This window comes from Hemiscyllium ocellatum, chromosome 44, assembly GCF_020745735.1.
Source record: "Hemiscyllium ocellatum isolate sHemOce1 chromosome 44, sHemOce1.pat.X.cur, whole genome shotgun sequence".
NCBI classification, from domain to species: Eukaryota; Metazoa; Chordata; class Chondrichthyes; order Orectolobiformes; family Hemiscylliidae; genus Hemiscyllium; species Hemiscyllium ocellatum.
Genome location: NC_083444.1, coordinates 25457731 through 25529819, shown reverse-complemented (window position 1 = coordinate 25529819; position 72089 = coordinate 25457731). Strand labels below are relative to the sequence as shown.

The 72089-nt window shown below is 47.0% G+C and overlaps 1 protein-coding gene across 6 annotated transcripts; it reads left to right on the top strand.

Moving 5' to 3' along the window:
- Nucleotides 1-30304: 30304 nt before the first annotated feature.
- On the top strand, nucleotides 30305-69930 carry LOC132835345 (neuronal tyrosine-phosphorylated phosphoinositide-3-kinase adapter 1). Of its 6 annotated transcripts, XM_060854792.1 has the most exons (7): nucleotides 30305-30691; nucleotides 38271-38516; nucleotides 43263-43561; nucleotides 44063-45415; nucleotides 53905-54066; nucleotides 55486-55595; nucleotides 65110-69930. In XM_060854792.1, the coding sequence occupies exons 2-7, from the start codon at nucleotides 38317-38319 to the stop codon at nucleotides 65338-65340; spliced, it is 2355 nt and encodes a 784-aa protein (XP_060710775.1). In that variant the 5' UTR covers nucleotides 30305-30691; nucleotides 38271-38316; the 3' UTR covers nucleotides 65341-69930. The 6 variants fall into 6 exon arrangements, with proteins under 6 accessions (XP_060710775.1, XP_060710777.1, XP_060710773.1 ...); XM_060854794.1 differs by lacking the exon at nucleotides 30305-30691 and having other exon boundaries at nucleotides 38399-38516; nucleotides 43418-43561; XM_060854790.1 differs by lacking the exon at nucleotides 30305-30691 and having other exon boundaries at nucleotides 38440-38516; nucleotides 40827-43561.
- The last annotated feature ends 2159 nt before the right edge of the window (nucleotides 69931-72089 follow it).

Sequence of the window (72089 nt, the reverse complement as noted above, 5' to 3'; positions counted from 1 at the left end):
GATTCCCTACCATATGGAAACAGGCCCAGCAAGTCCACACCGACCCTCCGAAGAGTGACCCACCAAGACCCATTCCCCATATTTACCCCTGACTAATGCACCCAACACTACGGGCAATCTGGCATGGCCAGTTCACCTAACCTGCACATCTTTGGGAAACCGGAGCAAACCCACACAAACACTGGGAGAATGTGCAAATGCCATGCAGACAGTCTGCCCAAGGTGGGAAATGAACCTGGGACCCTGGTGCTATGAGGCAGCAGTGCTAACCATTGAACCGCCACAGTTGCCTGCCATTTCAATACACCATCTTGTTCCCTGGCCAACGTCTCTGTTTCAGGCTTGTTGTAGTGCTCCAGCAAAACTCAATAGAGTAAAGTTGTGCCAATTTTGCATTACAACTGCGTTATGAGAATAACTTCTGTTTTTGGTGAAAACCTAGCTGTGGGCCAATCGAATCACATCTGGAATACAGCAGTTCAAACTTGCCTTTAAATAAACATAAAACTTAGGGTCTAGGCTATCTCCTTACAATAAATTTGTTGGAGGTGGCCCAGTGGTTAGCACTGCTGCCTCACAGAGCCAGGGACTTGGGTTGGATTCCAGCCTCGGGCGACTGTCTGTGTGGAGTTTGCACATTCTCCCCGTGTCTGCATGGGCCTTCTCCCACAGTCCAAAGATGTGCAGGTTAGGGTGAACAGGCCATTGTGGTGGGGGATGTGTAGGCTAGGTGCATTAGTCAGGGGTAAATGTGGAGTAATAGGGTAGGGAATGAGTCTGGGTGGGTTACCCTTTGGAGGGTCAGTCTGGACTTGTTGGGCTGAATGGCCTGTTTCGAAACTGTAGGAATTCTACAAAAAAAAAAGGTTTGGAGCATATCTGGTGAGGTCCAGAACAAATTGGGGTCTAATCCAGGATCAAAATTTCTAATCTCAGGTTGGGTTTCGGATGACTGGACTCAAACAGAGTGAGTGTTGGTTTACTGTTTTCAGGGGTTGACTTACACAGGGAGCGTCTTGTGTTATAATGACTCTGTCAGACACTGAAAGTCTCTTAAGATGTGGAAATCGTCACCTGGGGTGGTTTACAGAAGATGAGGGAGGCAGAGATTTTGGAATTGGCGGACAGGTTGAAGCTGGGATAGCCTGTGTCTGTGAGGAATGGGGTGGCTGTAGCAGCAAGAACTTGGCCTTTAAAATTGCCAGAAATGCAATGGCCAAAACTAGATCGAAACTTTGAATTAGAGGCAAAATAAAAACAAAGAGAGACAAATGCAAATGAAAGAAATAATTGCAGTGGAACAAACAGGAAAAGAATGAAAACAATTTGAATATGAAATGGAAATGAAACAGTTTGACTTATGGTTAAGGGACACCGTGCAGGATGGGATGTTTAAAAGAGATGTGCAAGGAGGGTTTTCACACACAGGGGTGGTGAGTGCCTGGAACGCACTGCCAGAGGAGGCAGTGGGAAAAATACAATAGCAGCATTCAAGAAATACCTGGATGAATCCATGGATAGGAAGGGAATGGAGGGATACAGATTAAAAGCAGAAGAAAGGGAGAAAGAGTGAGATTTTGAACTTGAGGTCGGCACTGAAAAGGGAAAATCGACTTCAAATGACAGAGGTACGGGTAAAAGTTGGGATTAGGATAGAGGATGGTGGTGAAAATGTGTTGATGGAAAAGGACAGCAGGTCAGGCAGCATCCAAGGAGCAGGAGAATCGACGTTTCGGGCATGAGCCCTTCTTCAGGAATCTCATGCCAGAAACGTCGATTCTCCTGCTCCTCGGATGCTGCCTGACCTGCTGCGCTTTTCCAGCAACACATTTTCAGCTCTGATCTCCAGTATCTGCAATCCTCACTTTCTCCTAGACGATGGTGGTGAAGAGCAAACTCATCACATCCAAAGGGTTGGCGGGGTTCTGTTTAATCACGTCCGAGCATTGCTCAGGGTCAACAAGAACGATTTAGAAACCTTTCTCGTTTCATTTGAGAAAGTGGCTCAAACTCATGTGGAAGAGCAAAGAGTTAAAATTGTAAGATTAGCAGCAGAAATGGCAGATGACGATGAGTTAGTTCATAAATCAAAATTGTGGCTTCTGACATCAATTTAAATGTGTGAAACTGAGGTAAAGAGAAGAGAAAATAAGGTTTCATTGAAGGTAGTAAAGATAGCTTACCACGGATTAAAAAAACAATCTATTGGGAGTGGGAATAGCTCAGATATCTTCACTGTAATAAAGTTGGACATACAAAGTCACAATGTTGGTGGTTTAAAAAAAGCAGAAGAAAGGGAGAAAGAGTAAGATTTTGAACTTGAGGTCGGCACTGAAAAGGGAAAATCGACTTTAAATGACAGAGGTACGGATAAAAATTGGGATTAGGGTAGAGGATGGTGGTGAAAATGTGTTGCTGGAAAAGCACAGCAGGTCAGGCAGCATCCAAGGAGCAGGAGAATCGACGTTTCGGGGAAGAACTATGTGGTAAAGCAGGATAAACTCGTGAGGTTTGTTAAATTGATAAAAGAAAGCACAGTTGAAACAAAAGTTTTGCCCAAAAAAAGGTACAGGGGTTGGTCAGGGGTTGGTTATTGAGAAAGTACCAGATCTCTTTAAAGGATTTATTTGTGTGAGTAAAGTTTACTCATGCGTGTCATGGGGAGTAGATAAATAAATTAAGATTTTAAGAGATATGGTAACAAATCAATCTTTGATGAGGAGATTTGTAATTCAGAAAGGGTATTGAAGAAAAAGAGATAATATGTCGAATTCAAGGTGAGAACAGTAGTGTTCTATTTTCTAAGGTGAGGTTAGAAAAGTGGTGAAGTGGTCGCAGGAGTGATTGAAACATTTTCTGTTCCAGAAAATTCCTCGGTCATGATGTAGCTGGATCACAGTGGGGGGTGCGGTGGGGGTGATGCTGACTGTGAGTAAAAAGCCAGTGGAAAATCCGACAACTGAGGTATTACAGCAAGTGTATCCTGGGTTTTTCCTGACTGACACAGGAGGGGAAATCAAAAAGTAAAAGTGAGGAAAGCGAACTTCAATTATCAGAAACTATTTTTGATGAAATAGATGAGAAGGGAACAAGTGAATATTACAACAAAAAGGTGGCGAGGTAAAGCAGTTTTATCAAAACACATTCGCAGAAGATGAATCTGATTGTATCTCAAGGTGTCACTATCTTTAAAATGAAGTCTTGATGAGGACGTGGAGACCATCACGTATTGAAGTGGATGAAAAATGAGTCATAGAGATGTACAGCACAGAAACTGACCCTTCGGTCCATAGAACATAGAACATAGAAAAATACAGCTCAGTACAGGCCCTTTGGCCCTCGATGTTGCGCCGACCCAAGCCCACCTAACCTATACTAGCCCACTATCCTCCATATGCCTATCCAATGCCTGTTTAAATGCCCATAAAGAGGGAGAGTCCACCACTGTTACTGGCAAGGCATTCCATGAACCCACGACTCGCTGAGTAAAGAATCTACCCCTAACATCTGTTCTATACCTACCACTCCTTAATTTAAAGCTATGCCCCTTGTAATAGCTAACTCCATACGTGGAAAAAGGTTCTCATTGTCAACCCTATCTAAGCCCCTAATCATCTTGTACACCTCTATCAAGTCACCCCTAAACCTTCTTTTCTCCAATGAAAACAGCCCCAAGTGCCTCAGCCTTTCCTCATACGATCTTCCTACCATGCCAGGCAACATCCTGGTAAACCTCCTCTGCACCCGTTCCAGTGCCTCCACATCCTTCCTATAGTATGGCAACCAAAACTGCACACAATACTCCAGATGCAGCCGCACCAGAGTCTTATACAACTGCAACATGACCTCAGGACTCCGGAACTCAATTCCTCTACCAATAAAAGCCCAGTACACCATATGCCCTCTTCACAGCACTATTTACCTGGGTGGCAACTTTCAGAGATCTGTGTACATGGACACCAAGATCCCTCTGCTCATCCACACTACCAAGTATCCGATCATTAGCCCAGTAATCCATCTTCTTGTTACTCTTACCAAAGTGAATCACTTCACACTTACCTACATTGAACACCATTTGCCACCTTTCTGCCCAGCTCTGCAGCTTATCTATATCCCGCTGTAACCTGCCACATCCTTCCTCACTGTCAACAACTCCACCGACTTTCATATCATCTGCAACCGACTTTCATATCAACCCGTCCATGCTGACCAGATATCCCAACCCAATCTAGTCCCACCTGCCAGCACCGGGCCCATATCCCTCCAAACCCTTCCTATTCATATACCCATCCAAATGCCTCTTAAATGTTGTAATTGTACCAGCCTCCCTCACTTCCTCTGGCAGCTCATTCCATACACGTACCACCCTCCGTGTGAAAACATTGCCCCTTACGTCTCTTTTATATCTTTCCCCTCTCACCCTAAACCTATGCCATCTAGTTCTGGACTCCCCCACCCCAGGGAAAAGACTTTGTCTATTTATCCTATCCATGCCCCTCATAATTTTGTAAACCTCTATAAGGTCACCCCTCAGCCTCCGACGCTCCAGGGAAAACAGCCCCAGCCTGTTCAACCTCTCCCTGTATCTCAGAAACTCCAACCCTGGCAACATCCTTGTAAATCTTTTCTGAATCCTTTCAAGTTTCACAACATCTTTCTGATCAGAAGGAGACCAAATAAGTTGTACTACCCTTGGTTATAGAAAAGTGGTGCTTGCAGGGAGTGCATGAGGTTCCAATAGAGATCGTTTAGGAGGAAGGAAAACTCAAGCCAAAATACAAGAATATTTTTGCTGGCCTGAACTGCATAAGGATGTGGCTCAATTTTGCCATATATGTCATAGGTAATAGATCAACCTCAGGCAGCAAGAAAAACAGCAACCTTAATATCCATTCCAGCATTTGAGAAAACGTTTATAAGAGTCATACAACATAGACAATAGAACATTGAACAATACAGCACAGCCCTTGATGTTGTGCCGACCTGTCAACTAATCAGAGCTCATCCCCCTACACTATCCTAAAATCATCCATGGGCTTATCTAAGGATTGGTTAAATCTCCCTAACGTGGCTGAGGTAACTACATTAGCAGGTAGGGCATTCCACACCCTTACCACTCTCTGGGTAAAGAAACTGCCTCTGACATCTGTCTTAAATCTATCACCCCTCAATTTGTAGTTATGCCCCCTCGTACACGCTGACATCATCATCCTAGGAAACAGACTTTCACCGTCTCCCCTATCTAATCCTCTGGTCATCTTGTATGTCTCTATTAAATCCCCCCTTGGCCTTCTTTTTTCCAATGAGAACAGCCCAAGTCTCTCAGCCTTTCCTCATAAGACCTTCCCTCCAGACCAGGCAACATCCTGGTAAATCTCCTCTGCACCTTTGCCAATGCTTCCATATCCTTCCCGAAACATGGGGACCAGAACTGTACGCAATATTCCAAGTGTGGCCGCACCAGCGTTTTGTATAGTTGCAGCATGATATTGCGGTTCCGGAACTCAATCCCTCTACCAATGAAACCTAACACACCGTATACCTTCTTAATAACTCTATCCACCTGGGTGGCAACTTTCAGGGATCTATGTACATGGACTCCAAGATCCCTCTGCACATCCACACTTCCAAGAATCTTTCCATTGACCCAGTACCCTGCCTTCCTGTTATTCTTCTCAAAGTACATCACCTCACATTTATTTACATTCAATTCCATTTGCCACCTCTCAGCCCAATTCTGCAGTATATCCAAGTCCCCCTGCAACCTGTAACATTCTTCCACACTGTCCACTACTCCACTGACTTTAGTGTCATCTGCAAATTTAACCCATCCACCTATGCCTGCATCCAAGTCATTTATAAAAATGACAAACCGCAGTGGACCCAAAACAGATCCTTGTGACACACCCACTAGTAACCGGACTCCAGACTGAATATTTTCCATCAACCACTTCTCGCTGCCTTCTTTGAGAAAGCCAGTTTCTAACCCAAACTGCTAAACCACCATCAATTCCATGTTGTATTTTCTCCAACAGCCTACCATGTGGAACCTTATCAAAGGCTTTACTGAAGTCCATGTACACCACTTCAACTGCCTTACCCTCATGTACATACTTCGTCACCTTCTCAAAAACTTCAATGAGGTTTGTGAGACACGACCCGCCCTTGACGAAACCATGTTGACTATCTGCAATCAAATTGTTGCTTGCAAGATTATTATAAATCCTATCTCTCATAATCATTTCCAAAATGTTTCCTACAACAGACGTAAGGCTCACTCATCTATAGTTACCTGGGTCATCGTTACTGCCCTTCTCGAACAAGGGCACAACATTTGCAATCCTCCAGTCCTCTGGTACTAAACCTGTAGAAAATGATGACTCAAAGATCAAAGCCAAAGTCTCCGCCATCTCCTCCCTAGCTTCCCAGAGAATCCATGGATAAATCACTCCTTCTAGAATTGATAACACCTCTTCCTTACTGATCTTGATCCTTTCTAGTCTAATATCTCATTTCTCGTTCTTCTCCTCCATAATGCTCTCCTTTTCCTGAGTGAAAACCAACGAGAAATATTTGTTTAGCACCTGTCTGATCTCCACAGGGTCCACACACAACTTCCCACTTCTGTCTTTGACTGGCCGTATTCCTACCATCTTAGTCATCCTTTTATTCCTCCAATACCTATTTGAGGTTTCTCCTTTATTCTACCTGTGAAAGACTGCTCTCTTTGCTCTCCTTAATTCTCTTTTTGAATCCTTCCCAGCTGATCTGTAACTCTCCATTGCCTCAGCTGTACCATCTTGTCTCATCGTCACATAAGCCTCCCTCTTCCACTTAACAAGAGATGGAATTTCTGTAGTAAACCACGGTTCCCTTACCCTATCACTGCTTCTCTGTCTGACAGGGACATACCGATCAAGGATACGCAATATCTGTTCCTTAAACTAACTCCATATTTCGATTGTCCCGATCCCCTGCATTTTGCTACCCCATTCTATGCATCCTAATTCTTGCCTAATCGCATTATAATTTCCCTACTCCCATCGATAACTCTTGCCCTGTGGCATGTACCTATCCCTTTCCATCACTAAACTAAGCGTAACTGAATTACGGTCACTCTCTCCAAAGTGCTCACCTACCACTAAATCAAACACCTGGCCAGGTTCATTACCAAGCACCAGATCCAGTGTGGCCTCCCCTCTTGTCGGCCCTTCGACATACTGTGTCAGGAAACCCTCCCGTACACATTGGACAAAAACTGATCCATCCGACGGACTGGAGTTATAACATTTCTAGTCAATGTTGGGGAAGTTAAAGTCCTCCATAATGACCACCCTGTTCCTTTCACTCCTACACAGAATCATTTTGCTAATCCTCTCCTCCACCTCCCTGAACTTTGCGGAGGCCTATAAAAAAAACTCCCAGTAGTGTGACCTCTCCTCTCCTGTTTCTAACCTCAGCCCACACTACCTCAGTAGATGAGTCCTCATCAAAAGTTCTCTCAGCCACCGTTATACTATCCTTGACTAACAAGGCCACACCTCCCCCTCATTTACCATCTTGCCTGTTCTTAATGAAAGATCTAAACCCTGGAACCTGCAATATCCATTCCTCACCCTGCTCTATCCATGTCTCCGAAATGGCCACAACATCGAACTCCAGGTACCTATCCATGCTGCAAGCTCACCTACCTTATTTTGGATACTTCTGGCGTTAATGTAGACACACTTCAAACCAGTTTGCTGTCTGCCAGCACATTCCTGTGACCCTGAAATCCTGTCCCTGTTCTCCCTACTCTCATCCTCCTGTGCACTGCAGCTCCACCTCTAGTTCCCATCCCCTGCTGAGCTAGTTTCAACCCACCCGAATAGCACCAGCAAATTTCCCACCCAGGATATTAGTACCCCTCTGGTTTGAGTGAAGACCATCCTGTTTGTAGAGGTCCCACCTTCCCCAGAATGAGCCCCAATTATCCAAGTACCTGAAACCCTCCCTCCTGCACCATCCTTGCAGCCACGTGTTCAGCTGATATCTCTCCCTATACCTTGTCTCACTATTACGTGGCACAGGTAACAAACCAGAGATAACAACTCTGTTTATTCTAGCTCTCAACTTCCACCCTAGCTCCCTGAAATCCTGCCTTACATCTCTATCCCTCTTTCTACCTATGTCATTGGTACCTACGTGGACAACGACTTGAGGCTGGTCACCCTCTCCCTTCAGGACCCCAAAGATGCGATCCGAGACATCGTGGACCCTGGCACCTGGGAGGCAACACACCAACCACGAGTCTTGTTCGTTCCCACCAAACCTTCTATCTGAGCCTCTAACTATTGAGTCCCCAATGACTAACACTCTCCTCCTTTCCCCCTTCCCTTCTGTGCAACAGGGACAGGCTCTGTGCCAGAGACCTTCACCCCACAGTATCCAAAACGGTATACTTGTTTTTCAGGGGAACGACCACAGGGGAGCCCTGCACTGACTGTTTTCTCTCCCTTCGAACAGTCACCCAGCTTTCTTCGTGCCTAGGAGTAACTGCTTCCCCGTAACTCTTATCTATCACAAACTCTGCCTCCCAATGATTCGAAGTTCATCCAGCTCCCGTTCCACTTCCCTAACACGGTCTTGGAGGAGCGAGAGTTGGGTGCACTTCCTGCAGATGTACTTGGATGGGACACTAATGGTGTCCCTCACCTCAAACATCATGCAGGAGGAACATTGCTCTCCCTGCACTGCCATCCCTGCTCGGCTCCTTATCAGAATGTACAAAAAGAGAAGCTGACCTGATGTATCCCTGGTGTTTAAGATTAGAGGAAGTAGTTGAGTGGGAGCTCCTGCAAAGGTAGGGTCTTGAGTTAAGAAAACATTCACTTATGTAGCTGGAGGGAACTAAAAAATCCGTCCTTTCCCAGAAACCTCTGCTCTCCGATGTCAGACATAAAGACTCAAATCAGTGACTCCCCGCTCCTGCCCTTCAAGCTGTTGATAATTGATCGTGTAGGATCCTCCCCAAAACAAAAGGTTTGTTGACCATAATTTCCGGAGGCCATTCCATTATGCAATATCACGGCTAAAAGGATTGCAAGAGTTACTCAATTTTTCACTAGGTCCAGACACTAACCAGAGAGATACAATCAAATCAACAATCAAATTTTATATGGAAGTTTTTCAAGAAAATTATAGATAGCTTCGGAGTAAGACAATTTAAATCAACTGAATACCACCCAGCATTGTAGAAACATTAGAATAGTGGTATCAAATTTTAAAGACCATGTTGAGGTCTTATCACCAAGAGCATCCAGAGGACTGAGATAAAGAAATTCCATCTGTACTTTTTGCAATTGGGGATGCACCAAATGAATCTACCAAACTCAGTCCATTTGTATTCGTTTTTGGACATGTGGCAAGAGGACTACTTTAATTTATTAAAGAAAACTTGGTGAGATAGTGTTCATAGACTACTCTATTGGACTATGCCACAGATTTTAAGGAGAGATTGTATAGTGCGGGTGAGTTGGCCAGACGACATTTAAAATTAGTGCAACGTGTAATGAAACAAGAAGCAATCAAGAGCTCAAAATTCATAGTTTCACTAATGGGGTTAAAGTGTTATTATTACTACCACAGCCAGTCGAATCTTTAAAAGCAAGGTTTAGTGTGCATTATCAAATCAAAAGGAAATTGAGTGAGGTGAATTATTTGATAAGAATACCAGATAAAAGGAAGACTCACAGTGTGTGTCATTTGAATACACTCAAATGGTATTTTGATAGGGAAGGAAAGCAAAAGGAAAATATGTTACTTGTTAAATTGCAAAGTGAAGAATTAAATCCAGATCATTCTGAATTTGACACATTCCTCAACTTAAATTGGACAATCAGGGATCTCTCAGAAATTGGAATAAATTATTGGTTTATCTTCAAGAGGCAAGTCAAAGTGACCTGAAAGGGTTATTACAATCAACATGGTGAGATATGTGGGAGTAAGATGGGAAATACAAAGTTGATCACACGTGATGGAAGTACAGGAAACGCTGTTCCAATTAAGCAACAACCTCATAGGCTTAATTTTGTAAATTATTCATTCACAGGATAAGGGCCAGCATTTATTCCCCATCCCTAATTGTTCAGATGGTAGCTGAGGAGAAAGTGAGGACTGCAGTTGTAGGTGGAGGTGGCGGAAATGGCAACCAACTCAACATGGACATCTATTTCAATCCCACCCACTCCCACAGCTACCTGGACTACATCTCCTGTAAAAACATGATCCCTTACTCCCAACTCCTCTGCTTCTGCTGTACCTGATCCCAGGAGGAGCATCTTCACTCCAGGACATCCCAGATGGTCTCCTATTTCCAGGACTGCAATTTCCCCTCTGACATGATCAACAATACCCCCCAACGCATCACCTCCACTTCCCGCACCTCAGCCCTGAACCCATCCCTCCAACCACAACAGGGACAGAGGCCCCTGGTGCTCAACTTCCACCCCACTCATATCCGGATACAGTGCATTATAGTCCACCATCAGACACTTATTGCCCACTTTATTCCTGTCTGTATTCCGCAGAGGCCATTCCCTCCACAACTCCTTCATTAAGTCTACACTCTCCACCAACCCATCCTTCACATCCGGCACCTTCCCTTGCCACAGTTTTAACCTGAGCCCACACCTCCCCCCCTCACCTCCATCCAAGGCCCCAAAGGATCCTTGAGATCTTCCTGCACATCCAAACACCTCATCTGCTGTGTCCATTGCTCTTGATGTGGTCTCCTCTACATCAGGGAGACAGGGCGCCAACTCGCGAAACGTTTCAGGGTGCATCTCTGGGGCACCCGCACCAATTAACCCCTCCCCCCCCCCGCCCTGCGGCCAACCATTTCAACTCTCCATCCCACTCCACCAAGTACATGTGAATCCTAGGCCTCTTCCACCGCCAAATCGAAACCACCGACAACTGGAGGAAGAACGCCTCACCTTCTGCCTTGGGACCCTCAACCACATAGCATCAACAATGGCTTCACTAGTTTCGAAATCTCCCTTCCCCCCACCTCAATTCAGATACAACCCTCCAACTCGGCCCAGCCCCGTTGTCCTGTCCTACCTGTCCATCTTCCTTCCCAACTATACACTCCACCCTCCCCACCGACCTATCACAATCAAACTCCACCTGCGAGTACCTATCACCTGCCCAGCTACCTTACCTCCAGTCCCACCCTCCTATTGATCTCTCAGCCCCTTTCCACTCACCTCCACATTCCTAATGAAGGACACATGCCCGAAACATCGATTCTCCTGCTCCTCAGATGCTGCCTCATCTGCTGTGCTTTTCCAACACCACACTCTCGACTCAGAAGGAAGTTGAGAGTGTTTTTATTGTTTTAAGCAGGCCATTCAGCCCTTCGGCTCCATACCGACCCTCTGAAGAGCATCCCACTCCGACCCAGTCCCCTACCCCATCCCTGCAACTCTACATTTACCATAGCTAATCCACCTCGCCTATACTTCCCTGGACACTGTGGGCAATTTCCAATAGCCAATCCACCTATAATTCACACCATTAGACTGTGGGAGGAAACAGTGGAGAAATCCCATGCAGACATGGGGAGAATATGCAATCTCCACACAGACAGTCGCCCGATGGTGTCTGGCACTGTGAGGCAGCAGTGCTAACCACAGAGCCACCATACCGCTTGAGTCAACCACATTCCCGTGAGCCTGGAGCCACATGTAGGCCAGACTAGGATGGCAGATTCCCTCCGTTAAAGGGCATTAGTGAACTAATTGGAGTTTTCCAACAATCAACAATGGATTCATGGTCATCATGAGATTCCTAATTCCAGATTTTTACTGCATTGAAATTCCAGCATCTGCCGCAGTGGGATTAGAAACCAGGTCCTCAGCACATTACCAGGGTCTCTGGATTAATAGGAGAAAGTGAGGACTGCAGATGCTGGAGATCAGAGCTGACAATGTGTTGCTGGAAAAGCGCAGCAGGTCAGGCAGCATCCAAGGAGCAGGAGAATCGACGTTTTGGGCATGATTCCTGAAGAAGGGCTCATGCCCGAAACGTCGATTCTCCTGTTCCTTGGATGCTGCCTGGCCTGCTGCGCTTTTCCAGCAACACGTTTACATCTCTGGATTAATAGTCCAGCGAGGACAGTACTCGGTCATCATCTTCTCTGTTATCCTCTACAACTAGCACGAAAAGAGATTGAAAGCATGCTCAGTGATGACACCACCAAAGTGAGTAGCAATGACTACAGCTCACCCAGAGTGATGGTACCATAATGAGATGATGTCAACGAGTCAATACAGTTATAGAAATCCAATTCGTACCCTATTTCACAACTGGAAGACTGCATTGAGAAGATGGGACAGGCAACTTATATTTCTAAGATGGACTTTCTCAAAGGATACTGACAGGAACCGGTGTCCGAAAGAATGAAGGAAATTTCAGCTTTTGTTACAGCAAATGGACTTTACCAATTTAAAGTCATGCCATTTGGTGAGGAGAATGCGCCAGCTACACTACAAAGATTAACCAATAAGTAATTTCAGGGCTACCCATTTGTGTGGTGTACATAAATGGACTTGTGATTTTTAGTCACACAAGGATGAAACACTTGGAACATCTAGCAGAATTGTTCAATTAACGTCAAGAGGCAGGCTTGGGGGAAAACAACCTGGGTAAGGGTGGTTTCACAAAAGCCCAAGTCACGTTCCTAGGCCATACCATGGTACATGGACAGATGACCACATGGAAAGCGAAAACAAAGGTTATTGCGGGGTTTCCCATACCTTCACCAGAAAGGAAGTACTACAATTCCTGGGCTGAACTTTATTTTTAGTCAGAAATTCATACCAAATTTTAGCAGCGTGGTTGACTGACTTGTTGAAGAAGGGCAGAACATTTGAGTGGACTGAGGAGTGTTTGATAGTCTGAAGGCTGTGTTGACCATTGCCCCAGTGTTAGGAAACCGCATTACACAAAGTCATTCAAATGGCTATTGATGCGAGCAGTGTGGGTGTCAGTGCTGTACTCCTGCAAGAAGGTGATGAAAGTATAAAGTATAAATGATTGGATACTTTTCCAGAAAGTTGAATGTTTATCAAAAGAAATATTCCACCACTGAGGAACAGACCTTGAGTTTGGTATTGCCATTGCAACATTTCAACTTTTTTTAAAATTCATTTGTGGGATGTGGGTGAGGCTAGAATTTAGTGCCCAACCCTAGGTGCCCTTGAGAAGGTGGCGAGAATACTGAATGGAGGTTTGAGAAGATTTGCACCTCAGGCTGAGGTTTTGGATGTAGGTTTGCTCGCTGAGGTGGAAGGTTCATTTCCAGACGTTTCGTCACCGTACTGGGTAACATCTTCAGTGGGCCTCAGGCAAAGCACTGCTGCTGATTCCTGCTTTCTATTTATATGTTTGGGTTTTTTGGGGGGTTGGTAACGTCATTTCCTGTGGTGATGTCATTTCCTGTTATTTTTCTCAGGGGGTGGGAGGTGGGGTCTAACTCGATGTGTTTGTTGATAGAGTTCTGGTTGGACTGTCATGCTTCTCGGAATTCTCATGCGGGAATCAGCAGCAGTGTTTCGCCTGAGGCCAACTGTAGATGTTACCTAGTAGGGTAATGAAACGTCTGGGAATGAACCTTCCAGCTCAGCGAGCAAACCTACATCCAAAGCTGAATGGAGTCACAAACTCTCAATGTTCACCTGTACCTGTGTTTTTGTTTTTCCCTATTATTTACTTATCTATTCTACTTAACTCTGTGATCGGCCTGTATTGCTCACAAGGCAAAGCGTTTCAATGTGTCACATGACAATAAATTCAATTCAATTCTTGAACTGCTACAGTCCATCTGCTGTGGGTTGACTCACAATGACATTAGGGATGAATTCCAGGATTCTGACCCAGTGACAGTGTAGGAACAGTGATATTTTTCCAAGTCAAGATGGTGAGTGCTTTGGAGGGGAACTTGAAGCTGGTAGTGTTCCCATGTATCTGCTGCTCTTGTCCTTGGTCATGGGCTTGGAAGGTGCTGTCGGAGGATCTTTGGTGAATTTCTGCAGTGCATCTTGTAGACAATACACACTGCTACTCATGAGCGTCAGCGGTGGAGTGGATGTTTGTATATGTGGTGCCAAGCAAGCGAGCTGCTTTGTTCTGGATTGTGTCAAGCTTATAGAGCATTGTAGCCTCCACTCTCATCCAGGGCAAGTGGGGAGTATTCCCTCACAGTCCTGACTTGTGCCTTGTAGATGGTGGACAGGCTATGGGGAGTCAGGAGGTGAGTTACTTGCTGCAGGATTCCCAGCCTCTGACCTGCTCTTGTAGCCACTGTGTTTATATGGAGAGTCCAGTTGAGTTTCTGGTCAATGATAATCCCCAGGATGTTGTGGGGAATTCACTGATGGTAACACAATTGAATGTTAAGGGGCTAGACTGTCTCTTATTGGTGATGTTCATTGCCTGGCATTTGTGTGGTGCGAATGTCACTTGCCACTTGTTGGCCCACGCCTGGATATTGTCCAGATCTTGTTGCATCTGAACACGGACTGCTTCAGTATCTGAGGAGTTATGAATGGTGCTGAACATTCATCGGCAAACATCCCCACTGGTGACCTTATGTTGGAGGGAAACTCACTGATGAAGCAGCTGAAGATGGTTGGACCTAGGGCACTCCCCTGAGGAACTCCTGAAGAGGTGTCCTGGAGCTGAGATGACCGACCTCCAAAAACCACGATCATCCTCCGATGTGCCACGTATGATACCCATAGACTGCTCGGGCTGCTTGGTGGTACACTTAGTTGAATGTAGCGTTGATGTCAAGGGCTGTCACTCTCCCTCCTCTCTGGAATTCCACTCTTTTGTCCACGTTTGAACCAAGGCTGTTATGAGATCAGGAGTTAAGTGGCCCTGGCAGAAACCCAACCTGGGAGTCACTGAGCTGAGTAGATGCTTCACCTTCCACCACTTTACTTTATGTTGCCAGTAATGTATCTAAGATGACCGAGTATACTGATCATAACCCTTTACCAATTTTGGAGAAATTGAAGGATAAAAATGGAAGGGGAGCACAGTGGCTGAGTGGTTAGCACCGCTGCCTCACAGTGCCAGGGACCCAGGTTCAATTCCCATCTTGGGCAACTGTCTGTGTGGAGTTTGCACGTTCTCCCTGTGTCTGCGTGGGTTTCCTCCCACAATTCAAAGATGTGCAGGTTAGGTGAATTGGCCATGCTAAGTTGCCCACACTATTATTCAGCGGTAAATATAGGGTGGGTTGCTCATCGGTGTGGACTTGTTGGGCTGAAGGGCCTATTTCTATACTGTAGGGAATCCAATCTAAAAAAATACCAAACTATTTAAATGGGGTTTATCATTGCAACCATTCAATTTGAAAACTGTACGTGTGGTAGGATGAGAGAATATAATTGGGCTATTCTTTGTCATGACTTTGGTGATAAAGGAGGATGGAGGAATTTGGTAATGGACAGAAATGGACTGTATTATTGAATGTTTGTATGTTTAGAGTTAATACAATGCAAATTTGTGGGCGGCACGGTGGCACAGTGGTTAGCACTGCTGCCTCACAGCGCCTGAAACCCGGGTTCAATTCCTGACTCAGGCGACTGACTGTGTGGAGTTTGCACGTTCTCCCTATGTCTGTGTGGGTTTCCTCCGGGTGCTCCGGTTTCCTCCCACAGTCCAAAGATGTGCGGGTCAGGTGAATTGGCCATGCTAAATTGCCAGTAGTGTTAGGTAAGGGGTAAATGTAGGGGAATGGGTGGGTTGCGCTTCGGCGGGTCGGTGTGGACTTGTTGGGCCGAAGGGCCTGTTTCCACACTGTAAGTAATCTAATCTAATCTAATCTAAATATTATGTAGAGTACTAATAACGTCAGATTAAAGGCATTGAAAATGAAGCTGATTGTTGATGGTTCATTTTTAAAGGGGGTCGGAGGAAGGTGTGACAGTACTGTGCCTGTCAGTGAGATGTGTTCTGTCCTGTTTCTCTTGCAGTGATGTGTTGTCACAGTGCTGTCGAAATGCCTCCTTTGGACGGGCAGTTAGTAAACAGCTTTTGAGTTCTCTCTTGGTGTTTTTTTTTAAGAATAGGTGCTGGCAGGTGGGACTAGATTGGGTTGAGATATCTGGTCAGCTTGGACGGGTTGGACCGAAGGATCTGTTTCCGTGCTGTACATCTCTACAACTCTAATAGAAACGTGGGTGGGCAGGGTCAGGGTTCATACAGATCTGGGAGGGCATTCAGTTAGCGAGAAAGTTTCTGCTGGCTGCTGAGCTAAAAGCTTGAGCTCTCGGCTGTGAGAAGGAAGTTTTACACAGTGAGGCTTGTTCTTAAAAGTCAAAAGGGACAGATTGTTTCTTTCTTCTGGACTGGAGAGAGACAGCATATGAGAATCAGAACTATTTTGCCAATGCGTGTGTTTATGGGATACTGCCTATTTTGGAACAGTTCACAATCAGTGGTTAATAACACATTATCTTCTTCAGTGTCTCAATATGTTATGGCCCAGGCCAGACCCCCTCAAAATATTCAAAGTAGGTAGCCTAGACCCTCACTGTTTTTAAGTGCAGATGTGAAGTGGGTATTCCAGGTGTGATGTGACTGGTCAAACCACTTGGTTTCAAGCAAGACAGAATTGATTTAAACACTACAGTTGCAACATGAACAAAAGGAAGCAGAATTTAGAATAACTATTGGAAAACTTAACCGACCCAAAACAGTAGCTATTATTAATTAACTGTTCCAATACAATAACATCCCATAAAACACTTCTTGGCAAGAAGGTAAATTCAAACAGTTTTTTTACAAACAGGAGGAAGCAGCATCCAGCGGGAGGTTTCAGAGAAAGGTCAGAGGAATCCTTCTCTGAAGCTTGCAGCTTCCCATGGCTCTCACATCATGTGACTGCTCCGGCTAAAACAAACTAGAAAAACCCTGAACTGGTAGAAATGGCCACTCCCCTTCCATGGTTAAACTAGACTCTTTGGCACCTCTGCCTTTACAACCTCTCTTCAGAAAAAAACAAGGACAAACTAATATTTTTAAAGTGACAGCATCCTCACAAATGGAGTAATGTTATGCCAATTGTCTTTTTTTTTGTATTTTAACTGTGTTGTAAGAATAAACTGCTTTTTAATTAAAGCCTCGTGGTGCACCTGACAGTATTTGATGGGGACAGTGTTGAGAGAACTTTACTTCTAGTTTAATGGAATGGAGAGTGCTTTACTCTTTACAAAACTCCCTATTCCCGAAGTGCTGTATATATTTAATGGAGACAGTGTAAAAAAGAGCATTAGTTTCAGCTTAAAAGATTAGAAAGAGCTTACTCATGGTTCAAAAGAGTGGAGAGAGCTTTATACTCAGTTTAAAAGAGTAGCGTGTTATGGGCCACGCCAGACCACCTCAAATATTTCAAGAAGGTAGCCCAGACCCTAAGCTGTTTAAAGCAGGTGTAACACAGATATTCTAGGAGTGACAGTGCTGGACCAACCACTCAGTTTTAAATAAAATAGAATTTAAATAGAATATAGAACAACATAACTTATCTGAAAACCCAACTGACGATATCAAAACTTAATGATGCTGTTCCAAATATTTGCAACATCCCCATAACCACCTCATTGGCAAAAAAAGATAACATCAAACACAGGTTCCTTACAGGAGAGATGCCAGAGAGAGAGGGGATCTGCATCGAGATGTTTCTTTGGGACCAGCAGCTTCTCTGGGTTCCCAGCTAAAACATGATCAGTGTCTGCAAGCAAAACAGCTTGCCAAAAACCAAATCAAACAAGAGAAAAGATGAGCTGGGAGAACTCCCCTTTCATTGCGCAAGTGTTTTTTTTTTAAAACTTGAAAGCCTTTTGCCTGAGGCAGTATCTGTTAACTATAATCAAATTGTCTCTAAAACCCATACAAACCAGGCACATCGGGACCTCTGCATTTACGACCCCTCTCGAATATAACCAAGGACAGAATGACCTTGTCAAAAGTGCAGTGTCGTCACAAGAGGAAATATTACCTCTGTTGTACCTGTTCTTGGAGTGTTTGATGGAGACAGTGTTGAGGGGGTTTTACTTTCAGTTTAAAATAGAGTGTTGAGAGAGTTCAAATTTCAGCTGAAAAGACAAGTCAAAGCTCTATGCTGTATCTAACCCCCTGCTGCCTCTGTCCTGGAAGTGTTTGATGGAGACATTATAGAGGGAGCTTTACATTTACTTCCAGTATAACATGTAGGGGGAGCTTTATTCAGTATTTAACCCCGTGCTGCCCCTGTCCCAGTTGCTAAGAATAGTTTAGAGATAGCTTTACTCTCTTTCCAACCCTGGGCTGTCCCCACAATGTCGGTGTTTACTGGGGACAGTTTCAAGGGAACTTTAATTTCAGTTTAAAAGAATAAAAGCATTTCTACTTTCAAATGAAATGGGTAGATGGAACAATGGGGTTAGTATCCAAAAGTAAAGTTTTCTCATCTTTTAAACTAAAAGTAATGCTCTTAAGCATCCCTTCCTATGCTGTACCTGTCCTGGACTGCTTGACTGGACAGTGTCGAGAGAGCTTTACCTTCAGATTACTTTGTGTTTAAGAAAGCAGAGAGGGCTTTACTTTGTATCTAACTCCATGCTGCTGATGTCCTGGAAATGTTGGAGTGTGAAAACAGCATTATTTTCGATCTAAAAGATTAGGAAATGCATTACTTTTGGTTCAATAGAGGGGAGCTTCATTCCCAGTTTATAAGAATGCAGGAAATACTACCCTGCATCTAACACCATGCTGTACCCATTCTGGGAGTGTTTAATGAGACAGTGCTGAAAGAGCTTTAGTTTCAGTTTAAGAGAGTAGACGAATCTTTACTCTTATCCAACCCCATGCTGGCCCTGTTCTGGGAGTGTTTGTTGGAAGCAGTGTAGAGGGAGCTTTATTTTCAAGTTAGAAGAGTAGTTGGAACTTTACTGTCAGTTTATTTTCAGTTTAAAAGAGTACTGGGAGATTGGCTCATTAGCTGCCCCTATGCTGTACCTGACCTGGAGCGCTTGATGGGATAGTGGATATAGTTTTGTTCTGTGTAGAATCCAATGCAGCTCATGTCCTGGGAGTGTTTGATAAAGGACATTAATGTTGACTCACAGATACATGCAAAGACACATTCATGCAGATATACATACACGGGTTAGAGAGAAACAAACACACACACACACACACACACAGATATTTATGCACAGTCCCCCTTGTAGTTACATGCAGACGTATGCTCTCACAAACTCATAAACATATACGCAGGCTCAGAGGATTGAAGCGTGTTAAGACGTCACACTGAAAATCACACTGGAGATCTGTTCACTTTCTCACACACGCACAGCTCTCTGTCAGCCCTCCCCCGCATATTTAGAAATCCGCTATTTTTACCTATGTTCCTGTCAAAAACGTCTTACCCCAGCATTCATTAAAAACCCACATACGCCTAGCTCCCAATTCCTTCCGAGAAGGATGAGCCAGCTGCAGGCAAGTCCGAGAATCAGGTACAGGAATGTGGGACAAGTTCAACAACTGGCTGTCAAAAATACAGGGTACAGGGCCAAAGATTTCATCCTGTATTTAAAAAAGGCATGGCAAATACTGGCACATAAGAACTGAACCAGCAAATAATATATCCCATTTTATCAGTTCCATAATTCATGGCTTTGCGTATACTGAATATAATTCTCCCCCTTTTTCACCAACAGCATAATAGGCCCATATTATTAATGCACCTCACAAACAGAAGTTGTGGAGACTTCTACCTTGTGACTGCTCGCGAGGTCCAGTCATGCTACGCAGGCTGAGATGTGATAATGTGTGAGGGACATGCTTACAGAGGACATTCTGTGTGGTGAAAGAAAGAAGATACTGACAACTTCTGATGTTGACAATCACTTTTACACTCAGTACTGAGGGAGTACCGCACTGTCACAGGGTCATTGTTGAGGGAGTGCTGCACTGTCAGAGTGTCAGTACTGAGGGAGTGCTGCATTGTCAGGGGGTCAGTGCTGAGGGAGTATTGCACTGTTAGAGGGTCAGTACTGAGGGAGTGTCACACTGTCAGAGGGTCAGTGTTGAGGGAGTGCCGCACAGTCAGAGGGTCAGTGCTGAGGGAGTACCGCACTGTTAGAGGGTCAGTACTGAGGGAGTGCTTCACTGCCAGAGGGTCAGTGTTGAGAGAGTGCCGCACTGTCAGAGGGTCAGTACTGAGGGAATGCCGCACTGCCAGAGGGTCAGTGCTGAGGGAGTGCTGCACTGTCAGAGGGTCAGTACTGAGGGAATGTCGCACTGTCAGAGGGTCAGTGTTGAGGGAGTGCCGCACTGTCAGAGGGTCAGTGTTGAGGGAGTGCCGCACTGTCAGAGGGTCAGTACTGAGGGAATGCCGCACTGCCAGAGGGTCAGTGCTGAGGGAGTGCTGCACTGTCAGAGGGTCAGTGCTGAGGGAATGTCGCACTGTCAGAGGGTCAGTGCTGAGGGAGTGCTGCACTGTCAGAGGGTCAGTACTGAGGGAATGTCGCACTGTCAGAGGGTCAGTGCTGAGGGAATGTCGCACTGTCAGAGGGTCAGTACTGAGGGAGTGCTGCACTGTCAGAGGGTCAGTACTGAGGGAATGTCGCACTGTCAGAGGGTCAGTGCTGAGAGAGTGCTGTACTGTCGGAGGGTCAGTGCTGAGGGAGTGCTGCACTGTTAGAGGGTCAGTGCTGAGGGAGTGCTGCACTGTTAGAGGGTCAGTGCTGAGGGAGTACCGCACTACTAAAGGTTCAGTACTGACGATGTAACGCAGTGTCACAGGATTAGTACTGAGGGAATGTCGCACTGTCAGAGGGTCAGTACTGAGAGAAGGCTTCACAATCATTGGGTCAGTGCTGAGGGTATGCTATATTGTCAAAGGGTTAGTACTGAGGGAGCCCTGCACTGTTCAAGGGTCATTACTTATGAAGAGGTACACTTTTGCCTTCTCCAAACCCATTTAAATTTGCATTTGGAAACTTGAGCAGTTCACAACCAATTGGAGAAAGGCCAATTTTGACGGCATTAGGCAAGAACTTTCAAAAGCTGATTGGGCGCAGATGTTCACAGGTAAAGGGATGGCTGGAAAATGGGAAGCCTTCAGAAATAAGATAACATGGGTCCAGAGAAAGTATATTCCTGACAGGGTGAAAGGAAAGACTGGTAGGTGGAGGGAATGCTGGATGACTAAAGAAATTGAGGGTTTGGTTAAGAAAAAGAAGGAAGCATATGTCAGGTACAGACAGGATAGATCGAGTGAATCCTTAGAAGAGTATAAAGGAAGTAGGAGTATACTTAAGAGGGAAATCAGGAGGGCAAAAAGGGGACATGAGATAGCTTTGGCAAATAGAATTAAGGAGAATCCAAAGTGTTTTTACAAATACATTAAGGACAAAAGAGTAACTAGGGAGAGAATAGAACCCCTCAAAGATCAGCAAGGCAGCCTTTGTGTGGAGCTGCAGGAGATGTAGCAGATACTAAACAAGTATTTTGCATCAGTATTTACTGTGGAAAAGGATATGGAAGATATAAAATATAGGGAAATAGATGGTGACATCTTGCAAAATATCCACATTACAGAGGAGGAAGTGCTGGGTGTCATGACTTGCATAAAAGTGGATAAATCCCCAGGACCTGATCAGGTGTACCTGAGAACTCTGTGGGAAGCTAGAGAAGTGATTGCTGGGCCCCTTGCTGAGATATTTGTATCATCGATAGTCACAGGTGAGGTGCTGGAAGACTGGAGGTTGGCTAATGCGGTGCCACTGTTTAAGAAGGGTGGTAAAGACAAGCCAGGGAACTATAGACCGGTGAGCCTGATCTCGGAGGTGGGTAAGTTGTTGGAGGGAATCCTGAGGGACAGGATGTACATGTATTTGGAAAGGCAAGGACTGATTCGGGATAGTCAACATGGCTTTGTGCGTGGGAAATCATGTCTCTCAAACTTGATTGAGTTTTTTGAAGAAGTTACAAAGAGCATTGATGAGGGCAGAGCAGTAGACGTGATATATATTGACTTCAGTAAGGCATTCGACAAGGTTCCCCATGGGAGACTGGTTAGCAAGGTTAGATCTCATGGAATACTGGAAGAACTGGCCATTTGGATACAGAACTGGCTCAAAGGTGCAAGTCAGAGGGTGGTGGTGGAGGGTTGTTTTTCAGACTGGAGGTCTGTGACCAGTGGAGTGCCACAAGGATCAGTGCTGGGTCCACTACTTTTCATCATTTGGATGTGATCGTAAGTAAGTTTGCAGATGACACCAAAATTGGAGGTGTAATGGACAGCGAAGAGGGTTACCTCAGATTACAACAGGATCTTGATCAGATGGGCCAATGGGCTGAGAAGTGGCAGATGGAGTTTAACTCAGATAAATGTGAGGTGCTGCATTTTAGGAAAGCAAATCTTAGCAGGACTTATACACTTAATGGTAAGGTCCAAGGGAGTGTTGCTGAACAAAGAGATCTTGGAATGCAGGTTCATAGCTCCTTGAAAATGGAGTCGCAGGTAGATAGGATAGCGAAGAAGGCATTGGGTATGCTTTTCTTTATTGGTCAGAGTATTGAGTACAGGAGTTGGGAGGTCGTGTTGTGGCTGTACAGGACATTGGTTAGGCCACTGTTGGAATATTGCATGCAATTCTGATCTCCATCCTATCGGAAAGATTTTGTGAAACTTGAAAGGGTTCAGAAAAGATTTACAAGCACGTTGCCAGGTTTGGAGGATTTGAGCTACAGGGAGAGGCTGAATAGGCTGGGGCTGTTTTCCCTGCAGCATCGGAGGCTGAGGGGTGACCTTATAGAGGTTTATAAAATCATGAGGGGCATGGATAGGATAAATAGACAAAGTCTTTCCCTGGGGTGGGGAAGACAAGAACTAGAGGGCATAGGCTTAGGGTGAGAGGGGAAAGATATAAAAGAGACCTAAGGGGCAACTTTTTCACACAGAGGGTGGTATGTGTATAGAATGAGCTGCCAGAGGAAGTGGTGGAGACTGGTACAATTGCAACATTTAAGAGGCATTTGGATGGGTATGTGAATAGGAAGGGTTTGGAGGGATATGGGCCGGGTGCTGGCAGGTGGGACTAGATTGAGTTGGGATATCTGGTCGGCATGGACGGGTTGGAACGAAAGGTTTGTTTCCGTGCTGTACATCTCTATGACTCTAAATCCTTCTCTTTGGTGAATACCAACACAAAGTATTCATTTCAGACTTCACCAACCCTTCTGGCTCCATGCATAGATTTTGTGCTTGAGTGGGCCTACCCTTTCCCTGGCTAACCTCTTGCTTTTTATATATAAAAATGTGTTGGGATCCTCCTTAATCCTGATCCTTCAGAAGTATATATTGGTATTGGATCAGGAATCCATCATGGGAAGGAGCGACGCTCCGAAAGCTAGTGCTTCCAAATAAACCTGTTGGACTATAACCTGGTGTGGTGTGATTGTTAACATAAATTGGGATAGTCATAGTGTTAAGGGTTTAGAGGGGCTGGATTTCTTGAAATATATCCAGGGGTGTTTTTTGTGTTAATACATAGAACACTGAACAAAGGACAGTGCAGTTCTGGATCTGGTTCTGGGGATAGAAGCCAGACAAGTGTTTGATGTGGAAGTGGGGGCACATTCAGGCAATGGCAACCACAACACAGTATGATCCAGATTTGTCAACGGGTATGTGCTGGTATCAGCAAACATAGTAACTTAATACAAATTGTTTTTTAAGGTAAATGAAGGGAAACTGTTTCTGTCTGCTATCTGTATACAGTGACCATATCATCCTCCTCCTGGCTGGGACTGCTCTCACCTGATCCTATAGTTTTCCAATCTAATCAGAACTAGAGAATCACGTACAATGGCTTCTCTTCATGATCTGGCACACTTACCTCTGGAGTGGTGCAAGGATTTATCAATGTTTTCCAGTACGTCTCCTTGCATCCCTAATGAAATGCACTCCCGTGATGTTACTGAGTATCTAGTGAAGAGGTCAAAGGAACACCACCTTACAAGTAAGAATCGCTTCTTAATGTAAATAGTGATCAACCTACAGAACTATCTCACAGAGAGTGCAGTGAAAGCACGCTCAGTGAGTCTCTTTAGTTTTCAGATGGATTGATTTCTGCTCTGCAAGGAGTCTGGATACAGGTTAGTCTCGATCTGATGATAGGTGAAGGACACCCAAGACTTATATGATTGGTCCCTTCCTGTTCTTCTGCAGTAGGCTCCTGGGGCTGGATGACCATTTCCTGTACCCATGGAACAGGCTCAAGGGGAGCTGGTTGTCCTCCCCTTGTTCATATATAAAAGGTTCAAAAAGAATTGAATGGTTTCCTACCGTTACATAGAAATAGACATAGTAATAGCAAGTCACTCAACCCTTCGAGACTGCTCCACCATTCATGGCTGATCTTCCAGCTCAGTACCTTGTTCCCATTTCCTCCCATACCTTTTGATCTCTTGAACCCAGGGAAATATGTCGAATTCTCTTTGAAAATGTTCAATATTTTCACAGAATCACAGATTGAGTTGGTCTCGTTCACTTTCTGTGACAGATACTTCGATAGGCTCACAACTGTCTGGGTGAAGACATCCCTCCTCATCTCCTCACCTGAATGACCTATCCTTATACGGTGACCCTGGGTTCTGAACTTCTCATTAGGCATATTCTTCCTGTGTTTACGGTGTCCAGTTGTTAGAATTCTATAGGTTTCTAATGAGATGCCTTGCTTTACTAAATATACAACATAACACAGTACATCAGAGGGACAGATCACTTGGCCCACCATGACTGCCCTTGGCCCACTTGATGCCATTCTAAATTAATCCCATCCTGGATGTAGGTTTGCTCGCTGAGCTGGAAGGTTCATTTTCAGACATTTTGTCACCATATTAGGTAACATCATCGGTGAGACTCTGGACGGAGCTTTCGCCCGGAGGCTCACTGAAAATGTTACTAATATGGTGACGAAACGTCTGAAAATGAACCTTCCAGCTCAGCGAGCAAACCTTCATCCAGAACCTCAACCTGAGCTACAAATCTTCTCAAAACTCTCTAACTCCTCTCACTTATATTTGATCTGTATCCCTCTATTCCCTTCTTCTAAACGCCATTGAATATAGTCCTTATTGGGTCATTGTCTTTTCATGAATCAGTCCTGCCACCAAAGGATTCAATCTTAAGCCTTCATTACACTCCCTCCAGAACCGGAACATCTTTCCTCAGGTCAGAAAGCCAAAACTGCACCCAATACTCATAAATGTGCTTTCACCAAGGATCTGTACAACTGCAGAAAGATATCTCACTCTTATATTTGAATCTTCTTACTAAGCCATTTGCTTCTTCACTGCCTGCTGCATTTGCACGTTTATTTTCAGTGACTGATGTAAAAGGACACCCAGGTCTCCCCCTTTCCCAATCTATTGCCATTCAGATAATAACCTGCCTTCCCTTCCTAATTTTGCTACCAATGTGGATGACCTCATACTTATCCACATTATACTTCGTCTGCCCACTCACTCAACTTGTCCAAATCACACTGATGCATCTCTGCATCCTCCTCACAGTTCACCCTCCCACCTAGCTCTGTGTCATCTGCAAACTTGGAAATATTACATTTAGTTCCCTTGTCTAACTGATATATAATGTGAATAGCTCAGATCCGAGGAGTGCACTTCACAGTTCCCCATTAGTCATTGCCTGTCACTCGGCAAAAGACTCATTTATTCCTACACCGTTTCTTGTCTATCCATGTCATTATACTACACCCAATGTTGTTCCTCTATAACAGACTCGAGGGGCTGAATGGTCTGCTCCGATAACAAGCTTGAGAGATGCTGAATGGTCTCCTCCTTTTCTTCTGTAACAGAAGAGCTGATTGATTTACAGACACAAACACACACGCTTTGACACACTGAGATATATAGAAGCACACACACAAACACCCTGACACACACACACACACACACACACATTCCCTCTCTCACACACAAATGTTCTCATGTATACAAAAACACACGGACACGAGCACATACATGAACAGACAAACACACATTCGTATACATAATCTCACACACACTCTCACAAACACACACACTCTGAGCAATGTGAAGATTTAATGGCCACAAAGAGGTGCAAGGTCACTGAAGGATGCCCGCACCCTCAGACAGGATCATGATAATTGTATACATCCTGAGAACAGGGACTGGTGGGGGGGGGGGCCTGGGTTGCTGCCTTTTTGAGTGGCAAACCCCTTGTCTTGTTTTTATGCAGCATCAGCATCAGTCTCAGCACAGGAGCTGCATGTAGAACTCCCGCTTAAATCTCTCAATGCCTCTACCTCCTTTTTAATCCTGCCAGTTGACGCTTTCAATATTCACTGGGGAGGTGGGGGCAGGGGAGGCGGTGTTTCACAGCAACATTTATATTCCCTCACCCTCCTCTGCTTTCACGTCAATGGAGTCTTACTTTATCAGCCTTTCATGATCAGCCTTTCATTATCTGTGTGGGAATGCCTGACTGGACTCAGCTTTGAGCTCTACCCTCCTGACGCTGCACTCCACTCGAAATTTCCATGGCGACTCCTTTCTCCTCTGACCGGCTAGCACACCCCCCCCAACCCAGCACCCCTTCCCCACATCCTCCTCCACAACCCATTAACAAAAGACAGGGGATGCTTTTCTCTGAGCTGCGGCTCCTGTCAATACTATGGAGAGGGGGCTGGGAACACAGTCTTGCTTAGGCTGAACCTGCAATACCTCTGAACTCCCACGCACACTCCTTCTCACTACTCATTCATGCCCCCACCCTCCTGCATCGCAGACACATCCGCAGAATCGACACGACCTTCATGGCGTCCACCATCACCAAGTTCCCCGCCCCCCCAGCCTCCACACCCCATTACTAAGCCCGTACCCACTTCCATTCCCTTCCCAGGTGTCACCTCACTCTCCCTTCCCTTGCCCATCGCACGCCAGCCCTGAACCTCACTGACCCAGCCACCCACACCCCTCCCCCATCACCAGGCCCACTTCAACTCTAATCCCCCCCTCTCAACCCAAACCCCAGAGCCTCAACCCCTTGTCCCTAAGCCAACCTTCACCCCAGGCCCCCATACCTCCCCAGATTTCAGTGGCTCACAGCGCCAGGGACCCAGGTTTGATTCAACCCTCGGGTGACTGTGTGGAGTCTGTACATTCACTGTGTCTGCGTGGGTTTTCTCCTGGTGTTCTGGTTTCCTCCCACAGTCCAAAGATGTGCAGGTTAGGGTGGATTGGCCATGCTAAATTGCCCCATAGTGTTCAGGGATGTGTAGGTTAGGGTGGATTGGCCATGCTAAATTACCCCATAGTGTTCAGGGATGTGTAGGTTAGGGTGGATTGGCCATGCTAAATTACCCCATAGTGTTCAGGGATGTGGAGGTTAACCATGGGAAATACAGGGATGAGTCTGGGTGGGATGCTCTTCGGAAGGTTATAGAGTCATAGTCATAGAGATGTACAGCATGGAAACAGACCCTTCGGTCCAACCCGTCCATGCCAACCAGATATCCCAACCCAATCTAGTCCCACCTGCCAGCACCCGGCCCATATCCCTCCAAACCTTCCTATTCATATACCCATCCAGATGCCATTTAAATGTTGCAATTGTACCAGCCTCCACCACATCCTCTGGCAGCTCATTCCATACATGTACCACTCTCTGCGTGAAAACGTTGCCCCTTAGGTCTCTTTTATATCTTTCTGCTCTCACCCTAAACCTATGCCCTCTAGTTCTGGACTCCCCAACTCCAGGGAAAAGACTTTGCGATTTAGCCTATCCATGCCCCTCATAATTTTGTAAACCTCTATAAGGTCACCCCTCAGACTCCGACGCACCAGGGAAAACAGCCCCAGCCTGTTCAGCCTCTCCCTGTAGCTCAAATCGCCCAACCCTGGCAACATCCTTGTAAATCTTTTCTGAACCCTTTCAAGTTTCACAACATCCTTTTGATCGGAAGGAGACAAGAATTGCACGCAATATTCCAACAGTGGCCTAACCAATGTCCTGTACAGCCGCAACATGACCTCCCAACTCCTGTACTCAACACTCTGACCAATATAGGAAAGCATACCAAACACCTTCTTCACTATCCTATCTACCTGCGACTCCACTTTCAAGGGGCTATGAATCTGCACTCCAAGGTCTCTTTGTTCAGCAACACTCCCTAGGACCTTACCATTAAGTATATAAGTCCTGCTCAGATTTGCTTTCCTAAAATGCAGCTCTTCGCATTTATCTGAATTAAACTCCATCTGCCACTTCTCAGCCCATTGGCCCATCTGGTCCAGATCCTGTTGGAATCTGAGGTAACCCTCTTCACTGTCCACTACACCCTCCAACTTTGGTGTCATCTGCAAACTTACTAACTGTACCTCTTATGCTCGCATTTATGTAAATGACAAAAAGTAGGGTCACAGGCCTCCAGTCTGAAAAACAATCTTCCACCACCACCCTCTGTCTTCTACCTTTGAGCCAGTTCTGTATCCAAATGGCTAGTTTCCCTTGTATTCCATAAGATCTAACCTTGCTAATCAGTCTCCCATGGGGAACCTTATCGAACGCCTTACTGAAGTCCATATAGATCACATCTACTGCTCTGCCCTCATCAATGCTCTTTGTTACTTCCTCAAAAAACTCAACCAAGTTTGTGAGACATGATTTCTCACACACAAAGCCATGTTGACTATCCCTAATCAGTCCTTGTTGGTATGGACTCACTGGGCCAAATGACCAGCCTCCACACTGCAGGGATTCTTTCCTATGCTACCCCCTCCCCACCGTAGGCCCTTATACCTCCTCAGATCCCATCCTTTCCCATGCCACCCACTACCCCCTACCACCATCTACATGGGGGTATGCAGGATCCCTCCATCTCCTCTGCGGAGGGTAGCAGTGGAGGAATAGTTGTTGAAAGAGGTTAGGGACCTCCACCCTGGCAAAAGGAGTGAAGGCTATGAAAGGGATCTGAGGGGAGTGTGGAGGCTACCACCAGAGTGTCAACAGTCTGCATCCCAAAGGAAAAGCAGCACCTGGAGACCATCCACTGGATGAAAGTGAGGACTGTAGATGCTGGAGATCAGAGTTGAGAGTGTGGTGATGGGAAAGCACAGCCAGCATCCGAGGACCAGAAGAGTCGACATTTTGGGGCAAGTCAGGAATGATGAAGGGCTCTTGCCCAAAATGTCAACTCTCCGGGAAAGCTTCTCGGATGGTGCCTGATCGGCTGTGCTTTTCCATCACGACATTCTTGACTCTGATCCTCCACTGAAGCCAGCCCATCCAACCTTCTTCCTCAGCCAAAAATATTTTCATATTTATTTAACTGTGATTAAAGGAGAAAGAATAAAACAGCCACCTGGATGGGGGAACTAACAACAGCCTCCTTCACAGACAAGTAGAAAACAAAACAAAGAGAAAAAAATATAAGGGGACAATATAAAATGAAGGATTCTTTCAGAGAGAGAAACATAAGGAAAGAAAAACCAAAGAAAAGGAAACAATAAATTACACAAAAGAGAAAACAAACAAGAGTTGAGAAAAAAAGGATAAATAAAAAAAATATTAAATAAAGCAAGCCCAAAACATTGGCATTGAAAGCAAATGTAAGGAAACAAATAAGAGAGAAACCAAAATGTGAAAAATGCCAAAAACTGATCAAGGAAGTACCAAAAGTGCCAAAGCAATACAAAAATAAAGTTATAAACGAGTGATGAAGGGGGTTAATGAAAGGTAAGACGAAATAAAGAAATGTAGTTCTTTATTGAACAGGAGACGGCATTCAGTCCAACAGAAAGGGGAAAAGGAAAACAAAAGTCAAGTCAGGAGCGGGAGGAGCCGACCCCCCCCCTCAGTCAGGAGCCGTTAACGGCCGCCCCCCCCCCCCCCCCATTTCCCGCGCTCCCTCTGCCCCTCCCCCATCCATGAGGAGCCGTTAACGGCCGCCCCCCCACTTCCCGCGCTCCCTCTGCCCCTCCCCCATCCATGAGGAGCCGTTAACGGCCGCCCCCCCCCATTTCCCGCGCTCCCTCTGCCCCTCCCCCATCCATGAGGAGCCGTTAACGGCCGCCCCCCCACTTCCCGCGCTCCCTCTGCCCCTCCCCCATCCATGAGGAGCCGTTAACGGCCGCCCCCCCCCCATTTCCCGCGCTCCCTCTGCCCCTCCCCCATCCATGAGGAGCCGTTAACGGCCGCCCCCCCCCCCGCTTCCCGCGCTCCCTCTGCCCCTCCCCCTCCCCCAGTCAGGAGCCGGGCCTGAGACACAGCTTCATACGGGAGTTTTACCGAGCGGCGGGACTGACCCACCGAGGGACCGGGACCGGGGGAGGGGGAGGAGATGGAGATGGGGCCGGTCTGAGGGCGGATGTGCACAGCCCGCGGCCCCTCTCCCCAGCCGCCGGGCTGAGGGGGCCCGGGACAGCAGGCCTCAGGGATAGGCCTCTCCCACCGCCCACGCCGCCGGGAGACACACTCACACTCACACCGAAAGGGAGAGACAGAGACCCGCGGGGAGAGAGAGAGAGGCAGGGAGGCAGCCTCCGGGTCACGGACCAGGAACAAGGAGAGGCCGCGGATACCGGCCCAGGCCCCGAGCATCAGGTAACCGCCGGGGCCTCCCCTCCCTTCCCGCTCCTTCAGCTTCCCGCGGGGGGAGCCGAGCCCGAGCCCCCTTTCACTCCCGCTTTCCCCCCGTTTCCCCCTCGTGCTCTTCTCCCCCCCCGCCCCCCTTTCACTCCCTCTCTCCCCCCCCCCCCGTTTCCCCCTCGTGCTCTTCTCCTCTCCCCATCCCCCATCCCCCTCCCTTCACTCTGTCCCCCATCCCCCACCTTTCACACTCTTTCCCCCTCGTCCCCCCCCCTTTCACTCCCTCTTCCCCCATTCCCCCCATCGCTCTCTCCCCCGTTCCCCCCCTTCACACTCTCTCTCTCCCCCCCCTTTCATTCTGTCCCCCCATCCCCCACCTTTCACACTCTTTCCCCCGTCCCCCCTTTCACTCCCTCCCCCCCCCCCGTTCCCCCCTCGTGCTCTTCACCTCCCGTCCCCCCTTTTGCTCTCTCCTCCTGTCCCCCCCTTTCGCTCTCTTCTCCCCCCCATCCCCTTTCACTCCCTGTCTCCCCCCACCTTCGCTCTCTTCTCCCCCCGTACCCCACCTTCGCTCTCTTCTCCTCCTGTCCCCCCATCCCCCTTTCACTCCCTCTCCCCATCCCCCCTTCAGCGCTCTTCTCCCCCTTTTCTCTCTCTTCTCCCCCCGTCCCATCCCCGTTCGCGCTCTCACACCCCCGTCCCCCCGCTTTCGTGCTCTCACCCCCCCCTCGCTCACTTCGCCCCCGTACCCAATTTGCGCTGACCCCCCTTTTGCTCTCTCCCAGGTACCCCCCTTCCGCCCACCCTCCCTTCCCCCTTTCGTTCTCTTCGCCGGCGTTTCCCCCCCCCTTTCGCCCTGTTCCCCTCTTTCATCCTCTTTCCCCCCGTCCCCCCCTTTCGCTCTTTTTTTTCTCTCTTCCCCCCCCCCCTTAGGCTCTCTTACCCCCCCCGTCCCCCCCTTTCACTCCCGCTCACCCCGTTCCCCCCTTTCGCTCTCTTCTCCCCCCGACCCCCCCTTTCGCGCTCTCCGCCACTGTACCCCTTTAACTCTTGTCTCCCCCCGTCTCCCCCTTTTTCTCTCCCACCCCGTCCCCCCTATTTCTCTCCCTCCCCTTCCCCCCCTTTGCTCTCTCCCTCCCCTTCCCCCCCTTCGCTCTCTCTCCCTTTCACCCCCCCTTTGCTCTCCCCCCTTGCTCTCTCCCCCTCCCCTCCCTGCTCTCTCCCCCTCCCCCCCCCTTCGCTCTCTCCCCATCCCACGCCCTTTCGCTCTCTCCCCTTCTCCCTCCCCCTTTCGCTCTCTCCCCCTTCCCCCCCCCCTTGCGCTCTCCCCTTGCTCTCTCTCCCCCTTCCCCCCCCTTCGCTCTCCCCCCCGTTCCCCCCTTCGCTCTCTTCTCCCCTGTCCCCCCCTTCGCATTGTCCCCCCCTTTCGCGCTCTCTCCCCTGTTCTCCCCCCCCCCCCCGTTTCGTGCTCTTCGCCCGAGTTCCCCCCCTTTCTCACTGTTCCCCACTTTCGTCCTCTCCCCGCCCCCCCCCCCCCCCCCCAGTCCCCTCCTTAGGCTCTCTTACACCCCCGTCCCCCCTTTCGCTCTCTTTGCTTCCGTTACCCCCCCCTTTTCGCGCTGTCCCATCCTTAGGCTCTCTCGCCCCATTCCCCCTTTTGCACCCTTCTCCACCCCCTCCGTCCCCCCTTTCGCTCTCTTCTCCCCCATCCCCCCCTTTCGCTCTCTTCTCCCCCATCCCCCCCTTTCGCTCTCTTCTCCCCCATCCCCCCCTTTCGCTCTCTTATCCCCCATCCCCCCCTTTCACTCCCGCTCACCCCGTTCCCCCCCTTTCGCTCTCTTCTCCCTCCCGACCCCCCCTTTCGCTCTCTTCTCCCTCCCGACCCCCCCTTTCGCTCTCTTCTCCCTCCCGACCCCTCCTTTCGCTCTCTTATCCCTGCCCACCCCCGTCCCCCCCTTTCGCTCTCTTATCCCTGCCCACCCCCGTCCCCCCTTTCGCTCCCTCCCCCCCATTCCCCCCCTTTCGCTCTCTTCTCCCCCCGTTCCCCCCTTTCGCTCTCTTCCCCCCCCCGTCCCCCCTTTCGCTCTCTTCTCCCCCCGTCCCCCCCCTTTCGCTCTCTTCTCCCCCCCGTCCCCCCCTTTCGCTCTCTTCTCCCCCCCCGTCCCCCCCTTTCGCTCTCTTCTCCCCCCCCGTCCCCCCCTTTCGCTCTCTTCTCCCCCCCCCCCCCCCCCCCCCCGCTCTCTTCTCCCCCCCCGTCCCCCCCTTTCGCTCTCTTCTCCCCCCCCGTCCCCCCCTTTCGCTCTCTTCTCCCCCCCGTCCCCCCCCTTTCGCTCTCTTCTCCCCCCCGTCCCCCCCCTTTCGCTCTCTTCTCCCCCCGTCCCCCCTTTCGCTCTCTTTCCCCCCCCCTCCCGTCCCCCCTTTCGCTCTCTTCCCCCCCCTCCCGTCCCCCCTTTCGCTCTCTTCCCCCCCTCCCGTCCCCCCCTTCGCTCTCTCCCCCGTACCCCCCCTTCGTGCTCTCACCCCCGTTCCCCCCCCTTCGCACTCTCACCCCCGTTCCCCCCCCTTCGCGCTCTCACCCCCGTTCCCCCCCCTTTCGTGCTCTCACCCCCGTTCCCCCCCCTTTCGCGCTCTCACCCCCGTTCCCCCCCCTTTGCGCTCTCACCCCCGCTTCCCCCCCTTCGCGCTCTCACACTCGGGCCCCCCCATCCCCCGCTCGTCTCCTCTCTCCCCCCCCCGTCCCTCCCAATTCGCTCAACCCCCCCCCCCCCCCCTTCGCTTGCTCCACCCTCTCCCATCTCAGCACTTTGCATGTGTTCCCTTTGGTACTGGAATGATGGTGATCTGTTTGAAGCAATTGGGGTCCTCTGATTTGGAGATGCTGGTGTTGGATTGGAGTGTTAAAGTTAAAAAATCACAACATCAGGTTGTCGTCCAATAGGTTTAATTGGAAGCACTAGCCTTCGGTGCGTCACTCCATCAGGTATTTGTGGAGGGCTCAATCCTAACACACAATTTATAGCAAAAATTTACAGTGCGATGTAACTGAAATTATGCATTGAAAAATTGATTCTGTTAAGCCTTTCATCTTTTAGAATACCATGACAGTTTCACTTCTTTCATGTGTAAATCACAGAACCTTTTTTAAAAAAGTTGCATTCTAAGGTTAGTTGTTAACAATCGTGATAGCTAGACGATATGTTGAAGGTGTTAGCCCCCTGTGTTCTCTGTCTATGCCATGATGTTTAGATTGATTCTAATCTTAAAAAGTGAGATAACTGAGTTTTACATGAATTCATGCAGTTTTTGAGCAAAGTACGATGTAACCCTGCAAGTACAAACTCACCCCACAAAATATGTGTGCATGTGGGTCTTTGTCTCTGTCTGTGTGTGTGTGTGTGTGTCTGTCTGTCTGAGTAGAGGCTTCATCTGCAACGTCCATTCGGGCCCTTGGATATTGAGGAAGCAGATTATAACAGGCTGATGTTACACCTGTGGTTGCAGGGGAAAGTGCTATGGGGCTGCGGAGAGGCATGTTAGGAGTGAAGGAGGAGTGGACCGGGGTATCCCAGAGGGAAAGGTCCTTGTGGAAGGCTAACCAGGGAGTGGAGAGTAATAGGTGTCTGGTGGCATCCATCTGAAGGTGGTAGAGATGGCAGCTAATGATCCTCTGGGTGTGGGTGCTGTGAGATCAGTGACTGTAGGATAATAGGGCTGAGTTTCCCATCAGAGACTCACTGCAGGGACAATGTGCAGGTGTGTAACAGTCCCTCGTCTCAATGCGCTGTGCGTGTGTGTAACAGGACTGAGTCATCCAGCTGTGACTGTGCACGTGTGAGCAACAGTGAACTGGAGTGCCAGCACTCAATCTGTGTGAAAGCAACAGAAGACTGAAGCTCTCAGCACTGACTAGGAGTGTCTGTATGTCGCTGTGTATCGATCTGGACTCACTGGGTAAAGAAGAGGTTTTCCAGGATGCCAGTTTGGGAGTGCATAGGCTTTAAGGAGAGATTGAACACACTTAGATTATTTTGGCTAAAGTGGTGGAGGCTGAGTGGGGTCCTGATAGATGTATATTAAATTCTAGCAGTCAGGGTCTCTTTTCCCAGGATGGAATTACTAGAGGGCAGAGGGTTAATGAGACAGGGAAAATGTTTAAAGGAGATGTGCGACGATAGCAGGTGCTTCGAATGTGCTGCAGGTCAGGAGGTTGAAGTGGCTATAGTAACAAAGTTTAAGATGCATTTGGACAGGCAAATGAACGGGCTGAGAATATTGGGATTTTGGGCCGTGTGCAGGCAGAGGGAATCAATTTAAAATAGTATCATGGTTGATGCGGAGATGGTAGGTCAATATACTGTTCTTGGTTGGGGTGGGCCCGGAGCAGGGAATCCAGGAATTGGCGAGGTTACAGTGCTGTACTGTTCTTTGTTCTGAGAGTATCGTAGTGCTCTGTGTGTGTGTGTATGTTTCTCTCTCATAGGACTGAATGACTCCGTAGTGGTGCTGTTTGAAACAGTACACTCTTGACAGGATGCAGTTGAATCAGTACACACTTGATAGGGGACTGTTTCCTGGTGCTGACTCAGTGGGAAGGGGGTTTTTTTTGGGGGGGGGGGGGAGGGGGATGTGCATTTAACATGACCGGAATGAGTGACCCAGCATGAGTGAGTTACAGAACTGAATGACACAGCATTGGGTATCTGTATGTCTGTGTAACAGGGCTGTGTGTCCCAGGGCTGACACTGTGCCTGTGTTGATATGTGGCTTAAAGTAGTGTATTTTATCATGGATTTTTTTATGAAGAGAGGTTTAGGCAGAGATACTAAATGGGCTGTTCCAAGACAATAAAGTAAATAGCTTCTAAGATCTTGGGGGTGTTTAGTTGGAATTGTAGGACATTTGTCCCTGCTACAGGAAAACGCTTGAGTTTTTGTTCACTGCCTCTCTGTCTGTGTCCATTTCTTGATATTTGTACCTCCTGGACTGGAGAATTACATGTGTGACTGGATGTTTTACTGAATTTGCCTTTTCCATGGGTGTTTTTGCAATCTTACTGTAGGAATGATTTATTGTCGCTTATACTCTACAATGAGCTGCATGGTAAAATACAGTGAATAGTTTCAACTGACACAATCCAGTGCCATTCAAATACTTCAAGATTAAAGAAATAAGGCTTTGATCCTCCACCATGAGTCCCCAAGTCTGAGCCGGTCAATTAACGATACCCGTGCCGGACCCACCAGTATCAAAGTCATCACCCCTCGGGCACCATCTCATCATTGTTGGGCCCAGCCCTCTGAAGGACTGCCGATACCAGGTCCTATGCTGGACCTGCAACCAGGTACACCTGGCTCCACTACTGCTGCCTCGCCAGCTATCAGCATAATGCATGCTCCGTGCTGCCATCGCCACGCTGATGACCAGGAGTCGCTACTTCAGGCCCACTGCAAGCAGGAGACCCTGGCTCATCAATTCCTGGAGCCCCTCCTCCAGGCCCGCCACAACCAAGAGTCCTTGGCTTTGCTGAGAACTCCACCTCACCAAGGCCTGGAGTTCTGCTCCAGACATACCATGCTCCTGTCGCATTGGGTCCCTGCCTCCACCACCAGGTCAGGCCACCACCTCACCAAAAGTCCTATGTTGGCCACCTTTCCTTCTGCGCTGTCACCCACTCCACTGCCAACAGGAGGAAGATGGGGGTAAAAGTCAAAAAGGTAAAGAAAGAAGGGAGGAAGTGGCCGCCTGGACTGGACAAGCAGAGGAGGCTGTACGCTGCCTATCTTGCAGCCGCTGCCATCTTGTAAGTTGGAGCATTTGACATTTAGTGTTTAAATAATCTATTATTCTTCTAAGTTTTCCAATAGAGTTAAGCTATTCCAATTTTTCTTTATTTTTGTTTGAACTATAAGATTAAAGTGCGTTTACTGCAAGGACGTTAGTTCAAACAATCGAATTGCGTCCGGAATGCCTTGAAACAAGTAAAAGTTGGAGTCTAGGCTATCATAATATATTTGAGGAAGTTTGGTCTGGTCAACAAGACCTACGGAGCAACGTTTTTTACACAGGGTGGTACGTGTATGGAATGAGCTGCCAGAGGATGTGGTGGAGGCTGGTACAATTGCAACATTTAAGAGGCATTTGGATACGTATATGAATAGGAAGGGTTTGGAGGGATATGGGCTGGGTGCTGGCAGGTGGGACTAGAGTGGGTTGGAAAATTTGGTCAGCATGGACAGGTTGGCCTGAAGGGTCTGTTTCTGTGCTGTACATCTCTATGACTCTAAGTGTGGGTTTCTGTGTCTAGTAGGACTTCATGTCCCAGCACCAATGCTGTGTGTGTGAGTACGTGTCCAGGAGGGAGGAGTGTGCCAGCATTGATTGTGTGTGTATCTACTGGTGTTGAGTGTCACAGCGCTGATTCTGTGTCTAGCTCAACTAAGTTGCAGTGGCATGTGAATCAGGATGTGTGTGCAACAGACCATGAGGTGTCCCAGCATTGGCTCTGTCTGTGCCTGTGTGTAAGAGAGGACTGAGTATCCCAGTGCTGACTGTTTTTTTGTTGGAAGTGTTTGATTGTGGCAGTGTTTAGGGAACTTTACTTCCAACTTAAAAGTGTAAACGTAGAAAAAAGTCGAGAAGTTTTATTCTGTATCTAACCCTGTGATGGCGTCAGTGTTAAAGGATCTTTTAGTTCTTGTTTAAAACAGCATATAGGGCTTCGATTTCTGTTCGGAAAAGTAGCGGGAGATTTTATGCACCACCTCCTGTCTCGATCTTTGGATGGGTACGTTATTGAGGGAACTTTACTTTCAATTTAAAATAGCAAGAGCTTTTACTCTACCTAACCTCATACTCCACTCTGGTCTGTTTAATGGGAGCAGTGTAAAGGAGCATTACTTTCAGTTTAAAAGATAGAGGCAGCTTTGCTTCCAGTTTTAAAAAGTACATGGAGTATTGTTTGAAATAGAGGAAGCTTCACCTTCTATGTAACCCCATATTGTCCCCATCATCCATGGAGTGTTTGGGGTAAGTGTAGGGGAGTTTTACTCTATCTAAGCTTGTGTTGTCCCTGTCCTATACACGCTTAATAAGGACATGGTCTCTGGTGCTTTATAAGTTTGAGAGTAGAGGGCCTCCTTTTTTTGTTAAAGAGAGTCGCGGTGTGGTTCAGTGGTTCGCATTGCTGCCTGACACTGCCCAGGGACTGTGGTTTGATTCCAAACTCTGTGAAGTTTGCACACTCCCTGTCTCTCTGGGTTTCCTCTGGGTGCTCTGATTTTCTTCCCACAGTCCAAAACTGTGTAGGCTAAGTGGATTGGCTATTGAAAATGTGGGGTCACTGCATTAGGCTGGATCAAGGTGGAGGTGGCAGGGGGTGTCTCACTGCAGCACTCTTCAGAAGGGAGGTGTGCACTAAATGGGCCAAATGGCCTGCTTCCACGCTGTAGCAACTCTGATTCTCAACAGAAGTTGACTTTCAACTTTGAAAGTGTAGAGTGTTTTGCTTTGCTCGGTTTCTGTCTTGGGGGTATTTGGGAACAGTGGAGACAAAGTGTTACTTTGTACTAATTCTAAAATCATTCCTGACCGGCAGGGCCTGCTGCAGACTGTTTTTCCTCCCGTTGGTTCAGCTCTAGAAGATGTCAAGTGGCCTGCAGGATGCAGCCATCACCAGCTTCCTCCAGTTCATTGAAGACAAGGGGTTCAAAGTATATACATCACTGACAAAACAAAGCTGTGACACAGGCAAGGTGCCAAGGTGTCTCCGAGACGAGATGAATCTCCTATACCGGAAAACCAAGATGGAATGGAAACATCGTGAAGATGAATCAAAGAAAAAGTAAGTCATCCAACAGAGGTTGTATATAAACTGTAGTCTGGCTCCATTGCCAGCTTGGAGTAACTGTGTTCATTCCCGAGCTGTGCTCCATGGGGGCTAGTATTGACTTTCGAAGAATGCCACACATGTTTTGGGCTTTGTAACCACTTTTTGTGATTTCACTGCCTCTGGACAGCAGTTGGTGTGTTTCAGACGGAGACCATATTTTCACTCATTCTTCCATGTTCACAAATCTTAATCTGTCTTCCTCTCTCTCTCTCTCTCTCTGATTTCTTTTGTGACCCTTTCTATCATTCTGTCCATCTTTTGACCTCAATCTCTCTGTATATCACTGTCTCTAGCTCTCTCCTACTTTCTAGTTCTCTACCATTGTCTCTCTCTATCAGTCACTTAACCGTTTCTGTCTTGCTGTTTTTCTGCTCAATAGCTGAGATTCTTTGAGCGCAATCTCCAACTCTTGTCACCATCTGTTTAAGTTCTCTAACCTGACTAGATCACCTGATCATACTGTCATTACAGTTTGTGGGATCTTGCTGTACCAAGGTTCGCTGGCATAGCAACAATGCCCACACTTCAAAAGGTATTCCATTGGCCAATGCTCGTCTTCCTTCTGCCATTCTATTTTTCCTTCCTCACCCATTTTTTTTCATATACATCTGTCCCTTGCCCTGGCTTTGTATGTTTGTTTGTCCTCTTCCTCACCTTCCTTCTACCATCTGGTCCTCCTTCTCTTTACCCCCAAAAAAACTTGCCCTTTCCATTCCCAGAAACTTAGATCGTCAGGCACGACTGCTAGGTCTTGGGCCATACTTTGACTACCGCAAATCTTTGAAAGTTAAGTCAAGCTTGTTTATACTCATTTATCTCATTGCCTCATCTCACCGTTTCCATCCTAGCCACCGCTCAGGCTTCAGGAGTGGCTGAGGCCATATAGGCTGGGTAATGGTAGAATGAAAACTTGGAGGGGTGGGGTGGAACGTTGGTTTTGCCCAAATTGTACTTTTGTCTTAGCTTTTTTAAAAAAAGTGGAAAGGTGTAGATAATGTGGCTTGAATTTCATGCCTGGATCAGTAAAAATGGGAGTCATGGCCACCATTCGTAGACATGAGGATGGCTGTCTGATATGCAGAGGGTTGCTGGGCAAAAGACCATAGTCTTGTTTTGCCAATACTTGGTCAAAGCTATGATAATACCAAAAACTGCTCTATCCACAGTGCATTCCCCCTCATTACTGTCCATGCCAACCTTTGCCCACCATGCCCCTTTTTCTGCTACCCATGCCCCTTTTATAGCCCCTTTGTCTGTTTTGTTATTACATTGATCCCGGACAGAGGTGGTAAATAAGATGTTTGGTATACTTGTCTTCATTGTTCAGACTGTTCAGCATAGGAGTTCAGGTGTCACGTTGCGATTTTACAGAATGTTGGTGAGGCCACTTTTGGAGTGCTTTGTATAATTCCGATAACCCTGTGATATGAAAGAGATTATCAAATTGGAAGGGTGCAGAAAAGATTTACAATGATGTTACTAAGACTGGAAGGTTTGAGTTAAAAGGAAAGGCTGAAATTTTCTTCACTAGAGCATAGGAGGTTGAGGCTGACTTTTCTAGAAGTTTATAAAATCGTAAGAGGCATAAATAAGGTGAATAACCAAGCCTTTCCCCAGAATAAGTGAATTCAAGGGCATATCTTTAAGATAAGAGAGATTTAAAAAGAGGAGGGGCAACTTTTACTCGCAGAAGGTGATTCGTATGTGAAATGAACTGAGGAAAGCATAGATACAGGCACAGTTACCCCTTTCAAAATACATTTGGAGAGGTATATGAATAGGAAATGTTTAGAAGGATATGGGGCAAATGCAGGTAAGTGGGACTAGTTTAGTTTGGAAACTTGGTTGGCATGGAGGAGTTGGACTAAAGGGTCTGGTTACATGCTATAACTATATGCTGTGCTACCTTTAAGATGGTTAAGGGCCATTACAACGAGATGTTCTGGTAAAATGATACCCACTTCCCTTTAGTGGGGTGGTAATAGTAGTCTGCTTGCAGTTACTGTATATTTACTCCATATAGGCTTAAGCACAGAATTCAGACTCTGCAAGTCAGGGTCTTGCAGCAGTCTGGCTAGCTATGTTGTTAAAGACTTCAAGACATCTGAATCAATAGGAATTATGTTTTGTGATCTGAGGGCTAACATGTGGGAAGACATAGACTATATATACTAGTTAATGGTGTTTTATTGAGTGCTAAGTCATGCTAATCCTTGTCCCCAATCATCATGTTTTTCCCTTCTGTCATCCTTATCAACTCAGACTCCATGTAGGCAGACCACAGGACACAAATTGAGATTAAGAATTTAATTCAAAGTCTATTGATGAACTTGGCAATACAAAAGAAAGTCTACCTTTTGATTTAAAAAAAACTCCCATAAAACAAGCATTTAGGTAGAACATAGAGCAGTACAATACAGGAACAGGCCTTTGGCCCACGATTGTGAATGTGATGCCAAATTGTTAATCTCTTCTGTGAGCCCATGGTCCATATTCCTCTTTTCCTTGCTTATTCATGTGTCTATCCAAAAGATCATTCATTAACCCAATGCAGACATCAGAGGAGAAATGGCAGGTGGAGCTTAATTCTGGCAATCAAAACGTGTTCCTCACAACTCCTTTGAGCTTTCCCTCTTGCCTTGCATGCATACCTTGTATTATTATACAGTTCACCTCATGGGGAGAGAGAGAGAGATTCTGATTGTCCATCCTATCTACACCTCCCATAATTTATAAACTTGTATGAGGTCTCCTTTCCAGAGAAAACAACCCTAGTTTGTCTAGCCTCTCCTTATGGCTCATACTGTCTAATGCAGGCAGCATCCTGGTAAACCTCTTCTGTATCCTCCGCAAAGCTTCCACATCCTTCCTGGCAACCAGATTTGAACACAGTACTCAAGTGCGGCCTAACCAAAGTTTTATAAAGCTGCGTCATCACTTTCCTCACTTGTGTACTGCATGCCGTGTCCAACAAAGAAAGCATGTCATATGACTTCTCTACCACCCTATCTACTTTCAGGGAACAGTGGACTAGGATCTCAAGATCCCTCTATGTCAATGAAGTTCAGCATCCTGCCATCAACTGTATATTTTCCTTCAACATTTGATCTCCCAAAGTGCAGCATCTTACACTTGCCAAAATTAAATTCCACCTGTCATTTCTCCTCCCATGTCTAAAACTGATCTATATCCTGCTGTATCCTTTGAGAACCTTCTACGCTACCCACAGCTCCCCTGAGATTTGTGCCATCGGCAAACTTACTAACCCACCCATCTACATTTTCATCTAAATGATTTGTGTAGATCACAAACAAGAGGTCCTAATATGGAGCAGAACACTACGAGTCACAGCCCTCCAGCCAGAAGAACACCCTTTCCCCCACTACACACACACTTCTGTGAACAAGCCAAATCTGATCCGAAATGGCCAAGTGACTGTGGATCCCATACATCTTAATCTTCTGGGTGAACCTACCATGAGGAACCTTGTTGAAAGCTTTGGTAAAATCCATATAAATTCATCCATTGTAGTACTTCTCAATCACCCTCTTCACCTCAAAGAGGTAGTAGCCTGGAGTTGCCAATGAAGGGTGAACTTATGGATACTACATTCTAATCACAAAAGCTTGTAAAATCAGTCATGCGGCACTGATTGACTGACTGGTGGTAGCCACCAGGCTTATGTTAGCAGGTAGAACGAAATAGTGCTGAGTATTTTGTTTAGACATTGCAGACAATATTTGCAACTTTCTGAATGGTAAGACATTCAAATGCCTTTAATTTGACAGTTTCCTAGCAGTTCTGTTAACAACTGCTTTGATAGTTCCAATAGGTTTATACTCCTGTCTGTTTCTTTACGATTCTAAAGGATATTTCACCTCTCCAAAGAACTCCACTTCAGATGACCTCCAACCAGTCAAAAACTCAGGTCTTGAACATTGCACTAGCAGTGAGATTAGCCTCAGGCCACTGTACTTTGACATATACAATTCCAACCTTGAGTTGTGGATGTGCAATTTAGAGCACTCCTTTGTATGGGGTTTTGAGACCTATCTAGGCTAACACTCCCGAATCAGGACTGAGGAGTTACTGCACTGTCAAAGGCACCATTTTTCAGAGTGTAATGCTGCGTCCAATCAGGTCTCCTGGTTGAACAAAAGGCCCACAATCTCCTTTATAGCTTAGTCAATATTCATTCCTCAACAAACTGCACTTAACAAAGCAGAGTATCTAGTCATAACCATGTTGTTGTTTGTGCTATCTGGCTTGCATTAATCCAACATTCTCCTGGCTTTACTGCTTTGCAAACTTCAACTCATGCAGAACAGTAACCTCCATCCTACCAAGTACCTCAGCCCCTGTGCTCGATGACCTTCACTGACTCCTGTTCTGTAAACAGTTCAGGAAAAAGCTTTGCTTTCCTTTGTTTAACCTACTTATGATTCTCTCAATGTCTTTCCCCTATCCCTCTTTCCGCTTCCTTCCCTGTCTTTCTCTCCTTTTATTTCTCTCTTTTCTTGTTCCTAACCTCCTCCCTCCTGTCTTTCCTCTCTCTTTCTCCTCTGTCATTCTTTCCATCTCTTCCCTTTCTCTCCATGTCCCTCTTGCTACTTCCACCCCCTCCTCCTGGCCTGTCTGTCTCTCTTTCCTTTGCCCCATCCCCCACCCCCTCCTCCTTTTCTCCTCTTCCCGACCAAGTGTCTGCAAGGATGGGGGACTGGGAAGGGTGCGGGATCTCGCCTCCTTCCGCAAGCACTTCCGAATGGGTTTCATGACCATGCCAGCCTCCCAGGAGCATGGGCCACACCCATGTGCCAGTGGAATGACCACCCGCTCTCTGTCACTTCACTCAGTGGGCAGTGTGGAGAATGGCGAACACTCCTGTACCAGAAAACCTCCAAGCAAGCCCAGGCGCCATCCCAGCACCAAGCTCAGCCTGTGCCCTGAGGGCAGGAGCAGCAGCGGGGACGAAGGACTCGGATCAAAGGGCGAGAAAGGTGAGCAATATTGGGCCACGTACCAGCCAGGTGTCAGACCTTTGTTCACAGTGCTTCCAGCCCTTCTTACAGCATTGTTTACTGTTCTCTGGGTCCACACTAGGCTTAACTAATCAAATACAGTGAGCAGCAATAGTAAACAGACACAGCTAATCAGACACAGCACAATTGCTAACTGCAGATCCCATGCCCACTATTGTAGGAAGAGCATGAGAGTGGAGTTCTCACCAGTGCTCTGTGGATAATGTTCATTCCTCAGCTGCCGCCACATTAAAAACCTTAATTAATTAATGACCTTGCCATTAAAGTTTGTGGGATTTTGTCATGTTTCCTAGCGACACTTCGGAATGACTAATTTTGGTTGAAAGATGCTCAGGGGGAGGATAAAGGGTGGAGAGAGGCACTAGAGATTTGTAAATGTTTCCTCTAGGTGGTCTCAACATGGCAGCCATGGTCTGTGCCCAGGAAGCAGCAATCACCTGTCTCTCTTTCCCCTTCCAGTGATGCAGAGGCCAGGCGTCGAGGCAGGAGACAGCGGGCGGAGGATCCCACCCCTGAAGCCGAAGCGGAGCCCCAACACCCAGCTCTCCATGTCCTTCGACGAAGCCTCTGCTGGCAGGGCCTCCCTCCCTGTGACATCCGGGCTCAGGTACACTCCACCTGCTGAGCCTCCCTGCGGCTCGGAGGAAGAGGTGGCGGGCGAGGAGGAGGAGGGTGAGGAGGAGCCAGTCTACATTGAGATGGTCGGAGATGTTTTCAAAGAGCAGAGTGCAGCTGATGAAGATTCAGACCATAGTGAGGCCATCTACGAGGAAATGAAGTACCCTTTACCCGAAGATGCCACACGGGAAGCAAAGTGGAGCAAGTTTGTCTTCCCGAAATCCCAAACAAGCAGGGGTTTGAGCCAAGGGGGTCCCAAGGCTCCTCACCAGGCTGACTCCAGAAGCTCACCCCATGACATTCCTCCCCCTTTTCCAAACCTTCTCCTGCATCGTCCACCTCTCTTGGCCTTCCCTCAGTCCGCCTCCCAGAAGGCCTACAAGGCTCCCTTTGCCCTCACTGTTGCCAGCCAGCCTGGCTCCAAGCTCCCTGTCCTGCAACATGGCGACTCAGCCCCCACCCCAGGAGATGCCCAATCTGCTGGGCAGCCGATTCCCAGAATGCAGAAGGAGGATGGGCTGCATCAGGGTGTCATGGTGCCCTCAGGGAGGGCGAGAAGCCACTCAACGCCCCTTCCCCCACAGGCATCTGGTCAGCACCGTCCTGAGAAGGAGCTGCCCACATCCCATACCATGAAGGCTTTGGCCCAGTCAGCGTTAGCAGGCCGTCAGACCCATGTTTATCAGAAGGCTGAGAGGGACAAGCCCCCGTCACTCAGTGTCATCTGCTCCTCTGTGAAAGTCACCACCCACTCACTGGTCACCCAGGCCTCTGGTGACCAGAAGGTGGAAAAAGAACTCTCAAGTGTACAAAGTGTATTCTGCTCCATTAGTAAAGCCAGCACCCCTTCCCGGCCTCTGTCCAGCCTCTACAAGATGCCAGTGGCGCATGGGCTACTGGAGCACCCTAGCCTGCCTGGCCCAGGCTCCCTAGTGTGGCCTTACCTCCCACTGGCTTGCAAACGCCCTCCAGCCTATGACAGTCTCAAACCTGGCTCAGCCCAGAGGGTCTGCCCCGCTGTCTACCATGCAACGGTGAAGACCCAAGGACAAGACAGAGCCCCAGCCTTCACCAACATCTGCTGTCCACGTTCAGTCACCAACCCAGAGGCACGGAGCCCCCCTGGGGAGGCTAGTGCGGGACACGGTTGGCAGCGAAATCTGCCTTGCAGCAGGAAGGCACAGGACCCAGAAGGTAAGCTGACCTGGGAAAGGGGTGCAGACAGATCTCTTGGGGGTTGAGCGGCATGTTCCAAAGGTTGATTGGATTGGTTTGATTAGATATATTAATGTCACGAGTGCTGAGGGTACAGTGAAAAGTGCTTTACAGGCAGGTTTTACTATGCAAGTGCATCAGGGTAACAGAACACAGTATAAGATGCAATGTTGCTGAGGAGGTGCAGAACGGAATTAACATTAAAGAAGTCCGTTCAAAAGTCTGCTAACCGCCGGGGAGAAGCTATTCTTTAATCTGTTTGTACGTTTATCTTCTGTTGGACAGAAGCGGGTGGAAGAGAGTATAACTGGGTTAGGAGGGGTCTTTGATTATGTTGGTCACTTTCCTGATGCAACTGGATGTATAGATGAAGTAATTGGATAGGAGGAGTGATGCACTGGTCTGTGTAGGCGGAGGCCTGTGTCCCAGACTTGGGAGAGGAGTTTATTGGAACTATAAATTGCAGAGGTTTGGTAGGTATCCATGTCAAGATATTGCAGGGATGGGTAAAGGGCCAGGGAGGTGGGGGTCTGTTGAGGGCCTGTAATGTGGCAGGCAAATTGCAAGGGGTCAAGGTAGTCTGGGAGGCTGGAGTTGATGTGAGCTGTGACCAATCTCTTGAAGCACTTCATAATTATGGATGTCAGAGCCACTGGATGATGCTGCATGTTTTTTCTTTTGCACTACTGGATTGTGGTCGTCTTGAAGCAGGTGGGGACTTTAGATGGTAGTACGGGAGGGTTGCGGATGTCTGAGAGTGCTCTTGCCAGTTGGTCTACACAGGATGTGAATGCGTGACTGGGGCCTCCATCCAGGCCAGTTACTTTTAATAATTCACCCTTAAGAAAGCCAATCTAACATCTGTACTGGTGACTGAGGTGGTAGTGTTGCATCCAAACCTGATGGGACAGGGGATATAGTTTTACTGCCCTTCTATTTAAAGTGGCCATTGAATGCATTAAGGTAATGTACAATAGAGGATTTTGAGGCTGAATTCTTTCCCCACTATGTCAACAGCTATGATTCCACCGATCTGGACGTTCTGGAACACTATTCCTTTATGCTGCTGAAGAGAGAGACACGTTGTCAAAGTTTTCTATCTTGCACTTATCAGGGTGAACACAAGAATGCCAAATTTCAAACAATCGCACCTGTTTATACTGAAATAAAAAAGAACTGCAAAGGCTGGAAATCTGAAACAAAAAACAACTTGTTCGAGAAACTCAACAGGTTTGGAAGCATCTGTGAAGGGAAAGCTAATGTTCTCAGTACAGAAATATTTCTTTAGAATTTAGTTGACTGGAGAAAAAGGGGGTTATTTGGCGACTCGATTTATTGGTTGAAGCATTGCCATGAAGAAACTGTTCCCAAGATTCATGATTAATTCTAAAGAGGCATAGGGCTCAAATCTATTCTTTCTATGATAGAGAATGGGGCCTGGCATCTGAATGTGCGTCACCCCTAGTTGAGTGTAAATGTATGGCTGTGAGAGCTCAACTGTTTCTCTTAAATTGGTGGTTAATGCTATTGCAAGCATGCTTGGGATTGTTCAGCAAATGCTGTCCAGATGTAGAATTCTGTTTTGGGATTTGCTACCCTGGGCTGGTTGAGTACAGTCTGGACTCTGACAGACTGTGAAGTGTATGCAGCATGTCAGCATCACTGCGAAACAATGAGCAACAGAAAAGAGGAATCTGAGCTTCTGAAGCGGTACAAATGTGTGGCGAAAATAGCTTCATCATAAGGAGTGGATTAGGGGAGGGACAGTAGTTTTGTAAGGAGCAGGAAATAGAGCCGAATTAACTGTTTCATAAAGAGAAGAGTACACCTGTGGGAAGGGCAGTAACAGTGAGCCATAGAACGATGGCAAAGAGTGGTCTTTCAACTTGTTTCTTCTGATGAGAACTAATATGACATGACAAGAAAATGCCCGATTGGTGGGTATTTCATCCACTTCTTTTGTTGAGCCAGTTGGTTTAAATCAGGAGGGTAAAAAATGAGGTCTGCAGATGCTGGAGATCACAGCTGAAAATGTGTTGCTGGTTAAAGCACAGCAGGTTAGGCAGCATCCAAGGAACAGGAAGGGCTTATGCCCGAAACGTCGAATTTTCTGTTCCTTGGATGCTGCCTAACTTGCTGTGCTTTAACCAGCAACACATTTTCAGGTTTAAATCAGGAGACATTATTGCAGTTAGACATTATATTTGCAAATTTAATACCCAAATTAATTCATTGCCTATCCAGTCAGCTCTATTCCATTTAGTGTGTTGCAGCTGTAGTATGTGGGAGCTGCTGGGCAACAGTGTGATATGTGGGACAGATTTGACCAGCTAGTCACTGGGTTATCTAGCTAATATACTTGGCATTGCGCAGTTTGTCTTGGTTATGAGCAGTCCCTGGATAGAGGATTGGCTGACTGGCAGAAGGGAGAGTGTGAGTATGATCTGTTTTGTTTTCAAAATAGCAGCCATTGACGAGTGGAGATCAGTGTTAGGACAAGTATTCGTGTTATTAGATTAGACTTTTTTTTAGATTAGACTTACAGTGTGGAAACAGGCCCTTCGGCCCAACAAGTCCACACCGACCCGCCGAAGCGAAACCCACCCATACCCCTACATTTACCCCTTACCTAACACTACGGGCAATTTAGCATGGCCAATTCACCTGACCCGCACATCTTTGGACTGTGGGAGGAAACCGGAGCACCCGGAGGAAACCCACGCAGACACGGGGAGAACGTGCAAACTCCACACAGTCAGTCACCTGAGTCCGGAATTGAACCCGGGTCTCAGGTGCTGTGAGGCAGCAGTGCTAACCACTGTGCCACCGTGCCACCGTACATTAGCAATCTTTATGAAGGGACTGAAGGCATTTCGCAAAGTTTGCAGATGACTGTAGATAAGTGGAGGGACAAAGAAGTGGGAGATGGAATGCAGTGTGGCAAAGTCTGAGATGATACGTTTTGATAGGGAGAGTAGAGGTGAGGGTTGTTTTCTAAACAGTGAAAGCTTCGGAAATTTGAAGCACAAAGGGGCTTGAGAATCCTGAACAAGGACTCCCTGAAGGTTAACATGTAGGTTCAGTTGGTAGTTACAAAGACAAATGCAAAGTTGCCATTCATTTCAGGAAGGCTAGGATACAAGAGCTGATATGTAACCCCAGCAATACAATGCTCTGGTCAGACAGCATTTGAAATATTGGGAGCTGTTTTAGCCCCCATATCTAAGGGGGGATGTGCTGGCCTTGGAAGGTGTCCAGAGGAGGTTTACAGGAATGATGTTAGGAATAAAGGACATGTCATATGAGGAGCAATTGAGGACACTGGGTCTGTACTCTATGGATTAGATTCACTACAGTGTGGAAACAGGTCCTTCGGCCCAAGTCCACACTGATCCTCCAAAGAGTAACCCACACAACTCACTCCCCTATATTTACCCCTGACTAATCTACCTAACACTACAGGCAATTCAGCATGGTCAATTCACCTAACTTGCACATCTTTGAACTGTGGGAGGAAACCGGAGCACCTGGAGGGAACCCACACAGACGCTGGGAGAATGTGCAAACTCCCCACATAGTTGCCCGAGGCTGGAATTGAACCTGGGTCCCTGGCGCTGTGAGGCAGCAGTGCTAACCACTGAGTCACCGTGCCACCCAGGTATTAAAGGTGTAGGTTTTATTACAGTCTGTGGTTTTCCAATTACCTGTCATGTATGACATGTCTGGCAAAATTCAACTATATCCTTGTGCTGTCCAGGCCAATACAAATGGCTTTGTATTCTAGCCTGTGTTTTCCTCACTCCTAAATGACCCCCAAATGGTAGCTCAGGCACCACTCTCAACACCTCCTTTCTATACCCTACTGGCAATAAGATTTGATGAACCTCTGCCCATTTCTCATCTGCCTGAATATGCGATGCTCTCCATTTCCTCATTAAGGTGTCATTTTTAAGATAGTAACATTCAGTTACTTTTTCTGTGCATGCCTTTTGATACAGTTGTTTTAAGTTTTCATCCTCCTGCTGAAACTCCGTTAATTTACTGGGTATTTTGAGTAGCTAGTCAGAGCGGCATGGAGCACCAATGGAAATATGGAATTTAGGATGAGTGGTGAAATAATTGAAAGTTACGGAATACTGGGAGAAGATGTTTCCAATAGTAAGACTAGAATTTGGGGCATGGCCTCGGGTGCAGGGGCGACCTTTCAGACTGAGGTGAGGCATTCCTACATCAAAAGGTGGCTAACCTGTGAAGCTCCTTGCTGCAGAAGGCCATGGAGGCCAAGTCATTGGTTGTTCTTAATATTGACTTTCTGATCAGTAAGAGGATAAAGGTTACGGTGAGAATGCAAGCAAATGAGGTTGAGAAACATGTCAATCCTTGTCAAATGGCGAAGCAGACTGGATGGTTTCAATTCTGCTATGTTATGCAGTATCCGAGGAGCAAGAAAATCGATGTTTCGGGCAAAAGCCCTTCATCAGGAATAGAGGCAGAGATAAATGAGAGGGGGTTGGCGAGAAAGTAGCATAGAGTAGATGATCTGGGGGTTGCAGTGAGAAAGAGACTCACTCAAATTCTTGTAGAGAGGAGGAAAACTTCTTCAAGGCAGGCATCCTTGCAAGAGGATTCGCAATCAGGTTAAAATCAAATGCCTGTCTTGAAGAAGTTTTCCTCCTCTCTACAAGAATCTGAGTGAGTCTCTCTCTCACTGCAACCCCCAGGTTATTTACTCTGCTACTTTCTCCCCACCCCCACCCCCTCTCATTTATCTGTCTACTCTGCAGGCACCCTACCTCTATACCTGATGAAGGGCTTTTGCCTGAAACGTCGATTTTCCTGCTCCTCGGATGCTGCCTGACCTGTGCTTTTCCAGCACCAATCTAATCTAGACTCTGGTTTCCAGCATCTGCAGTCATTGTTTTTACCTTCTGTATGTTATGGTCTTATCTTTTTTACTTTGTCTCTCAAATTTGTATCCTAGAATTCCAACAGTGTGGAAACAGGCCATTCAGCCCATGAGTCCACACCAATCCTCTGAAGAGCATCCCATCCCCCTATCCTATCCCTGTAACTATGCATTAACCAAGGATAATCCTATCTAACCCATACATCTCTGCACATCATGGGCAATTTAGCATGGCCAATCCACCTAACCTGCCCATCTTTGGACTGAAGGAAACTCGGAACAATGTGCAAGATCCACCCACCCAAATCTTAGTCCCTGGTGCTGAGAGGCAGCAGTGCTAACCCCCGAGCCACCAGGCTACCTGAAGAAGGGCTTATGCCCAAAACGTCGATTCTCCTCCTTGGATGCTGCCTGTCCTGCTGCGTTTTTCCAGCAATACATTTTTCAGCTCTGATCTCCAGCATCTGCAATCCTCACTTTCTCCTAGTTGATTTTAACCTACTGCGAATCCTCTTACAAGGATGCCTTCCTTGAAGAAGCTCTCTTCCTCCCTCTACAAGGATTTCAGTGAGTCCCTCTCTCACTGCACACCCCCAAGGTCATCTCCTGCCCTGAAGCTCTTCAGCCACGTTCTCAAACAGACTCGCTCCCACAGCCACACCTCCTTCCTCGGCACCTGTCTACGGAACCGACTGCCCCGGCACGGACTCCGGACCAACAAAACTTGGACCCAACCAGGACAACCTGTACCTACAACAAATCCGAAATCTCCAACAACAGACCTCCCTCCAGATCCTCCGATCCACGCTTGCAACCATGCGCCGCTCCCTACATTCCCTGCAGTCAGCCCTACCCCAGCTCAGGACAACACTCTCACAGACCTGCAAAGGACCTCTACTGTTCTTCATCCTCAGAAGAATCTATACACCAAACAAACAGTTCTTTCTAGCCATATTGGGAATTAAAGACAGTAAGTACCAAAAGCTTTCATGTACTTGCCCCCACACTCCGGATTCCTCAACCATTCCAGTATCTTCCATCGGCCTCCGGAACCGCTCGGGCGCCATTACCCATGTGGCTGCTGCAGCAACTGCCGACGCGAACCATGACGTCACTTCCACCCCCACCGACCATGTAGCCTCCGTGATCGCCGCCCAGACAACCGCCTCCACGATTGCCAGGAAGATAACCACCGACAGATTCACAGCCTCCGTGGGGTCCACAGCCACCGGGGACAACACCGTTTCTGCATTCACCGTAGCCACCTCTGCCCCCGGAGTTGCCGTCGCCGCATCTACTTCACCCCCCAGTGACATCACTCACCTGCACAACGACCATGTCGCATGCGTCCCCGCCCCCGTGCCAATCCCTGTCCCCGCACCAAGCTCCAGCCCCACACCAGGTCCTAGCTCCCAGTCCTGCCGTATTTTCACCATCCCTCCAGACCTCCCCCTCTCTGAGGATGAAAGATCAGTCCTCAGCAGAGGCCTTCCCTTCATCCCCGTGCGCTCCCGAATTAACGAGTTTGGCACGCGGTGAGACATCGAACAATTCATCCGCTGCCTTCGCCTCTGCGCCTACTTCTTCTTCAACCAGGATTCTCGCCCACCCTCTGACGATCCCTTCTCCCACCTGAACACCCTGTGCTGGCCTTTTACCTGCCCTCGGTCTCTTCATAGCTAACTGCCGCCGTGACATTAACCACCTCAACCTGTCCACCCCTGTTACCCACTCCAACCTCTCACCCTCTCAACGTGCAGCCCTCCACTCCCTCTGTTCCAACCCCCATCTCACTATCAAACTGGCAGACGTAGTTTGGCGCACCAATCTTTACACCACTGAGGCTAAACGCCAGCTCGCGGACACCTCCTCCTTCTGCCCTTTTGACCATGACCCCACCTCCAACCATTAAACCATCGTCTCCTAGATCATCCATAACCTCATCACCTCAGGGCATTTCCCATCCACCACCTCCAACCTCATAGTCCCACAACCCCGCACCGCCCATTTCTACCTCCTGCCCAAAATCCATAAATCTGACTGCCCCGGCCGACTCATTGTCTCAGCCTGCTCCTGCCCCACCGGAGTCATCTCTGCATACCTCGACACGGTCCTGTCCCCCTTAGTCCAAGAACTCCCCACCTACGTTCGGGACACCACCCACGCTCTCCTCCACCACCTCCATGATTTTCGCTCCTACGGCCCCAACGCCTTCACCATGGACATCCAATCCCTAATCACCACCACCCCCCATCACGAAGGCCTCAAAGCCCTCCGCTGCTTCCTTTCCCGCCGCACCAACCAGTACCCTTCCACTGACACCCTCCTTCGACTGACTGAACTGGTCCTCACTCTGAACGACTTCTCTTTCCAATCCTCCCACCGATTCCTGAAGAAGGGCTTATGCCTGAAACGTCAATTCTCTGCTCCTTGGATGCTGCCTGATCTGCTGTGCTTTTCCAGCAACACATTTTCAATCTAATGTTACCCCATTCTTTTACCTGATCACACTAATACATGGAGGAATATGGGTGCAGATAGACAGAAAAACCTAAAGAATAACCACCGAAAGGAGGACCCTGTCCAAATGATCCTTTTACCCGCAGATATAGGGCCCTATTGTGATTGTCAACCCATGACCACCTCCCAGCAACTAACAAAGTCATATCACAACATCAGCCAAATTGTGGCCACTCGATCAGTCAATGACTGATTCCTAGTCATCCCTTAGAATCAAATCAGAAGACACTGACTCAACCTGTCCCCAGAGGGCTAAGGTAAGGAGGGGTGGACATACAGTTGTTTGTCGACTTAGACTTGAATTCTATTTAGATAGTATTCCTCCTGCACATCAGAACAAACGCAAGACTTTCCTCATTCCTGAAGAAGGGCTCATGTCTGAAACGTCGATTCTCCTGCTCTTTGGATGCTGCCTGACCTGCTGCGCTTTTCCAGCAACAAGTTTTCAACTCTGATCTCCAGGAGGAGCTCTGAGGAGCCCTCACTCTCTCCTCGGTAGCATCAGATTGTTGAACAATCTCTCAGCCCCACCCCTATGGCTATGCTTCAATTGGATACTGACTTTGAGCTACCTAGACCAAACTACATATTGATTGACCGAGTGGTTTTCAGTTAAATTCAACATTGCAAAACTTGTTCCTGTCTTGCAAATGGCATGTCCCAGTCTAATCCTTCCCAGAGTATTGGCAGGCAGCCAGACTGATCTTGGGATATAGGTGTTACTCTGGCATTGCAGTATTGGAGCCAGAGCTATTTACCAGGAAGAGTCCTGTGGGATGGTGCTTTCTTCAAAGGCTCCCCCCAGAGGGTTTGAGATCTTCCCTCCTGAGCCCCTCCCTCTGCCAGTATGTGGCCAATCCTCCCACAGCCAGAGTGAGCCTCCATCAGCCCAGCTAGAATGTGACAGCATGCAAAGAGACCAATTAGCCCCACTCTCCTTTTTCCCCATAGCTATGTCAAAGGCATTTCATAAACTGCAAGTTAGGTTTGTCACACCTGTTGCTTGTTGAATGACCTGACAGTGCCTCCATTTCACCACCAGGCAGTGCCCCTGGCAGGAGTGGAACCAACGAATCCATGGACAAGGAGGAGAAGGCTTTGGCAATACCACTGAAAACTCAGGGAGCAGAGGGCTGTACAATCAAGGGGTCCTCACGATCAGGGCTGCCCCAACCCTGCCCGATGACTTGCCAACGGAGTGTAGGTAGGTTGGCTGGCTCAACGTGATTGGCTAGTGCTTGGCCAACCTTTTATAAAGAATGGCCTGACTGACAATCACAATTCCCATCCACTCACAAACATGCTTTTTTGGTCTTTATCCCTCCTGGAAGGTACATTTAGTTGTTAATCTGCCATACACATACCCAGTCTCACTGTGTAACGTGTGGGACCCTCTGTGAAGGATGGGTAAAACTTGAATTAAGAGCCTTATTAATTTGAATGCCCATTCTGTCTGTACAACCTCCCTTCTTTGTTCAATCACTCCGATGTCTCCATTTGGTTCCCTATTATAAAGTTCTATGGAAACATGTCACCCTGAAATTAGTCTCCACCCAGCACTGTAATGCCTAAAGTAACGCTTAATTAAGAATGATGATAAATCAAAGTGCATTTTTTTTTAGAAAAGTGGCCATTCAGCACCTCCATTGCTGAATGGAATTGTGTATTCTGCAGTATCTCTGAGGTTATACCTTGTTCCATTTGCTGTCTTGTGCGTGTCCTCCCCTCGCCTACCATGTGCATCCTTCCTGCTTTCCCCTTCCTCTTTTTTTCCTACTCACAAGTGCTCTTGTCTCTCTACTCCCCCCACCCCCATCAAGTGCTCTTCCCTCCTGCCCTCTTCTCCTCCCCCATATACATTCTTCTGTCCTCACCTGTCCACACTTCCTGTGCACGGCCTCACCTCTCCAGTCCCTCTAGCATGTGCTCTTCCTTATTTTCTCCACTGCACCCCCCCACACACACTCTGTTCCCTCTCCACCTCCACCCCTTCCCCCAAAAAATATCAAAACACATGCTCTCTTCCTTTCACTCTGGTCATCTGTCCTTAATATCTCTTGTGGCCTATTGTAAAATTTTGCTTCGTAATGTCTCATTTACTTTCTCAGAGCTGCCAGGCAATGTAAGCTGTTAGATCATCACAGTAGGACAGCTACTGTGTAAGCACATTTTGAAAAGATTTGTAGCTTAGGTTGAGGTTCTGGATGTAGGTTTGTTCGCAGAGCTGGTTCATTTTCAGACATTTCATCACCATACTAGGTAACCTCTTCAGTGAGCCTCTGGATGAAGCACTGCTGATGTTTCCTGTTTTCTATTCATATGTTTGGGTTTCCTTGGCATGGTGACAAAACATCTGAAACCGTCCAGCTCAGCGAGCAAGCCTAGATCCAGCTACTGTGTAGTGTATGAACAATAAGCTATGATCTTGCCAGTCATGGTCACATCTGAAGATATATCACATACATGATTTAATCAGGATATGGGCTCCATATTCCCTTTGGTCAGGTGGAGTTTGTCTAATTCATGCTCCCCTCAGCAAGTTACTGATGAAGTGTTGAGTTTTCCACGCTGCTCCTTTTTCAAATCTCTGTTTGACCCTCTCTCCTTCTTTCTTCCTTTCTAGACTCCGCACTCAGCCATCGCCTTGGTCGTTCAGCCTCCACCTCAGGTGTACGTCACCCTCTTGCTCATCTGCAGCGACAGTGCAGTCAATCCCGAGACTCCCCGAGCCAGGTAGGAATGATGATTGATTCCCCAGCAGTAACAGTGGGACTGACTAGCAAGAGAGACAAGGAGGGGGGGGGGCGGGGTGGAGAGAGGGAAAAAGATGCACATGAGAGAGAGCATGAAACACATGTGGGACCGAAAGAGGTAAGAAAGAAATTGAGATAGAAACCCAGAGATAAATTGAAGGGTGAACAATCAATCTAGCCTTTTGGGACAAGTAAGAGAAAGATAGTTATCAGAGGGAGAGATGATGACTCTGAAAGGTCAACGTACTGTTTCTGAAGAATAGTCACTGTGGTGAGGCAGAATGACAAACAGCACATGAAATGAATGAGAAGTTAGGGTTTCACCAGACGGTCAGAACATTACAGCGCAGTACAGGCCCTTCACCCCTCTGTATTGCGCCGACCTGTGAAATTAATCTGATGCTGATCTATCCTACACCATTCCATTATTGTCCATCCGTATGTCCAATGCCGATTTAAATGCCCTTAACATCGGCGAGTCTACTCCTGTTGCAGGCGGTGCATGCCACGCCCCTATTACTGAGTAAAGAAACTACCCCCGAGATCTGTCCTAAATCTATCGACCCTCAATTTAAAGCTAAGTCCCCTTGTGTTAGCGTTCACCATCTGAAGTAAAAGGTTCTTTATGGACTTCAGTAAGCTGTTCGACAAGGTTCCCCATGGGAGACTGATTAGCAAGGTTAGATCTCATGGAATACAGGGAGAACTAGCATTTGGATACAGAACTGGCTCAAAGGTAGAGGATGGTGGTGGAGGGTTGTTTTTCAGACTGGAGACCTGTGACCAGTGGATTGCCACAACGATCGGTGCTGGGCCCTCTACTTTTTGTCATTTACATAAATGATTTGGATGCGAGCATAAGAGGTACAGTGAGTAAGTTTGCAGATGACACCAAAATTGGAGGTGTAGTGGACAGCGAAGAGGGTTACCTCAGATTACAACAGGAACTGGACCAGATGGGCCAATGGGCTGAGAAGTGGCAGTTGGAGTTTAATTCAGATAAATGCGCAGTGCTGCATTTTGGGAAAACAAATCTTAGCAGGAATTGTACACTTAATGGTAAGGTCCTCGGGAATGTTGCTGAACAAAGAGACCTTGGAGTGCAGGTTCATAGCTCCTTGAAAGTGGAGTCGCAGGTAGATAGGATAGTGAAGAAGGTGTTTGGTATGCTTTCCTTTATTGGTCAGAGTATTGAGTACAGGAGTTGGGAGGTCATGTTACAGCTGTACAGGACATTGGTTAGGCCACTGTTGGAATATTGCGTGCAATTCTGCTCTCCTTCTGATTGGAAAGATTTTGTGAAACTTGAAAGGGTTCAGAAAAGATTTACAAGGATGATGCCAGGGTTGGAGGATTTGAGCTACAGGGAGAGGCTGAACAGGCTGGGGCTGTTTTCCCTGGAGCGTCGGAGGCTGAGGGGTGACCTTATAGAGGTTTACAAAATTATGAGGGGCATGGACAGGGTAAATAGACAAAGTCTTTTCCCTGGTGTGAGGGAGTCCAGAACTAGAGGGCATAGGTTTAGGGTGAGAGGGGAAAGATATAAAAGAGACCTAAGGGGCAACATTTTCACGCAGGGGTGATATGTGTATGGAATGAGGTGCCAGAGGAAGTGGTGGAGGCTGGTACGTATGCAACATTTAAGAGGCATTTGGATGGGTATGTGAATAGGAAGGGTTTGGAGGGATATGGGCCGGGTGCTGGCAGGTGGGACTAGATTGGGTTGGGATATCTGGTCAGTATTGATGGGTTGGACCGAAGGGTCTGTTTCCGTGCTGTACATCTCTGACTCTCGCTGTCCATTCTATCTCCCCCTCTTATCTTCTACATCTCGATTAAGTCACCTCTCAGCCGCCTTCTTTTCTAATGGAAATAGCCTCCATTCCCTCAGCCTTTCCTCCTAAGTCCTTCCTTCCATACCAGGCAACATCCTGGTAAATCTCCTCTGAACCCTTTGCAAAGTTTCCACATCCCTGCTGTGCTGCAGTGGCCAGAACTGTACGCAATATTCCAGGTGCAGCTTTATCAGTATCATGTACAGCTGAAGCACGACCTTGTGGCTCAAAACCTCAAACCCCCTACAAATGAACGCCATTACACCATCTGCTGCCTTAACAATCCTATCAACCTGGGTAGTAACTTTCCGGAATTCATGCACATTGATACCTAAATCTCTCTGTTCATCAACCACTGCCAAGAATTTTACCATTAACCCAGTACTCTGCATTCCTGTTACTACTTCTGAAGTGAACTACCTCTCATGTTTCTGCATTAAACTCCTTTTGCCATTTCTCAGCCCAGCTCTGCATCTTATCTATGTCCCTCTGTAACCTACAACATTCTTCGCCACTATCCACAACTCTGCCTACTTTAGTGTCATCTGCACATTTGCTAACCCAAGCTTGTACGCCCACATCCAGGTCATTTATAAAAATGACAAACAGCAGTGGCTCAAAAATGGATCCTTGCGACACACCACTGGTAACTGAGTTCCACGATGGACGTATCCTGTCAACCACCACCCTCTGTCTTCTTTCAGCTAGCCAATTTCTGATCTAAACCATGAAATCACTTCACCCCCAAAATTTTGTATTTTGTGCAGTAGCCTACAGTGTGGAACCTTACCAGACGCCTTCCTGATATGCATATACACATCAACCACTTTACCTACATCCACCTGCTTTGTCACCTTCTCAAAGAACTCAATAAGGTTAGTGAGACACGACTTATCCTTCACAAAACCTTATTGACTATCCCTAATCAAATTATTCTTTTCCAGATGATTATAAATCCTATCTCTTATAACTTTCTCCAAAACCTTACCCACAACCAAAGGAAGGCCCACTGGCCTGTAATTACCATGGTTGTCCCGACTCCCCTTCTTAAACAGGGGAGCAACATTTGCTATCCTCCAGTCTTCTGACACTACTGTCGCCAATGACTCCATAAAGATCAAAGCCAAAGGCTCTGCAATCTCCTCCCTGGCTTCCTGGAAAATCTAAATCTCATCCAGCCCAGGGGGTCTTATTTATTTTCAGATCTTCCAAAATTGCTAAAACCACCTCTTTGTCTCACACAATCCCATCTAATCTATATTGGATTACAATCCCTGTATCTCTGTATACTCACAAACATTGCCCTTTTCCAATGTGACTACTAACGATTCAGCACTTCCCCTATGTCCTCAGATTCCGCACACAACTTCCAACTATCATCTTTGGCCTTAATCTTACTCTAGTCATTCCTTTATTCCCTTATACCTATAGAAGGCCTTAGGGTTTTACTTGATCCTATCTGCCAACAACTTCTCATGTTCCCTCCTAGCTCCTCTTAGCCCTTTTCTGGCTGACTTACAGCTCTCAAGTGCTCTAACTGAGCCTTCATGCCTCACCCTCACATAAGCCGTCGCCTTCCGATTGACAAGAGCTTCGACTTCTGTAGTGAACTATGGCTCCCTCTCTTGACAATTACCTTCCTGCCTGATAGGTACATACTTATCAAGAACCAGCAGTAGCTGTTCCTTGAATAGGCTCCACATTTCAAGTGTATCTATCTCCTGCAGTGTCCTTCCCCATCTGATGCATCCTAAATCTTGCCTAATGGCATCGCAATTGCCTTTCCCCCAGTTGTACCTCTTTCCCTGTGGTATATACCTATCCCTGCCCATAACTAAATTGTGGTCACTATCACCAAAGTGCTCACCTACGTCCAAATCCAGCATCTGGCCAGATTCATTCCCCAGTACCAAATCCAATGTGGCCTCGCCCTTGTTGGCCTGTCTACATACGGTGTCAGAAAATCCTCCTGCACACATTGAACAAAAACTGACCCATCTAAACTACTTGAACTATTGTATTCCCACTCAATATTGGGGTAGTTAAAGTCCCCCATAACAACTACCCTGTTACACTCGCTCCTACCAACAATCATCTTTGCTAACCTTCCCCTCCATTCTTGGAACAATTCAGAGGTCTATAGAAAACTCCCAACAGGGTAACCTTTCCTGTTTCTAACCTCAGCTCAAACTACCTCAGTGAGTGAGTCCTCAAATGTTAACTCACCTGCTGTAATACTATGGGTAAAAAATGAGGTCTGCAGATGCTGGAGATCACAGCTGAAAATGTGTTGCTGGTTAAAGCACAGCAGGTCAGGCAGCATCCAAGGAATAGGAAATTCGACGTTTCGGGCATAAGCCCTTCATCAGGAATGAGGAGAGTGTGCCAAGCAGGCTAAGATGAAAGGTAGGGAGGAGGGACTTGGGGGAGGGGCGATGGAGATGTGAACGGTGGAGGGAGGTCAAGGTGAGGGTGATAGGCCGGAGTGGGGTGGGGGCGGAGAGGTCAGGAAGAAGATTGCAGGTTAGGAGGGCGGTGCTGAGTTGAGGGAACCGACTGAGACAAGGTGGGGGGAGGGGAAATGAGGAAACTGGAGAAATCTGAGTTCAATCCTTGTGGTTGGAGGGTTCCCAGGCGGAAGATGAGGCGCTCCTCCTCCAGCCGTCGTGTTGTTATGTTCTGCCGGTGCAGGAGTCCAAGAGGTTGGGTTGGTGGGGGGTGTGGACCTGACCTCCACTCCCGGCACCTTCCCCTGCAACCGCAGGAAATGTAAAACTTGCGCCCACACCTCCTCCCTCACTTCCCTCCAAGGCCCCAAGGGATCCTTCCATATCCGCCACAAGTTCACCTGTATCTCCACACACATCATCTATTGCATCCGCTGCACCCGATGTGGCCTCCTCTATATTGGGGAGACAGGCCGCCTACTTGCGGAACGCTTCAGAGAACACCTCTGGGACGCCCGGACCAACCAACCCAACCACCCCGTGGCTCAACACTTTAACTCTCCCTCCCACTCCACCGAGGACATGCAGGTCCTTGGACTCCTGCACCGGCAGAACATAACAACACGACCGCTGGAGGAGGAGCGCCTCATCTTCCGCCTGGGAACCCTCCAACCACAAGGAATGAACTCAGATTTCTCCAGTTTCCTCATTTCCCCTCCCCCCACCTTGTCTCAGTCGGTTCCCTCAACTCAGCACCGCCCTCCTAACCTGCAATCTTCTTCCTGACCTCTCCGCCCCCACCCCACTCCGGCCTATCACCCTCACCTTGACCTCCCTCCACCTATCACATCTCCATCGCCCCTCCCCCAAGTCCCTCCTCCCTACCTTTCATCTTAGCCTGCTTGGCACACTCTCCTCATTCCTGATGAAGGGCTTATGCCTGAAACGTCGAATTTCCTATTCCTTGGATGCTGCCTAACCTGCTGTGCTTTAACCAGCAACACATTTTCAGCTGCTGTAATACTATCCTTGATTAACAATGCCACTTCCACCTCCTTTATCATCTTTTCTGCTCTTACTGAAATATCTAAATCCTGGAATCTGCAAGAACCATTCCTGTCCCTTCTCAAGCCATGTCTCTGAAATGGTCACAACATCAAAATCCCAGGTATCGACCCATGCTGCAAATTCACCCACCTTATTCCAGATGCCCCTGCCATTGAAGTACACACATTTCACACCAGCATCCTAATTGCCGGTGCCCTCTCGCGACCTTGTAAACCTATCCCTGACCTCATTACCCTCAACCTCCTTTACACTGGAACTGTAATTCAGGTTTCCATCCCCCTGCTGCATTAGTTTAAATCCCCCACCACCACCACCCCACACCCCGGATATTGGTATCCCTTTGGTTCAGGTGAAGACCATTCTGTTTGTAGAGGTCCCATCTTTCCCAGAAAGAGAGCAAATTATCCAAGAAGCCAAAATCCACCCTCCCTGCAGCCATGTGTTCAGCTCTGCTCTCTCCCTGTTCCTCACTTCACGAGCACGTGGCACAGGCAACATACCAGAGATGACGACTGTTTGTTCTTGCTCTAAGCTTCCACCCCGCGCTCAGAATTTCTGCCTTAGATACTCACCTTTCATCCCCCCAATGTTGTTGGTGCCTCTGTGGGCCAATACTTGGGGCTGCTTGTTTGGGTTTGTTGCTGAGAAAATCGGCGGACTGGGTTCATTGGGTACCGTTGTTTTTGAAGACACTATCTAGGTAATTTTCCTCTGCTCTGCATAATTCCTCTGTGCTGCAGTTTGTGGTGGTTGCTCATTGAAATAGTGTTCTGATGCAGCTTTGTTTGTGGATGTTGGGATGGTTGCTTTTCGCTAGCAGAGTATTCCAATGTATTGACTTAGCCTGTTCATCATCTATAAGGTCCATCAGGAGGCAAGTTACTCGCTGATTCCCAGCCTCTGACCTTTTGCAGCCATTTTGTTCATATGGCTGATTCAGTTCAGTTTCTGGCCCATGGTAACTCCCAGCATGTAGACAGTGGGATGATTCAATGATAGCAATGCCAAAGAACCTAACCAACGTTCATTCTTGTTGGAGGTAGTCATTGACAGGCATTTGTGCAGAGTGGATATTACTTGCCTCCCCAAAGAGAAGGCCTAACAATGCAGTCTGCCTTCAGTTATACATTAGGCTTATCAGCCTGGACGTCATATTTCAATCTATTGGATAGGACTTTATACAGAATAAATCACAGTTAGGGCCGGTGTTCTTCAGTTCCTGAAGGCGGTTGAAGAAGGTCACAAGGTTACATATTTGGGCGGTTGCTTTACCTGAAATAGTACACGGGTAGTGTCTCCCATCAATCATCCTTCTCTAACCAAAGAAAGGTTCTGTAGATCGGTTGGGAAGGTGACAAGTGTTTACTTTCATGTTTCATATTTTCAGCAGTCTCTTTGGGAATTTAAAATAGTGGAAGTGGAGGTTAGGGCAGTTGAATGTTCCTCCTGCAGTATGTGGGAGATAAGGGTCACCAGCAGTGTCCCTGCTGACTTCAATTGTGGGACGTGCTCTAATGCCAGCTCCGCGAGAACAGTGTTAGGGAACTGGAGCTGGATGAACTGCAGATCATTCGGGAGGCAGAGGGGATTACAGGGAGGTAGTTACTCCACATCCACGTGAAGAAGGTAGATAGGTTATAGTGAGGGGTAGGAACAAATCCAGGCACCTGGGAGGCATCACACCAACCATGAGTCTCGCTCATTCCCACAGAACCTCCTATCTGTCCCCCTAGCTATGGAATCTCCAATGACTAGAGCTCTGCTCCTCTTCCCCCTTTGAGTAACAGGGACAGATTCTGCCCCAGTGACCTGTAGCCCATTGCTTGTCCCCCCAACAGTATCCAAAATGGTGTACTTGTTGAGGGGAACCACCACAAGAGATCCTTGCAGTGCCTTTCCTACCCAGTGCAAGTTACCATGGGCCAGAAACTGAACTGGATCAGCCATATGAACAAAATGGCTGCAAAAGGTCAGAGGCTGGGAATCAGCAAGTAACTTGCCTCCTGATAGCCTGTTCATCATCTATAAGGTCCAAGTCAATACATTGGAATACTCTGCTAGCGAAAAGCAACCATCCCAACATCCACAAACAAAGCTGCATCAGAACACTATTTCAACGAGCAACCACCACAAACCGCAGCACAGAGGAATTATGCAGAGCAGAGGAAAATCACCTAGATAGTGTCTTCAAAAACAACGGGTACCCAATGAACACAGTCCGCCAATTTTTCTCAGCAACAAACCCAAACAAGCCAACAAAACGCGTCCAGAAACCCTAGCCACTCTCCCCCACATCAAAGACAACTGAAATGACTGCTAGACTACTCCGACCACTTGGCATCATGGTAGCCCACAAACCCAACCCACCAAAACAGCAGCTAATGAATTTGAAAGACCCTATACAGACAACAAGCAAAACTAATGTCATTTACAAAATACCGTGCAAGAACTATAACAAACACTCCATTGGTCAAACAGGCAGAAAACTAGCCACCAGGATACATGAACATCAACTAGCTACAAAACGATATGACCCCTTCTCACTAATATCCTTACATTCAGATAAGGAAGGACACCACTTCAACGGGGACAACACACCCATCCGAGGACAAGCCAAACAAAGACATGCACAAGAATTCCTGGAAGCATGGCATTCCAACTGGAACTCTTATCAACAAACACATTGACTTGGATCCCATTTATCACCACCTGAGCAAAAGAACAGGAAATGCCATCACCACACCAAAGAAATCCAAACCTACAAATAGAAAGCAGGAAACATCAGCAGTGCTTTGTCCGAAGGCTCACTGAAGATGTTAACTAGTATGGTGACAAAACATCTGAAAATGAATCTTCCACCTCAGTGAGCAAACCTATGTCCAATACTCTCTGCTAGCCTGGATGAGTGCAGCTGCAAAACACTTGGGAAGTTTGACACCATCCTGGACAAAGCAGCCCGTGTGATTGGCGACAGATCCACAAATATCCACTCCCTTCCCCACCAGTGCTTAGCTGCATTATGTACCATCTACAAGCAAGAACTCACCAAGGCTCCTTCAACAGACACTTCCCGACCCATGACCTCTACCATCGCGAAGGGCAAGGGTGGCAATACATGGAGCACCATCACCTGCAAGTTTCTGTCCAAGCCACACACCATCCTGACTTGGAAATATATCACCAGTCCTTCTGTCGAGATCCTGGAAGTCCCCCATACCAACTATTTTGGCTGGCCGAATGCCCCAAGAGTTGTAGCTTGAGAAAGCAGCTCCTGAGGGACGTGATGTTGGAAATAAATGCTAGTTTAAGTGGTTAAAATTAAGCAAGGTATTTCTCTGCTGATCATGCTCGAGTTGGTTTGGTTCTCGCTGTACCTACATTGGTTGTCCCTTTTTCCTACGTTACAACTATGACTGCATTACAATGAAAGGAGTGCATTGGGTTTGAGATATCTTGTGATTGTAAAATAATTTCAAGTCATTCTTGCTAATTGTCTGAAGAAATTTGTGCTTCTCTCGTTTGGAATTGACTGCTTGCCTTGGTCCCATAACCCTGAATCCCTTGTGCTGAAAAGCAATAGATCAATCTACAACTGACCCCCACTTCACCAGCTTCAACTGAGGCTTTGAGGTTCTGCTGACACCCATCTTGAAGAAATAGTTTCTCCTCTTCAAGCCTTTTAAAATTTTTTTTTATCATCTCCAACCCTTCACAATCATTCCTTAATAATCTAAACTGGAAATACAAGCAGAATCTGTGCAACCTAATCTCTCAATTTAATTCTTTGAATTCCCACATCGTTCTGGTGAATCTGCACTGCTCCCTCTCAAAGGCCGATACCTCCCCCTGAGAAGTAGGCCCCCAAGCTAAACTGAACAATATTTCCTTACTGTAATGATGCTGTTTAAGTAGAGTGTGCTGGCCCTTTAAGATGGCTATGTAGCTTAGTAACAGAGATGTTTGTGCGTGGCCTGAGAGTTGCACAGGGCAGTTTGTTCCAGAAAGTTTTAAGGAAGCAGTGTTCCAGACAGAGAATAATTGGTGCTTAATACAACTTCTGTTTTAAATGTTTTGTTCTGTCAGTTGAGTTTTGAACCGAGTTATAATGAAAAGCTTTGACACATGTTCCTTTCTACTTTGACAGGGACTTCAGCAGCAGGCGCTACGCGAGAAGGATGGGAAGCTCCTGGAGGTAATCGAGCATAAACGGTGCCTGTGCAAGGAGATCAAAGCACGACGAAGACCGGAAAGGAGTCTATGCAAACAGGACAGTATGCCTATCCTCCCAAGCTGGAAGAAAGGCTCGGATTCTCGGAAAACTGGGACGCCTCCGTGCCAACGACAACACACTGTCCTCTGGGACACGGCGATTTGACAGTGCCCGTTTCTTCCTTCTGCCCTTACCCCCACCCCAAACCCAGGAGCAAAGGGCAAGCCTGTTGGCCTGCAACCTTTGAACTCCAAAGACTCAATCTTTGGGCTTGTAGGCCATCAGGTCTCAGCACAGGACCTGAAGTAGCCCTGATTGTAAAACGCTTGGGGAAACCCCCTGACGACAAGCCCACCCCCACAATTCAATCACTCCCACCCCTTGCTTCATCAATTCTCAGTCCCTTGCCCCTGTTCCTTCCATTGACCCCTTCATTGTTTCCTATACTCTGAAACAGAATGAGCCTTCAGAAAACATTCATCAGTCAGCAAATAAAGTCCAGGCTAACAGAGGCCCGATAAATGATCTCTGCCTCATGTCACGCTGAACTAACCAATCAATCATGAACAAAACAGTGCAAGCAAATGGTGGAAAGCATGCCCATTGACCAGCCAGCTTGTGGTCACCCATAGCGGGTGAAGATCGGCCTTCACTGGTGCTCAGTGTTTGACATGTTGTTTTGCTATTGGGTCAAACATTAAGCGCAAGAGCCTTGGTTGTTCATTGATGACCGAAGCACTGGAGAGCTACAGAAGATAGCAAGGCCAGCCCCTCTGTTAGGGACAACATGTTGCTGACTCTGGCCCAACCCACACAGGAAAAAAACACTCCAATGATCTCGCCATCCCTATCTCCTTCCTCCCCCACCCCACAACCACCCTGCCAATTGAAAATCCAGAATGGTCCAAACCCTTACCCCTGCATCCCACAATACCCAAGTGTCTGTAGTGACTCAGGCCTGTCACTGACTTGGGCAAGTTTGGCAGCTGAAATAGTATCAAATGTGAGGTGTGCATGAGAACTGGACATCAAGTAATAGTGAGAGCAGCGAATACAAGGGGGTAAGATCAGATGTCATGGTGCCAACGGGAGGAGGGCTGGACATGGGGTGCCACCATCTAGTCAGAGAATGAGAGAGAGAGAGAGAGAGAAAAAGAAAGAAGAGTGACTCCCTCCAATCAATAGCCGCTTCAGCCAGTGTTGTACATTCCAAAACATAATGGTGATCATGGGAAACAGAGGAATTAACAATCACTGATAGAGAATCTTCTGTCCAAAATTCACCTCCCTCAGGGAAAGAAAAGGTTTTGGAAGATGAAGTGGAGAAATAATGCCACGGTAGGCAATGTCCTGGGAGTGGGGCGGTGTAGAGGGAGTATTAGTTTAAGCATGGAGGAAGTTTTATTCTATTTAACCCATGCTATACTTGTCCTGGGAATGTTTGAGGATACTATCAAAGAAGCTTTCAAAAAAAAAGAGGAATCTTTAACTAACTCAGTGCTATTCATGTCTTGGCAGTGTTTGATGAGAGTATTTACAAATTCTGTGAGGAAGCACGTGTTCTTGTCCTCAGTCAGCAAGGCAGCTTTTGCTGTCATGGGGGACAGAGTTGTGAAGCAGTTGGCCTTGGTAATCAAGGCAATAATGAATGAAATCCACCTGGGTGTCCAGTCTGTTATACTATCCTGTCAACCCTGACCGCTTGCTCCATTGTCGTGTGTGTGAGCTGCTTTAGCCAAGGCACAATTGACACTGATGCACTGGGGCCAGGACATTTGGGAATCCATCCTACCTCGTGGCCCAATCTTCAGGGATTGGTCAAAGCTGCTTTAATGTAAATGTTATCTTTTGTTTCTTGCTCTCGGCCTTTCAAGTGTCTGTCTAATCTGCCACGTGTTTATCTGTCTTACCATTAGAATCTCTTTTTTTTTCCCTGTCTATGTATGCAGCTGTCTGTGTCAATATGTGGTTGTTTCTGTCTTCCTGAGAGTTGAAGTCTGACTGTATGAAGCATCCACCCATGAGTTTGTTTGACTCTGGCCATCTATGTGCACCTGTCTATCTCTGCCCATCACTCTGTGTATCTGTGTCTTTTTCAGTCTGTCCAATTATGTACCTACATGCATATGCTTCTCTCCATTTAATTAGTGACCATAACAGTGATTGCCAGCTGCTCTAAAATCTACTTGGTTCACTAACTGCCCTTTAGAGAGGGAAATTTGCTGTCCTTACCTGGTCAGGCTTATATGTAACTCCATCGCAATGAGGTTGGCTCTTGATGCCCTCTGAACTGGCTGAGCGAGGCAGTTAAGGAAGGGCAACGAATGCTGGCAGTGCCCAGCAACATCCACATCCCATCAAGGAGTTAATACAGCGTGTAACTAATGTCCTATCAGATGATGAATACATGTGCATCAAGGTGCTGGAGAAGCGTGACCCCAGATAAAAAGCCCACCTGTCCTGGGCATGTCTCAGACGTGAACTGGGCTGGTCCCAGGCTGAGTGAACTTTGCCCTTGCTTCACCGCCTCTAGTACATTAGGACATCACTACGCTGCTGATCTGTGACTTTTCAAATAAAACAGAACCAGCCAACCTATTCATTGCCCAATAATTTACTGCTGTGTTTACCCCAAGCCCTGGTTGCTGAATACCATCTGACATTTGACTGGACATTTTATTAAATTACAGTGAAGTTTTGAGCTCCCCGTTTCTGTAGGTCAGACCTTAGTTGGGTGAGTGGTTCCCATCATTGCTTGCCTCCCTGAACTGGTGCACTCATTCAACCCGTCTTTATCTCTGCCAGCTATTCTACATGAGATGGTGCAACTAGTCCCATCTGGTCATCTATGCTTTGCATTCATTAGCAACAGCAAACCCACAGGTTTATTCTGCTACAGCCCTAATCCTAAATGTCACATGTTTGCTGGTGCTGGTCCATACTTGCCTTATATATCTCCATCTTGAGATCCAGAATGAGCAGTGCATTCATTTCCAATGGTTGTTCTTTAAACTGGTTATCTCCTCTAGCAGGCCAACTGTAACCTCACAGGTTAATTCCTGGTGAGACAGTGGAAACTAGCAGAGCAGTTATAGTGGGTACAAATGTTTGGCAGACAGATGTTCTAATCCTGACATGGCACCCAGATGGGGGTGATTTAAATTTGATTTAGTAAGTAAATATCCAGCATAAATAGCTAAGGCTCAGTGAGCATGAAACTACCACCTTGTCCCAAAAAACCCTGAATGTGGGTTAATCTCCTTCACCTGCAGGGAAATCTGCCTTTACCCAGTCTAGCCGAATTGTGACTCCAGAGCCATAACAATTTGACTGACACTTAACATCTAAAGTGCCATTCAATCAGGGAACCTTCTCAATTGTGTATAGGATTTAGAACATGAAGTGTTGGCCTTTATCATTGATGCCTGTATTCTCCAGCATTAAAGGTATTGGCTAACTCTACATTGTTACCAAGCTGGTTCCTAAAGCCCCAATTCAGCGTGGTCCTGACTGAGGCCTTTCAGGGTTCAAACCTTACGTTTCACAGTTCTCCTGTCCCTCTAAAATCCTTGAGACTTCTTAAGTGTCTCCTCCCTCCCCTTCTCTCTGTTTCTCTCTCTCTCAGACCAGGAAGACACCATCTTCAGGTGTAGTTATGAAGGTTAATTATCAGTATTTGAGATGTCAATAAGAACCCTGGGCTAGAGGGCGACTAGATCAGTGAGATGTGATAACAAAATGATGGGTAACTTGCTAGTATTAGGTAATAGGAAGAGGTTGAGATCTCTTTTATAACAGGTTCCAATTTTCCAATATCTCACGTCTGCACCAACCAAAGACAACTGCATTATTTAAATATATATATATATATCTGTATATACAAAATGTATTTACATGTGAATACTTATAGAGCCAGCGTCTGTCTGGCAACAAACAGAATATTCTTCTCCTCACTTTACGTCCACCTCAGCTCTTCCCTCATCAAGGGTTGGAGTTCTCCTGCCAACACCTCTCACTTTTTAATAATCCAAACTTGAATCCTGTGTTTGGAAGCCATCAGGAATCATTGTGTTCCCCATTGGGTCTAGTTGGTAAATCTGTGGATTATGAACTGTGGTGTTTATCAACTCTAGCTGTTGGTATTTCCCTGCCACAAGCAGTTGGCTAATACTTGGGGTTCATGGGGAAAAGATAGGAAACTAATTGGTGCTGGGGAGGGGGTGGTTGAGATTGAGGGCGAAGAGAATGAGAAAACCCAGTGGGGGTGTAGATACAGTGGTAGTCATCTAGATCTACTCAATCATGACAGATGAATAAATATGACTGAAGGGGAATGGATGCATTTTATCTGAAGTATATCATTACCTCCCATCTCCATCTGGTGGGGAGAGGGGGCTACAAATCTGGTGTCAAGTGGGAAAAAAGTAAGATCCCTATACCTGGAGCACCCCTCGCCTTGGTCTACTCCAGCCTGTGAATAGATCTTTTACATTGTTCACCCAGAGAAAAATACTTTAGTTGGCCAACAGGTTTGGTCTTGGTTCTGTTGCTAAGCAACCCTTTCTGAACTAAATAAGAATTTTAAAAAATCTGTCGAGCTGTATCATATAGAACCTCAACAAGAAAAAAATCATGTAGCCGATGAACTTTTGAGTAGAGTTTTAATGATTGTGGTTGCAAAACGAAAATTGTATGTGACAAACTTATACAGTCATTCCAATTATTTATTTTTAATTTATTCTCATATAAATGGAGCAAGGTTCATTAATTCCTTCATTAAGCCTGTGTATTTTGTGCTTGTATGTGTGTTTCCTGGCCTTCAGTATGTGATGGGCCTGATTTTATCAATTACAATGTCTAATCAGAGGGGAAGCCACGGTAACGGGGAGTGGTTGGGAGGGATTATTCAGCAAGGGAGGACTAGAGATTAACCTACGTCAATAATGTCCAGCCTCTATAACTCTTCTCTGTAACTTCCTCTAGCATCTACAACCTTGCATCTCTAAAGCCTTGTCAGAAACCAATTATATTTTCACTCTTCAATAGACCATGCACAACAAGCCCCAGTTGCAGATTATTTGTTAACCATTATCATTGAAGAAGATGTGGATCAGACTCTTCTGAAGCAAACAAGAGATTGCTGCTTCAGCTGCAAGGTGCATTTTAATGCTCAAAGTTTGTGAGAATTTTAATGCCTTGCCAACTTCTGCCTTGATTAAATCCAAGGCTGGAATGTTCTGCTGCTTTCGGCCCTTTAAATTAGCATTCAGTTTCCGTATCGAGACTTCATCCAGCTGTGGGTAGAGTCTCACCTGCTGGAGAAGCCAGTCACATCGTGTGGGTTTCCTCTGGGTGGTCCAGTTTCTTCCCACCATCCAAAAGATGTGTAGGTTAAGTGCATTAACTGGGGTAAATATAGAGTAATGAGGAATGGGTTTGGTTGGGGTACTCTTCGGAAAGTCGGTGTGGACTTGTTGGGCCGAAGGGCCTGTTTCCACACTGTAGGGATTCTAATTCAATTCTAATTCTCTACAACTCTTTGTGTAACCTCCTGTAGCATCTACAACCTCGTTATCTCTAAAAGTCTTGTGACACTCCATGATTCTTTATCTCTGTGCCGTCCTCCAGTCCTTGCAATCCTGTATCTCAGTAATTCTTGCCCCCCCCCCCCCCACCCAATAGTTGATACGACCATCCCAATCTAGCCACATCCAGCCCCAAGACTCACCTCTTTGTAACCACCTTCAACCCCTACACCTTTCCCTATCTCAGCCCTCGGAGGGTCTCTGTGCTCTTCCTATTCCGGCCTCTCGTCAACTGCCTGGGCCTCGAACTCTGCAAGTCACTCCATAAAACATTTCATCCCTACTCTTTGTGTCCCCTCCTTTTCACTCATTTCAGAATACCTTCCCAAATGTTCATAAATGTTGTAATCTTACCCTACTGTTTGCTCTGGCAGCATGTTCCGTATATACATCCCCTCTGTGTGAAAATGTGGCTCCTTGGGTCACTTTTAAATCTTGCACTTTTAACCTTTAAGTTTTGAAATCTCCCTTTCCCCTACTGAAAAGAACCTTGGTTATTCACCTTACTTATGCCTCTCGTGATTTATAAACCTCTATGAGGTCACCCCTCAGCCTTCTATGCTCCTGTGAAACAAGTTTCAGCTTCTTATAACGCAAGCCCTCTAGTCCCAGTAATATCCTTGTAATTTTTCTTTACATCCTTTCCATTTTAGTAACACCCTTCCTACAGCAGGGTGACCAGAATTGTATGCAGTGCTCCAAATGTGGCCTTGCCAATGTCTTGTAGAGCTGTGACGTTAAGTACTAACGCTGGGTTGGGATATCTGGTCGGTATGGACAGGTAGGACCGACATCTCTCTGAACTCCTGATCCTGAAGCTCTGACCAGTGAAGACAAGTGTGCCAAATACCATCTCCACCAAACTTTCTATCTGTGATACCACTTTCAAGGAACTATATGCCTGCACCCCTAGGTCTCTCTGTTCCAGAGCCCTACCATTATCTGTGTAAGTCCTGTCCCAGTTTGTCTTACTAACTAACTAGTCTGGTTATGGCATCAATTCCACTTCCTTCCTGCTCCCTCATCGATTGAGAATCAGTCAGACTCTGCCTTAAGTAAATTCAATAAATTGTTCTTTCCATTCAGACCTCATAGAGAGTCCTTGTAGTGAAAGTGTGCCCAGGGGACATTGGTTTAAAACCCACTCCTGCAATGGGATTTTAACACATTCTGGAATTTAACAAATATATTCTAACGCTAACTTATGAAGCTGCTGTCAATTGCTATTTTCAAAAGAAACCCCATCTGGTTCACGAATGCCCTTCAAGGGAGGAAATGTCATCCTTACATGGTCAGGGCCTACATGTGACTCCAGCCCCACAACAATGT

Bases quoted from the DNA above. Each gene is read 5' to 3' on its own strand.
- LOC132835345 (XM_060854790.1), top strand. From the start codon at position 43,003: ATGATTCTCTCAATGTCTTTCCCCTATCCCTCTTTCCGCTTCCTTCCC. The intron at 43,562-44,062 runs GTGAGCAATATT...TTCCCCTTCCAG, and splicing joins CGGATCAAAGGGCGAGAAAG to TGATGCAGAGGCCAGGCGTC. The intron at 54,067-55,485 runs GTAGGTTGGCTG...CTTCCTTTCTAG, and splicing joins GACTTGCCAACGGAGTGTAG to ACTCCGCACTCAGCCATCGC.